Below are 51,627 nucleotides of genomic sequence, written 5' to 3' on the forward strand. Positions count from 1 at the left end.
GAGCCTAATCTCTCCATGTGATGTCTTGGTTCATGTGCATAGGAGAGATTATTAAGACAGTTGCAGTGACAGGCCATATTCATGAGAAGTGGTTTAATAGCCCTAATATATCTAAATCAGACAGCTTCTGTCGGCACATAAATCTTCCCATTCAGGGCAATGCTGTGTCTTAATTGGCAGGGCAGTATGGGGAGAATATAATCACCTGCACATTAGACAATTAAAAAAAAACACGGTCTGTTTGCTTACCACATATGTGGACAGCTAAGTGGCGGAGTGTGTGACTCTTGAGTGATTTGTATTTAAGATAAATACGTAGCAAACCTGGAGATAATGGAAGAAAATGTATGGGAGTAAATGGTGCAAAAAAGGCATGAGAAAAAAAAAGGGTTAGTAAAGAGAAAATTAGAGACAGAGAGACAGGTGTAATGACTTATCCAGAATGAAGTTTCACAATTGTTATTCATAGAATTGCATGCTTGGATTAGGAGAGGTGTCTCACTCACATAGCGTTCTCATGGCCTGAAATTGCCACTTAATTCAATGACGGGACAAAGAAATCGGGTCTGATTAGAGGTGGGAAAAAAGGCTTTTTTGGTAGAGCGTAGCTAGAAGGTGGATGGCATAGGCCCATGGAGCTGATTTCCAAAAGCGATTAACTAATGTTAAAGCTGATGATATAGAGTATATATGTATAACAAATGAGAACAGCAATTAAATCTTGTAGGTTTCACAAGTACTATTTGTGTTTCTTTGTTTGCTTGTGTCAGAATTTAAGAAGTAAAAGTGGAATGCGACTTGAAACACTGACAATACTTAAACCCACATGATGATTTCATGGTTTGCGCCTCTGCCCAGTGAGTCTTCAAGGACATCATAATCTATTTCTCAGTGCAGATCCCCTTGAAATAGAAGGACCTGTTATTATCACCTGCTGAACCAAACAAGGTTCAAAATACTGAATACAATTCAGCTTACTCCATATATATGATTGATGTCCTGTTCCTGTAGCCTGCGGTAACAAGTACAGTCTTGAGCGACCGTGTATGTATTGATGTGCACATTAAAGCATTGAAAATTTGCTGTAAAGGTACTGAAATGGAAGTCTTGGCAGCAAAGTATATCAAAAAGGAGTTAACCTTCACTCAGTTCGGATCATTTGTGCAGATCCAAGCAGTGAAGCGTCCTCTTACAAATAAATCTCAGCTCGAGTCAAACATGGTTTTGCTTCTTTTGATGAGACACAACACGGTGTGTAAACTCTGTGAAGCTCAAACACGACCAGATAATCTTTGCTGACCACGAGTTCTGGCAAAGCATCTGATCCCTCCCTGCGGGTACCCATGGACGCCGTCCTATCAACAACAGTCTTCGCCCAGAGGCGTGATCATGAGATAACAGACCCACAGGAGAGTAGCGACAATAAGCAGATGAAAGGTCTGGGAGGAGCTGAATAAACACTCAGCTCAATAATATTGAATTTGTTGAACAAACTGCATCTCAGAGAGCTGCTTATTACCTGTGCAGGAGGATCTGCAGATATACTGTACATAAATCAAATCAGTGATTCAATATCCTAACAAGAACCGCACAGCCACTGAAGGTAGTGCTGTTGACATGTCGCCGTTGCCAAGAGATGTCAACACGTGCGTGCCTCTCAAAAAACCGCTTAGATCCTTTATCCTGCAACCATTAAAATTATACAAACGAAGGTGAAAAACTTTCAGTAACATCAAAACCTGGCGACAAATATGACAGATTAAAAAAACTAAACAAACTAGGCTTACTCAGTAATTAAAATAAAGAACCCAAACCAGTACTCAAGCTACTTACAGTGACTACGAAGAAGGAAATGTATAACAGCAGAATTTCCAAACAGTGCAAAAACAACAAATTAACTGTTGGCATAGAAATGAACACAGAAATTCATCTATGCATAAACACATGAATGAATAAACCTCCCCCCCAAAAAACACATTGTCCCTTCAAGCATTGTCAAACAGAAATCTCCCAAAGTGATCTGCATATAAATGTGATCAACCAAAGAGCTCATTCAAAGCTGATAGATGTCTGTTCTGTTCATAACGAAGAGCAGCAACATTGCACGGCTGCATCTGCTTCACCCGAGTGTCTGCTGACTGCAGCAGCACTGTCGGGATTTCCTTTCCTGTTTCACTGTGGTAATTGAAACTGCAGGTGTGAGGCTTCGTGCACAGGGACTTCATTAGTAAAGAGAGAGGTTTTACATGACCTATTTTCAGAATACCTGGAGTACAGATTGCTTTTTTTGACATCCCGACTCCTGTTTTGACTTAAAAAAAAAGAAGGATTATTGAATTTATTGCTCGAGCACACACATTTCTTTTAGTCATAACCCAACCTTCAGTCCCAGATGTCTCCAAAGCCAAGGTCAGTTAGTCTGATGATCGGTATTAATATTTCAGACATCGCCCAATTCCTGCTGCAGCTTTTTGGGAAGAAGAATCCAAATGTCCTGTAATGCTAGCATGATTAATTCATGAAACCAATGTTTGTTTGTGCATTTCACAAAAAAAAACATAAAGAGCTTCAGTGTTCAGCTGTAGATCTTTTTTTTAAAAAAAACTTCCTGCTGATAGATTCATGCAGACAAGTCCATGGAATTGTCTAGTTTGGAAATCACTTTGCTGTCAGCCGACTGTCCGCTCACTGGAAGATTGTAGGCAGGCATGAGCAGAATATCAAGTTTTGCACAGATGGCTGTAACAGTTTCTGTTAGGGGGGGTACAGTATCTTATAAAGTTATGCTAGGAAACGTTCTACAAATTTAAATTCCCCAAAAGGAGAAGCAGTGAAGAATTTAGCTGGAAAACAGACATCTTTCTCCTGTGCAGGGGAACGGGTTGGTTGAGGATGACCTTTTCTTTGAAGAGTAACAGTTATGAAAAAAAAACCTCTTAAACTATAGTATGCATAACAGAATAATTTTAAAACAACCCACAGAAAATGAAGCTGCTCCCTTGATGAAGATTTAAGCACATATGGTACTTACAGAAAGGTTGTTTTGTGCTTAACTGGGAAGCGTGACTCATTATAGAGAGGCAGGAAATCAGGCATCAAATAAGTGCATATAAGGATACATGGCATTAAACTGCATTTTATGAGCAGAGAGTTGTGTGTGCGACAACTCTTTTCCCATTGTGTCTGCAGGCTTAACAGGATCATGATTACTTTCAGAAGTTACCTTCCAAAATCTCTCCGTCCTATTAAGGGAAAATAGTGAGTTTATATTGATATTCAACACGGAGATGTGCGACAATTATTCTTTTCCAGACAGCAATTGTCAGCTGTGACCAAAGAATAATATTTGAAGCCTGTGAGTTGTTTTGGTAAGCAATGATTGTGATGCTGCTTCGTCTCCAATAAAATTGTCCTGGAGTTGTGTCCGATCCTTAATGAGCCTGGAGGCGGCAACTGGCACAGACGTAATGGGTCATGAAAAGCTTATTTCACTCTGTGTCAACTAGGGAGGCAGATTTTGATTCATCCTAAATCTGCATACCCGATTTACATTTCAAAAGGAGGCAATCCTTTTAATTTCCATGAAATTGGGTGTCTATTAGAGGGTGACTTAAGTACATGGAATACAGGAATCAGTCCAATAGGATTCTTGCTCAGAGGACATCACACATGGGAAATAACCTTACAGATTACTGATGTGTTCACCTCCTCTTGTGTTTTTTTTTCATCACTAATCAACATTATCTTCCAAATCTTCAAACCAACAGATTATCGCAAAATTAAATATTTAAATACTTTGATCCTTGATGCTGTCGATTTTTTTAAGACAACAGCCAGAGGCTTTCTGGTGTACAAGTGAAGCCAAACTTTCATCTTTTTCTTTTAACTATTGTTTTCCAATTTGCACATATTTGTCTTACAAATCATTTTTGCAATTACCCCCAGTGGCTTACTTGCAGTTTTAATCATAGCTCAAGTGTTAATGCGGCTTAACATGATGCAGCTTTTTACTTTTACTTCAAAGTGAAAATTATGTAACTTCTTGTTCTGCTCTAACTGATCTTCCTCCGATGTTTCAGCATAGACAGAAGTATTTTGTGACCTAATTCTCCAAATACACAATTGAGTGGCTTCAAGATGGATCTGTGAATGTAGGTCAACATGAGAGTTTTTGGGTCAGTCCTGCTGTGGGGCTGGACTGAGAGCTGGAGCTGGTGCGTATAGGGAAAGTACACAGCAGCTTTGTGGCTGTATTATTGCGGCGAGACATCCCAGACTATACAATATTTTTTCAGAATAACATCTCAAAGGAGTTCAGAGTTCATCTATTTCCTGCTATGAGGTCTGAGACAAATTCCTTTCATTTCAAACAAAGGAAATTGATGAGGCTCAGGATCACTAAATCCTGTCTGCACAGAAGCTGCCTTTAATACCTGTGTCCCACAGGCTGGTACCGATGCATTTTCCCTCATAAAATTACCTCTCGCATGAATTTGTCTTTCTTACTTTCAGACAATGTCACCACAAAACTGATCAAAGAGGTCACAAATTTTGTCTCATCTCTTATAGTTTCTTCGCCTCTGGCCAGGAACAATTTGACTTGCACGTCATCTTGTCTCACCTAAAAGACATTTCTCATATTCTCTTTTTATCAAAAATGTTTGAGAAAATGTTATCTGATCTTTTAGTCAACTTAAGTCAAAGTCAAATAGTTGTTAAACTTTAGTGTGATATTCACTGAAACATTTTAAACCTTTCAAAGTTGCTTTTATGGCAGGTGAAGCTTTCGATGCAATATCAAAACAATAATTTGACTTTTTGTGGAAATACAGTATGTTTAGTTTTCTCCTTGCTGTGGAGCCACATGATCAATACTCTCATATTGGTCCCCTGCAAGTCCTTTCACCTGAGAAACCATATAGGTAATTTGTCAACAGTGTAATACCGGAGGGAGGAAATATAGCACTGGTGTTTTTTCATTTCTCTTTGATTCGGTTTAGACACAAAAACAGCTTTGCTGTGACCAGATTTGGGGTTCAAATAGTTATTGACATTGTTATAACAGGATTTGATGTGTTCAAAAATAGTTAATAAGGTTGCTTAATGTCATTGATATAATAATAAATATTAAATCAGTGGTTTTAATTCAGTTCAGTTTTATTTATATAGCATTTTATATCGAAAACTAAAGATCCTGCCGTTAAATAGAGAAAATCCCAACAAGAAAGCCCCCTTTGAGCAAGCACTTGGTGACAGTGGGAAGGAAAAACTATCTTTTACCAGGAAGAAACCTCAGAACCAGACTCAGGGTGGGGCAGCAGTTTAGGAGGAGGTGATTGGAGGAAAACAGGACTAGAAACATACTGTGGAAGCGAGTCAGAGATGAATAATAACTAATGATTAAATGCAGAGTGGTGTGTAATTAGAAGTTTGCGACAGTAGTGACAACAACACATCTCGACTATGCTTGAAACCAGAACCGGGTGGAGTGATTTGTCATCCCATCTGTTCACTTCATGTGTTAAATATGGATTTTTCCACTGTGATGTCACTCACTGGATAGTCGAGTGAAGCCCCAAGCTGAGCATTTTCACTGCCAGCATCCTGGTTTTTCATAAATTTCTATATAGCTGAAAGTTTTTATGGAACCAGGGATCTCCCCCTGCTGGCCATTAGAAAGAACGCAGGTTTTTGAGACAGGAGCTGCTGTAATAGCAATATCCAAAGTAACAGTGGGACACCTGACCTTCACTCACCTCCATTGCAAATGGTGTGCATGATACTGTTTAAACCATTAAACCAAGGTAATGTGGAAGTGCCTTACACCTGCATTCTTTATGAAAGCCACAAGACAGCAGTAGCAGTAGTTGCAAAAGGGCTTCTGGGCTTATAGAAGTCTATGGGGAAACAGGAGTTACCTGGCTGGACTTCTGTAAGGTCTGATTGATACTTATATAGTAGGGGTGCAACGATACACAAAATTCACGGTTCGGTTCGGTTCGATACTTTGGTGTCACGGTTCGATATTTTTTCGATAAAAAAAAAATGTTCATGCCTTTTTAATTTGTCATTTATTAAAATTATAAATATATATTTTAACTCAAATGTACAGCTTTTAAATTTAATGTTGCTGAAACAACAAAGTAATAAAATAATAAATCTGATTGAGGAATCACTCATCTTTGGAAAAGAGAGTTTATTACAGAGAAATGGCTCTTTCCAAAATAAAAGCTATACTATACGCTTCTTCTGGGCTATATTCTCAGCAGCATATTAAACATATCAGGTCCCCATAAGGAGAATCATGTGCTAACGGCTGTCTAAATGACTCGGGTAAAGTTTGTAGCATGCTGCTTGTTGTTTTTGTCTGCTTCCACTTGTCTTTGCACTAGGATGATGTCGGCGTAAATGTGCAGTCATATTGGTTGTGTTCCCACTAGTGCTGTCAGCGTTAATCTGAAATGACGTTAACGCCACAACACTGCAAATCTCCGTTAATGAGCTACCGCGGATCGCTCCGTGCGTGGGGCTGGACAGCGTCAACACGTTAACGAGCAAACTGTGCTAACGCAGTAGTTCCCACCAATGTAATTGAGCATTGCTGTGCACATCCGACATACTGTTTTACTTTAGTCCATGACGCGCTTACCTTCAGGGTCATACGTCACATGAAAACCAAAATAGTTCCAAACGCCAGATCTGAATGAGGGTGGGGGAGGTTCAATTTGCCATGTTGCAACGAGCTTAGCTTCTGTCTCGCTAGCTTGCGCTGTGCTCAGTGGATCTGCGCTCGACAGTGCAGCCTAGGTGGAGTAGTCGAACGCAGATCCACTGAGCGCTCAACACAGACAGCATCGTCAGAAGAAAAGTTGATAAAATAAATTAAAAATTTTGTATTGTTCGATACACATGCGTACCGAACCGAAAGCACTGTATCGAACGGTTCAATATCGATACGAGTATCGTTGCACCCCTAATATGTACATATATATATATATATATATATGTGTGTGTGTGTGTGTGTGTGTGTGTGTGTGTGTATAGTATCTTGTTTTACTCTTATGCAGCTGCTTTTCCACCATGTAACAGTAATTTCCATCCATTTGCTTTTGCTGTTGTGTGCAGTGCAATTAGAGTGCAGTTAATGAGTGATTCAGCAACACTTTGCGGAGTCATTTGTTTACTTTTGGGTCAAGCATCAGCTAGTATCTAATCCTTCCCAGCCTGGTTGTACTGTTTTTCCCTCAAGTGGCAAAACAAGTATGCAGTTTCCATCTTAATTTGGACTAAATTGTACTAAATCATCATCATCATGGTTGATTCCTGCTATATTTAAAGTAAAACTTCCAAAACATGGATCACAAAATGTGCATCTTACTTCACCCTAATGTGGTCTTGTTGTGTTTTTAGTGCCCCAAAAGCCAGAAGTCTGTCCCAGCTGGCCTGAGTGTAAAGTTAATTTCATGACAATCCTAAATGCCAGTAATAAAACAGCAGACACAACTAATGCATACTGAAATATAGCAAATGCGCTCTGATCAACTACTAAAGCTTGTAACCTTGATTTACAGTAATGAAATGTTGGCTTTCATGAAAAATCAGATGATGCAACGCTTTGAATTGTGGGATTGCATCTCGTCTCCTTTTGTAAAGGATGGTTCAGTGTATCCTGTAGTAAAGGAGGTAATATAGAAAGTACTGAAGCACCTTTCTTTAGTAGCATTTAGAGTTATCAAGCAGGTTTTACTATTACTGCACAGATACTTTCTGATCACTTTACTCATTTAAGAACCTTTTAAAGTAAAACTGAGCATCTGATCACATCCCAGGTCACCTTAATCTTTAGTAAGTGGTTTGTCTATATATATATTTTTTAAGAAGTCTAGCATCCTCCATGCTAAATATGAACTACAAACAGTAGCAGGAGGAGACAAGTATATAATCTGTCCTTTGATATTTTCCACGATTATATGAGATGTTAATTTCTGGTTAATTTCAAGGGTGAAAAAAGGCTCACTGTTTCCTATTTTCAGTTAAATTATCAGTTTTTCAATCTGAACCTTGCATGATTAAAACAAAAGTGCTAAATTAGCTATTAGTAGCTTGTGTTTCCTCATGATGGAAACTATGAATGGGTCTTGCTTGAAGGGCAGCAGAGTGGAGAAGATGGTGGGGAGAGATTGAAAACAAACGAAGGAAAATGAGCCCTGCTTAAATGGGAAATAGAGGTTAACTGGTTTGTAACACAATAAGGCCTTTGTGGAGAATCTAAACAATGTTCTATTTGATTTTCCAATTAAATCTCTTTAACAAAGACGAGCGATGTCGAAACAGAGACAAAGACTGCTGTATGAGATTTTTTTAAAACCCCAAACTATGCAATTAAAGAGCTATTTTAAGAAAATTAACAGAAAGTCTTTATTTGAAAGGTCATCTGTTGCCCAAAACTAAATTAATGACATTGTTTTTTTCCTCTCTTGCTTTTAAGCTCTCCCTCCTTCAGACATATTCTGAGAGAAACCGTCAAAAACACGCCTGAGGACAGAGGAGTCGCAGGTGCTTCTGTTAACAAAAAGATTCAGGGGGAAAAAAATAAACAAAGACTGACAGTCAGACAATTTGGGAGATGCAGCTGAAGTCTCACAACACAAAGTCCACAATATTTACACAAATAAGCAATTAAATGGTGCAATTAGGTGGGGAAAAATAGGCAAACAGGTGTTTTTAGGGTTGAGGAAAACAAGAGGATGTTGATTATGCCATAATAAGCAGATTATTGTTTCCATCAGCCTGTTCACGCACACACTTGTGTGTATTAATTTCCACAGCCTTAATAGTATATTTCACAGTTGACAGGGAAAGTTATTAAGTCTGTGTCCTTCAAAGATAGTTTATGCACTTTTGTCTTTGGGGCGATCTGTTTTAAGAGGACGTGATTACTGACTATGATAAGAGACTAAATTAAATATGGGGAATGTCCTTGTCTGGCCAAACAGCAACACAAACTCTGGCAGTAAGAGCCAGAGGGATCCTTGCAATGTGAAAGGCATTTTAATGATTTATGACTCATTTCTGAGAAGACGATCATTTAATGGCAATAAACCAGAGATGGAAATTTAAAAGCCTTTTAATTGAACGTGTCCTGAGGCCGTCTTTGGTTTTGCGAGTTGTTTAAGAAAGGCATCTGATTTAATGTGGCAAGACAGAAGAGGTTTGAGTTTATGTCAACACGACATAAACTCAAACCTGGCGTTTGATGTGTAAAGTACGGCTTTCTTTTCTTATAGCTGAATTAGACAGCAGTTTTAAATTAGCCAGGATGTTCAGAGCTCTTCTCTGGTTAAAGGTGCAGCTTTACTAGAGATTTGCTCCCTTGCTTCAAACTGGATTAAGGCCGTCAAAGAGAGCAGTGGTTTGTCCAAAAAACCCGAAGCTATGTGGTGTGCACACCTCAGTGCACTGCTACTGGCATCACTGCTCATTAATCAAAAACAAGCATCTTAATCTTCTGAACATTTAGGATTTGTTTTTAGCATCTATGCTGACTTATAGTGACTTTATTAAAATATTTAAATGTGAATGTGCTGGCTCTTTATGGTTAAGAAATAACAGCATAAACTGCTCCACAGGTGTGAAGTAAAGGCCTATGTTGGGTCTGATGGCCCTGAGTCATCTTTTATGTTATTACTTGCTTTCCCTGCTATCACAAGTCAAAAGCCTGTTGTGCTACAGGGCTGTATAGCAAATCCAGTCATGACCAACTGTTCCCTTCAGGGGTCGTCACAGTAGATCATCTGCCTCCATTTCATCCAATCCCTAGAATCCTCTTCTGTCACACAAACCATCTGCATGTCCTCCTTCACTACATACGTCAGCCTTCTTTGCGGTCTTTCTCTTTTTCCTCCGGGCCAGTAGCTCCGTCTTCTTTTGTCCAGTATATACACAATCCCTCCTCTCCATATGTCCAAAACACCTTCCTCTCTGAGCTGTCCCCCTGATGTATTCAATTTCTAATCCTGTCCCTCCTGGTGACTCCCTAAGAAGATCTTAGCGTGTTCACCTCTGCCAGCTCCAGCTCCGCTCCGTGCCTTTTTGTCAGTGCCACCATCTCCAAGCCATACATCACAGTCATGGACAACTGCTCCTAACATTACTGCTATTAGTTACACCACTGCTATATTTTTAAATATGTGCTCTCCATGCTCTTTCTCAGTATGTTTGCAGTGTGCTGAAATAAAAAGAGGCTTTCATGAAATGTACTAATACAAAACAGCAGGCATAATACAAAAGGTGTCACTGTTGGAAAAAGATGATTTACATCTGCCGATAAAAGATATCATGAATTGTATTATTTTTACCTTAAGTCTTTGTGTGTTTGTTTGCATCATCAGGTCAAAATTTGGTGATGACCTGCAGATATGTATTAGTATTAGAAATGACAAAAAAAGTAGTTTGGTGTACTTGTGGAACATATCAGTGTGTCCATGGATAAATTTCTCCAAAGTATCAAAAGCTTACACAAAATTATAAGTGTGTGTTTTCAATCAAAATTAATTAATTTGACATTTTTTGGCACATTTCTAATTATAAAGGCTTCATAGGACAAATGTCCTTACATTACATGTCCTCCTAGCAGCAATGTTTTACCTTCGATCTCTTTCAAGCAGCTTGGCTTCAGTTTAGCCCACTGTGTGAAGAAATTAGCTCAACATGAGTCCAAGTCAACTGGACTTCTTTCTACATTCATAAAAACATTTCAGCTTTCATCTGAGAATCTGATGGGAGTACCAGGTGTTCTGAAGAGTTGGACAATCTCTGTCATCATCTGAGTTATCAAGGTCACCTGGCTCACATGGACCACCTCACTATGGGTTCGATACCTAGTACTCCCCATTAGCTTTTAGAACTGTATAAGCTTCTCAGATGAAAAGTGAAAAACAACATAGGAAAAAGTCCAGTTGCGTTCAACTCAAGTGCCTACCAGTCATGGTAAGGATTTGAACTTGGCTGATTGAAAACTTACACAGAGACTGACTGTATTGCCAAAACTATTTACTCACCCATCTAAATAATTGAATTCAGGTTTTCCAATCACTTCCATGGCCACAGGAGTATAAAATGAAGCATGTAGGCATGCAGGATACTTCTACAAACATTTGTGAAATGCTAAATATTCTACAGTCAACTGTTAGTGTCATTATAACAAAGTGGAAGCCACTGGGAACAACACAACCTGAGTCATGAAGTGGTAGGCCACGTAAAATCACAAAGTGGGGTCAGTCTTACATCACCAAGCACAAGCGTTGCATGCAATTATGTAAAGCACGCCATCACTGAACTCTAGAGCAGTGGAGACATGTTCTCTGGAGCCATGAATCATGCTTCCCTATCTGGCAATCCAATGGACAAGTGTGGGTTTAGAGGTTGCCAGGGTAACAGCACTTATCTGACTGCCCTGTGCGAAATGTGAAGTTTGGTAGAGGCGGGATTATCCTGTGTTGTTGTTTTTTAGGAGTGGGGTTCAACCCCTTAGTTCCAGCGAAAGGAACTCTTAGTGCTTCAGCATACCAAGAGATTTTGGACAATTTCATGGTCCCAGTTTTGTGGGAACAGTTTGGAGATGGCCCCTTCCTGTCCCAACATGACTCCAGCGCACAAAGCAAGGTCTGTAAAGACATGGATGAGTGAATTTGCATGGAAGAACTTGACTGACCTACACAGAGTCCTGACCTCAACACAAAAGAGCATCTTTGGGCTGAATTAGAGCGGAGACTGTAAACCAGGCCTTCTCATCCAACATCAGTGTCTGACCTCACATATGCGCTTCTGGAAGAATGGTCAGAAATTGTTCTTTTCTATGCAGATGAGATGTATTTGTTTGCACTGTGCACGTTTACGTTGGGAAAACCAGAGATGGCCCACCTAGAAATGTGTTAACTATGAGAAGGAGCTTGTAATGATGGAATATTAGGTCCATTTTAAATTTTATACAGTTACACGAGAAATCATAGGCGAGTTGTACTTCAACAATACTGTAAAAATATTTTGTGCTTTTGAGCATTACGAACAGTTTCCACAGTCTGCCTCCAGTTCACAGCACCAGTTTTAGCCAATATGTTAGCAATTCCTGAGAAACGCACAAAAAAGAGGAACATGCAAAAATATTGCAAAACTGCTGAATTACATCATCACATCATCCCATGGTTTTGCATGCTTTTGAAGGAGGAAATCCCCCAAAGTGCTTATGCCCCTAAAAAATGTCTGTTACAGCTTTCTATTTCTATTTACTCAAAAGTGCTGACGTGTGTGCTACATTATCACAAACATTTTGTGAAGAGTAAATGGTTTTCAGTCCACCTTGTAAGAAACTTCCAATCTAATCTTTTTGTTGGAAGTCAGCACAATCTTGCCAACCCTGAATATGTCCTGTCACTCATATAGGAGGTATGCTATAACATGTGGGCATTAAAACTGATCCTTGGGACAAATACGCTGGTGCACAGTGGTAAATGTTTTCTTTCACACTTTAAACTCATCAATCTGGAAAAGCATCTTGGTAAACTCTAAATGACCCCCTCGCAGTTGTCTGTTTTATATTTGACATACTGACAAGAAGAAGGCAGTTATTACTGAATCCCTGGGTTCTACAAACCCTTCAGATTGGACGTAGAGCATCTGCTATGTCATTAAGAAATCCAGCCAGAGGGTTTGCACCATGAAGAAGCAACAGTCCCCTGCAGAGTTTTCAGCATGAACAAAGACAGCTTTGTTTACATTTCTCAATGCTTTATGTCTCTCCTTAAGGCCTAACAAATATGTTTAATAGCTTTTTAAACCTAATTAAAGATTTGCAAAGACAGTGTTAACAAAACAACATTGTTTATATGAGCTACAGTTTTGTAACGTGTATGTACATGGAAAACACACAGAGAAAAATACAGGGACATAATCATTAATTATTGCTGTTTTACCCTTTAAAGGAGACAATAGTTTTACAAAACCACAATATATGTATTTTAACATCTGGTTCACCTTCTTGGCTTTTCCAAGGACAGACTGCAACATCTTGGCTCCTCTCGTGTGATGGTGATTGGCTGTCAGCTGACTCCATACTGCATGGCATGAGGGCATAGTGGACGACCGAACCGACCCTGTACAAACAACCATCTGTTCTAACGCCTTGCATTGAGACAGCAATGATTCATCAAGATTAAAATCAAGAGCTTGTGGTGTCTGGTACCACACCTGACCCAAACAGATATTGTAAAAAAGAAATCTCCCTAAGATCTCCCTGCTGTTGTAAGATGTATGAATGTATTTTGTGACAGAAAAAAGGCTTAGCCTCCTTATTATTCAAAAAAAAGTAAAGAGTAATATCTTCTTTAAGTCACAGTGAGCTAGCTGATCAGCTGTAGACTAGGAAGTGTGCCCAAGGGATTAACAAATATATTGTCTTAATTTTGCCACCAGTGACGGTACAGCTAAGACTGAAGGATGTGAGGGGAAACAGCTTTATCACTCCACAGGCAAGTGACCCAGAGAACTGTAAAATTGGTCACAGAAATGGTATTGATCCTGCTTTTCAAAGAGCTGTTGTGACCAGACTCATAATGCTCCTGTGTAAATGCTCCCTTTCTGCTCTGTCTTTACCCCACTCTGCTGGCTGCATGTGATATTATTATTAAGTGTAACAGACAGGAGCTACTGATGAATTCATTAACATGTTGTAATAGGCAAAAGTCACTTTCAAACTCTATATGAAAAATACATCTACTTTTTAGGCACTTTATTCTCATCAGAAATTTTAAGAGAACCCTTTATTGAGTATTTGAGTAAAAGAGGCGCCTCTGCAAATATGAAAACTTTCTACGATTGAACCTGAGTCACGCAGCTGTAAATGTTTGGGACTGCCCATTCGCAGTGCAGGATGACCTTGTCAGAAACAGGGATGGCCCTTATACAGATCCCCACCTGGCCTGCACTGTAATGGAACGGTAGATGAGGAGGATGAGCCAGTACAACCAGCTTGTGCAGACAATGACTGATCGTCTGGGGAATGTTACCCAACATAATGCATTACCGCAACATAATTGACTTTAGTGCAAGACAAGATCCCCAAGGGCTAACAGTTTAGGCTCAAGGTCACAGATTTGGACAGAAGGTAACGTAGGTACGAGGAAACAACGCGGACAAAAAGACTAAAGGATAAGCAACAAAGAGATCCATTATCCTCGACCTTGCTTACAGGAGCGTGCATAGAGTGCAGCCCTCCACATTTTACAACACCCATGGATCCTATATAATAAAAGCCTTGCAGGCAAAGACAAGCTTCTCCTTTTCTCCTTCTCTTCTGAGTAATATTTCATTTCTGAGAAATTTAATTACTCTTTACAAGACAGCAGAGATTTTGCTTGAGAAAATGCTCAAGTGAAATCCAGAATCGTTTTTGTTCCATTAGGAAATGTAAAGCCAAAGCTACTTCTGCCATTTAACGAGGCCCGCTGACTGTCTCTGGCTCCAGTCTCCGGCCAAATGACAGCATATTTAGTGTCATCACCCATCAAGCATCTGTCACTCCGCTGTGCCTTGTATCCTGACTGATGGGCACCCCCTGGTGTATAGTGAACTGTGAGCCATATGACCACCGTGCCCCTATCTGTGGTTAATGACCCGCCAGAAGGCTTCCATGACTGAACAAAGAGCAAAACTTATCAGCATGTCATCCCCAAGAGTCACAAATAATGCAGTTTAAACACACAAACAGGGACTGTGCATAATACCTGCAAACCAATGGGTAAACAATACGATTATTAGAATTCACTGTGCACACTACTGCTGGTGTTTATGTTCATATGCATCAATTATTTCTATTATCCATGACATTTATCTGTGAAAAGAAGGATTAGCCTGAACTAAACTTTTTCCGGCAGCGAGGTGCAGTCTGCCATTTTATCCTGGGCTCAGACTAACACAATAGATCTTGCAGGAGGATTTGTGTATTTATTTATTTATTTATGTTAAGTGAAAGCCACAGAACTATATATTTGTATTCAGAGTATGTGATGAATGTGCACTTAATGTTCACTCTTGGCAATGGTTATTAACTGCCGTTAATGTTTCATTGTTAGATGCAGCGAATGAAGACGATGGACTTCAAGTGCAGCCACTCAAGTCCAATAACTTGTGTTGCTGGCGAAATGTTTATCGACAGGATAATCTAACGCTGCTTTGTGGAAAGAAGACATTATGCAGAGGCTCAAAATGAAACCGGGGAGGGGTTTTATGAAAAAAAGTAATGCTCCAGTGTGATATGAAAGTACAAAGCAAAGTGAAGGTTTTACAAGAAAGGGGAGAAATGTGTCTTCTGTCATCTGTAAAATGATCTGAAACCTGTAGTCTCTGTTGGATAATTCCTGTATCTGTCCAAGGGTTACAGATGGGAAACTAAGCTCCAGGTGGAAATGAAAAGCAGCACAAACCAATTTATTGCAGCATGAGGTCTTTATTCATATCAAATGCAAAATAAATAGTTATTCATGTTGTTCCCTCTGTGGGTATAAAATCCACTTACTGTATCCATTCTAATAAGCTACATGAAGGATAAAAGGAAAACAATAATAACTAAAGACAGAGCTTCTTTTCCCTATATATCCTCTCCAGATGTTTCTGAAGAGAGCCATCTTCCACTAGGGCCTCACTATTGAACATGAAGGGCCCTTTAGAACCTTTTTCAACCTGTCAGGCTGTTTTATTATTTGCTGGGGTGGCAGTGGCCATGTTCCACTGATTGTGGGATTAAATAGATGGGGTAAGGATTGCAGTCTTGAGATAGCAGCGGAACTATGTCCTCAAGAAACCACGATAAGAGCGGTGCTGTCTGGTGTAGAACTTGAAGGTTCAGTTTAAATGGGAACTTATTTACTTCTTCCTCCCAACCAAGTGACCTGATATAACATGTTAAATGTAGAGGAGAGACAAATACTTGCAGATTTGTGCAGCCAGCATCAGAATATCATTCACCAGCAGTCACAGATATGCAGAACAATCGGATACATCCTATAAATGATTTAGCAGCTTAACTTTTTGAATTCTATGGGGGTAGAGGGTTGCGGTGGATAGTATTGTCACCTCACAACAAGAAGGCCCTGAGTTCAACTTAACCAGCCAGCTAAGGACTTTCTGTAGAGTTTGGATGTTTTAACTGTGTCTGTGTGGGCACTTTCCAAGTACTCTGGCTTCCTCCCACAGTCCAAAGACGTGCAGTTAGCGTTTGCTGAATGAAAATAAATAACTTCTAATTTTATCTGCTAGTGCCAGAAAAATCAAGATATGATTGGAGTGCAGACATTCACCTTTAATTTAATCAGATTTAACAAAAAGTTTATAATAACTGTTTAGAAATTTTATTTTTATAATTATAATTATAAAATATAATAAAATATTTTTAAACATAAACTCCCATTTTGAGAGGTTTGAAGTTAATTCAACAAATGAATATAATTTTCAATATAAGGACTGTTATTAATACCTGGATGAAAATCTTGTGCAGTCAACGACATCATGAAAATATGGACAACACCAAATGCTTTTTTTCCTTACTTGAGATGCTGTGCTAGGTCTTTAACTGAAGAGCTTCTCTATTGGGCTGAAAGCAGGTGACCGAGTTGGCCATTGAAGAATATCCCATTTCTTTGCTTTGAGAAACTCTTGGGCTGCTTCTCCTGTATGCTTTGAATAATTAGCCATTTGCACTGTGAAGCACGGTGCTGTGGATTTAGAGAGAACTGTTACTTCTATCAGCAGTCACATGATCATCGATCCCACTCGTAGTCATACATGCCCATCCTATAACACTTCCTCCACCATATCTGGTATGCTTCCTTCTCCATACTTTTCTTTTTCCCATCATCTGGTACAAACTCATCTTGATTACATCTGTCCACAGAATTTTTCTCAGCGCTATGCAGGTTCTTTTAGATATTTTCTGGCCAGATTTAGTTTGTAAATCTTCTGTTTTCACATTCATGAAGGCATCTTTTGATTGTAAGACCTTGACAATGATATGCCTACCTCCACAGGAGTATTTCTCCCGTTTTTCTTAAAAATTTAAATAAATCTGTCTTCATGTACTTTTAGTTATTTTCTATGGTCTTGCTGAGCTGGTGTGTGAATCCCTTCTTTTTAAAAATGTACCAGGTTACTGTTTTGGTGTCTGCGTTTTTTGTTTGTTTGTTTTTGTCATGAAATAATGCAGGAACAAGTCTCAGCTGACCAGGAAACTGCCTGTGAGTCTATTTTAACATTCAGATATTCAACAGATAAAAATAAGGACTGAATACACTTGGTTCAGAATCAGTTTTAGATAAACAAAATATAATCATTATCATATAATCAGAAAAAAAAAATCACGTAATCATGTAAAAATCAAAAACAGAAAAAACATTGTTTATGTGCTGGGACTTAACTTGTGTAGCCTGAAAGATAGAAGTTCTTCTTAGCTTCAGTATCTAAAAAGATTTTGTCTTTTGACTCACTGCACTCTCTGTGCTGGCATGTTGCTGTTTTAGACACACAGAAAGGATCAGATTCTATCAGTATAAAAGCATAACAAAGAATCTGTCACCTTTAGATTTAGATCTAAAGAACGAGAGTGAATATTCAACTCTGTCATGTCGGTCAGTTTCTGCTGTCCAGGACCGGCTTAAATAGCTGGTGGAGGTTCAAAAATACCAGTAAAAAGTGAAGCAGCATATCAAAATATGTCAAGCAGCTGATGTAGCCACAACATTAAAACTACATATCTAATAGGTGCCGATCTCCTCAGCAGATCCTTTGGGTGATCCGGGGTGGAGCTTCCATCGATTGGGGTTGCTGTGGCGGTCTCGGGAGTTTCACGGTCGGATCAAGGCCTTGATTTCTTTGTCATGTTCCTCGAGCCATCCCTGAGCATATTTTGCAGTCTGATATTAAGCTGGGGAAGTGCTGCTGCCACATGGGGGCTGTGAGTGGTCTGCAGCAGTGATTAGGTGGTGGTACGTGTCAAGGTAACAAGCGGAACAGAACATTACATGCTAACAAGATGAGCTGTTGTTCCCTTCACCTGTCAGTGGTTTAACTGTTGTTACCCGATCAGTGTATATCTTTTCTTGTGTATTTTTTTTTTTGCGCTCTTTTTATTTATGTATGGGCTGACACTTTTGATGTTAGTTCTCTATATGTTTTGTAAAATGAAAGTAAAGAGCACTCCATCTTTTTGTGTCCTGACTGTTTTAGTTAAAAAATGACTTTCTGTTTGTTTCTGCTAACCCATAGTTTGACCTTTCCTTGAAGAACTACAGGAAGCCACTAACATGGCAGTCAGCCAATCATAACCAAAAATTTAGGTCTTGCACCGATGCTGACCAATCCAGCACTGTATTGTAAGAGATATTCAGAAAGCTATACAGCAATTGATGTTCTCATTATATTTTAATACATCACTTGAATACGTGATGATGTAAAAATTCAATAAGCAGTCTTATGTGCTCCTCTGGTCCCCATTTATCCCGCACGCGGTGTGAGATGAAATGAATTACATTGCTATTGGTCATGAAGTTGCCTGATGAATATTTTATCAGGATGCTGAAGAATCCTCACGATTGCTGTTAATGACAAAGTGTGCCATCTGCCACAGCAACAGGTAATTTAAGGATTCCATCATAATCTGTTGTCACAAGCATGAGCAGAGAATGTTACAGTAGCAGTGCAAACAGACCGCAGACAGCATCCAAACGTCTCAGACGTCTCGTTTCCAAAAACAGAGTCAATTTATTTTCTAAGCTCTGTGTGTTGTTGTGTGGCCTAATGTCTTCCAGTACAAAACATGACTGTATTCAAGGACTGCATGCTGTCAACACATTTGAATTAAACATGTTATACAGGAGGATGATGTCATAACCGTCCTCAAACAGGCCAGTGCAGTCGACCCTTCGCGTTCATATAAAAACAGGAGCGTGGTGCAGACTGACCAAATGAAGGACAAATTAGCGCCGGGGAGGCTGACCGTGTCAGAGCTGGCGCTTATGGTGAATGTGAATTGTGATAATGCATTTTACCATCAAATATTCATGAATCACTGCACATTACAACCCGTGATATATGCCAGTGTCTAATTGCCAATTACACCTGCAGCTCACGGAGCTCGATGTTGAAAAGAATAGGGGGAGTGGGGGGACAACAGTATCATAGAAATTGCTTAAAATCACACGATAGAGCATTTTTCAATACTTTTCACAAAGAAAAACAATAGAAAAACATCTTAATGAACACGTTTTGATGGAATCCTCACTGTTAGAAGATAAGGTGACCCAAGACGAATTTAATGGGGAGCACCACATCCATCCAGAAAAGAAGAAAGTGAAGATTAAGAGACGTGTCAGCTCCTCTGACATCATTACGAAAATGCTTCCTGGTAATGAAACAAAAAAAACGAGCATCCTTTGCTGCCTGTCTGCTTCCCTTTTAGCATATAATATTAATCTGCAGTAAGATACCAACATTATTGCACTTTTTCTTTGTTTGCTGTAAATGTTTTGATTGGGATTTACCAGCGTCTGTGTCAAAATAACACACCTGAGACTAGACTTGTGGTGTCTTTGTACACAGAGCCAGAAAATACACCAGGTAGTCCATTCATATGAAAAGAAAATGAAAGCAGTGTACCTGTAAAGCCCCTGTGTTTTTAGCTGTGTAACAGTGCTCCTTCAGCCAAAGGGGATGGATGTCCTTATTTATTTTTTAAAAATCTGTGTCTGTGTTTATACTTGAAGACAACACCCATTGTCTAGCAGTTGCTCTTCCTGTGATTTGTTCATTTTCTGTATTTAAGAGGTTTTCCCCCCCTTATTTGAATTTGTGACTGTGGGCTGTGTAAGTAACACCGACATGATTTAATTCTTCACTGAATAACCAGTCCCCTCCCCACAAAAAAAAGAAAACAAAGGGGGACAGCGGCTTTCACTTGTGTACTTCTTGGAGATCTGATGGGATTCTGGTCACACAAAAGCCCATCATGGTGTGACCTCATCGTTTCCAAAACCAAAGGTTCTGCAGTCAATTACAAAGGCAATCAATAATCGCAAATGAATATTTGACAGCAAATTGGGTTGCTGTAGGTGTCACTGATGAGATTTTTGGGGATTTTTTCTGCATTGTTAGCCTGAGAGATTGAATTTACCATGTAGGGAAAAACTGTTCCGGTTTGTTGATTTTTTTAAATAACCCATGTTTTTGCTTTAAGATAAATACAAAATCCCATTAAAGTCAACAGACAGACGTCTCCTCAGCACAACAGAACTCAACGGTGGACAAAATGTGAATGATTGAATACCAAATAATCAAGCCTGAAAAGTAAAGACAATGGGCACTACTGCCTGTTGTATGTTTTACAATCATCATGAAGATCAACAAAAAAAGGCCAGCAAACACAAATGTCTCAATTTTAGATCCTCTGGTGTGTTTAGATTTAGAAAATTTGTATTTTAAATAATTCTGTCTCATTCTTGACTAATGTGGTGTGAATTCTCGGTTTTATCAAGCTGAAAAAAATGAATGAGTGAACAGTTACGTCATACTACTCAAATTGAGCTTTTGGCAAGAACGTTATGTCGAACATTAAAGTTATATTAAAATTAGAAAGAAATCCAATTCAAAACTTATATAGAAGCACATAATAGTACGAAGAAATGTGGACCATAAATCTTGAAGGATAAATGGGCTTATACTTGTATAGCACTTTTCTACTCTAACTGAGACTTTCTACACTTAAGCACCTTGTTTAACATTCATGCACACACTCACATGGATGCAACTTGGGGTTCAGTATCTTGGTAAACAACCCGCTCTACCTCCTGAGCCACAGCCACCCAACTGGAATGCTGTGATATTAATATATGACAGTACTCTGTACTATTAACTCATCGTTCACACTCAGAATATGCAAATAAAATTTAGAGATGACAATTTTCTTTAATATAACTCTCAAAACAAATTGGTTTTCCCCACTTTTTGTCATTTGTTTATCAGGTTGCGACTGTTAACATGGAAATATCTGCCTGAGCTCAGTTAGCCTTCGCACAAGAAATGCTTGAAATACATCACTCTGTTTTTGTGCAACCGCCTAACTTCCGTTAGACAAGTCTAAGAGAGAAACACACATATTGATAACACATAATTAAAATGCAATGTGACCTCGAGATATGTCGACATCTTATTGGCAGAAAAAATGAATAGGGGAGATATGAAGCTTGTGCCTGGAGAGTGCCACAATAAGATGTATGTGCTTAAATATATATGATTATAATACAGGTGTTGTGTATTTAGTTGATCCTAATGCTAACTGCCATGTTTGTCTGGGACCTTAATCAGGATTGACTGAGGGAATCAGTCCTTGCCATTTAAAATATTCCTCTTCGTAGTGAAGAATATTTCCATCCTGGCTTCCTGGATGTCAGCCCCGTAGGTATGTCTCTTGCCTCCTATTTTTCCATCTGCAGACAACTCCTCCCGTATCCCTGACACTTAATTTATTAATAATGGGACGGATGTCAGGTTAGGTGCTCTCCACCAGTGGAAATGCCCCACTGGCTCGATCTTCCTCTCCAGGCACCCACACGCTGGATGACAGCCACTGCTCCCTTTTCCCCCCTCTGAGGCACTTTAGCCTCACATGTCTGCATGGCCATCCACTGCAATGCGCAGTCGACTCTCACAAACCTATTTCAAAAAATATTTTACTGTATGTGTGAGGAGAGTGAGAGAGACTGAGGTGCTCCCAGAGATTTTCCAGGTACCTGCAGAGATTTAAAAAAAAATGCTTAAATAGATAAAACGGTTATCTTTTTAAAACTGGTGGAATCTTAGCATTTTATCATTTGTTGCAATGTTTTACTTTAAATTCAAGAAGCTTTTGTTTGTCTAAGAGCAGCAAATATTACTGAGATTAGTATAAAATGATTGTATTATATGTGTGTGCTGCAGTTCTCCGCGTGGTTCCACATTTCTAAAATGATTTAAGTGTCAGAAACTGAGCCATCACATATCCCTCATATTGAGTATCAGAACAAAGCCTGTTATTCAGGCTTTACGAAGTTTGCTTGTCTGCACACTGAGGCAGCGGGAGGCTCAGGTGCAGCAGAGAGAGACAATCCCTTCACATTCAGAGGGGAATAGACCTGTCAGTCCTGTAAACCCTTGAAGAACCAACCAGTGGAACCACATGCAGCTCTCTCAGCACACGCCACACTTATCTGGTGTGAACCAGGGTGGAAAGATACTAATGCAGGGCGTCATCTTTCAAGATGCAGGCACTCTTGGTGGATAATGATTGTGTTTTCTTGTGTTGTGGATCTGGATGCGTCGCACTGAACATTCATAATATTTCAGTGAGTCACACAGCCGGTTCTGAACAAAAAATAGAGCTGGGGGGAGGGGTGGTGTTTCTTTGTTTCAGGTTTAAACAATCAAAAATGTGTGCTGCCTTTAGTCCTCTCTGTGTGCTCACTGCCAGGAAGATACTTTGGTCATTAACAAATTCAGATTTCCTCTTAACTCTTTAAAGGGTAGCTAATAGCGTCTAAAAATGATTGGCCTTAATAAGAGTCTGTCTGTCTATGACTTTCGCTGCTCTTGACTTGCTGTCAGGAGCTGGGGTCTTACTGAACTCAGAGTTTTCAGTCAATAGTTTCATAATTGGGGGAATAAACACATTTGCTTGCTTTTATTGTTGTCTGCTTAACAAGAATCTCATGGAACATGAGTTATTTTATCAGTCCAGCTGTTTGGTCTATATTTTGAATTGCAGAAGGATTGGGAAATCAAAAGATCCTTCTTCAACACAACACCCCAGTACAACACCTGCATTGCTACGGATGTAATGGCTGAAATGACTGTTTCACACACAGTTTCAAACCACTCCACTACATGCTGACGGTCATGATGAAACCAACAAAACCACATCATCTGCAGAAAGCAGGGATGTTATTCTGTGGTCCCAAAACAGAAACCCTCGTCACCTCAGCTACACCTTGAGACACCTACACCCTGTCCATGAATATAACAAGAGAATTGGAGACTGGCAGAGTCCATCCACTGGAAAAGTGCTTCACCTTGTGCCAAGAGCACAGACACAGTTCTTACTTAGATTATACAAGGCCCATAACAGCAGGCCCAGAACCCCATACTCCTTTATGCACTCCACAGGTGCTGCTAGGGTATTATGAGTTCTTATATTCCACAAAAGCATGTGAAGCCTCAACAGGCAAACCTTTCCAGCTGTCTGGAATTGCCTCCCTCAGGAGACTGAGTAGTGTGGTTCACTCTTAAATGCAGCACACCCTTTTTGAAAATGATACCCCCACCTTTGCCACTCCACAGGCCCTGTCTCAGGAATCCCATCCAAACTGACCATCTTACAACCTTCTCAACTACTTTGGTGACCACTGCCAGTGTATTTACAAAGTATTCAGAGGCTCTGCTCCACAGAGCACTGGTTGTGCAGGAGTTGCTCAGTGTAGTCAATATCATAACATAGCCTTTATTTATTTATTCATTTATTTATTTATTTATTTTTAAAAAGCCTCGATTTCCTTTTCTGAGTCACCAGACTTTGTTGACATCAGTTTTAGCTTCTGCAACCGCCAGTTGTTTTCACTCTAAAGGCACCCATCTAGTGCTTCAGGATAGCCCCCCCCCCCCCCTCCAGAAAGCCAACTTCCTCAGTCTGTCTGCTAAGCTGCTCTTGAATGCCTACTACTTAACACTTAGCATCTTGTTCAGTCTATCCCCACACAAAAGTAAAGTGCAAAAATGACTGTTTCTTTCATCAGAGACTGTATATAAGCAATGGAAACAGCACCCATTAGACAAAGTCACACGAACTCTTGAACCACCTTGAGCACTGTTGCCACCACCATTTAACTTACTATGTTTATGCTTGCAGATCAGTGACCTGTCACTGTCACAGGTTTCTACATACACTCCGACCTCTTTTTTTGTAACAAGTGGAGTCGCCTCCTGCTGGCCATTAAAAACCATAGACGTGTATGAGTGTATGGGATTTCACATAGCTCCACTTTTCAGACTAAGAAGTTAGATCCGTGTTTGCTGCAGGTTCAGGCCAGCTTCACAGCTTCAACTCTTTGATCATTTATTTTCTTTCTTTTTGTGCAATTTTTACGCAGGCACTGCCAGCCCATGAGCAAACTGCACAGCTAACTGCTCATTCAACATTTTGGCCTGGGCATAACGCATGCTGCCTCTTGCATGCTCAGTGTAACAGACACCAGAAACCACCAGATGAATTAGAGAGTCTCAAAAGTGTTGGTGGAGGGATTTTTTTTTTTACCTTCTGGTCAGCAACCGCTTCTACAAATCTTTGCTATACTAAGCAAACCGCCTGCAGGGGGATAGCTTTGTAGTCACTAATGCATAAGCTACTCTCAAAGTCTGTTTCTCCAAAAGAAAATTGTTCTTCACTAACGAGCACGGCATTTATTCCAAATTTCCTAGAATATCCTGCATCTCACTAAATTCACGCTTCAATTCTCCCTGATTTTTTTTTCCACTTTCAGTTTTCCACTTTTTTTATTTCCAGGCTCGGTGTAGCGATAAATGAGAAAAAATGCAAATCACAATAGGCTGACTGGGCTCAAAAGCCACACTTGTTGCTCCATTCTCGCTGTTTTGATCCGTTAGACATGTAGACCTTTATATTGTGTTAGCACTTATACAGACTGCCGGAGCACAAAGAATAAAGATAATCGCATTACAGGCGGGCAGTTTGGAAGCAGTCACAGGCTGCGCTTTAATGGAGGCGGTGGCAGTATGGTGAAAGCGTGCGTGCACGGGTGCTTGTGTGTGTGCTGCTTTGTGAGAACCAATTGAGGCTGAAGCAGAGAGCTGGAGAGAGAGGATCACAGCCTTATACACCGTGTCTGTGTCACATGAGAGGGGGTCACCCAGGATTCCCTTCAAGCTGCTCTTCAGGAAAAAAGAATGTTACAAGATTTGTTTCCCGCCTCGTTTACCGGATAGGATCAGCACGCCAGCGCTGCTGCTTTATCTTGTGTTGTCGATTTGTTTTTTTTTTATTATTTTTTTAAGGAAGATGCCGAAACGGGGAAGAAAAGTGAGGGAGACTATACCGGGAACAGACTATTTAAAAGATCAAGACTCCTTATAGGAATCAGTAGGAAATATTATAGGTAAATTTCTTTTTACGTGTTTCTTTTCCTCGTTTTAATGTTGTGATGCAGGAGCTTTGGAAGAATTGCAAATTAGCCTGTTTATCTCGTTGATTTGGATCTTGACTTTAATAGAAGCCAAATATTTGCTCGTTTGAGCCTTTGTTTAGGGCTCTAGACATACTGTCGCTTTGCTCAACAAGCTATGAAGTAAAAGTTTTACACGCCAATTTTATTTGCCTTTTCGCCTCGTGTCTTGATCACAACACGCTGCAAGGGGCTGTGCACTGAAACCAACCGCGATTTACAATCTGCATTTTCAGTCAAGGTGATTTTACTCATGTTTTCTGCCCTCGCCGACAATAAGGAAGGTTGAACTCCGCTGAGGGAAGGTTTACCTCGTTTCATTTGCTTGAGTTTCTTTTGCCTAAAAGATCAAGGACAGTAGCAAAGGGTCTGTCAAAACTCCGGAGAGCGAGGCTATATGAAGATCGAGACACAGTTGTTGCTTTTCCCTCGCAGAAATGCCAGTGCGTGCTGTGACCACCAGGTTCATGTACAAGGGACTTTGCACTATTCCAGATGTCCTCAACTACCGGACCCCTGTTAACCTGCCTGAGGATGAGGTGGAAGGTGAGGCTTGTTGTTTTTTTGCTATCTGTCTGTTTGCTTGCTTTGAGCATGGTTTCAACCAGTGACAGTAACGATAACAGCTGTAACTCCCGAATTTGAAGTTCAGCTGCCAAATCAGGACCCTGGAGAGCTCCAGAGGGTGTGCGCTGTACAACCTTTTCAACAAATCCGACACCAGATCTCTGTGTGTAAGATCTAGATGGTTTATAGTTTTGTGCTGGGGAAAATACTGACAAACTGTATGCTCTTACTTTTTTTCTTGCTTATGATTTTTGGCACAAAATGAAGCTGTAGAAATATCATCTAATCACAGCAACGGGATATTATATTGTGAGTAAACTGCATGTTTATACACTGCATTTCTCGGCTGTACCCCTGACCTCTATGAGACTCTGTTGCATCTGCTGTTATTTACTCATCCAGCCAAGACTGAGACACAGACTGACGAGTAGAGGGACTCTAAATTTTGTTAAAAGGGAAGGATCCAGTAATGGACAAAAACACTATAATGAATGTCAAACTCATAAATATAAAACTGCAGATTACTTGAAAATCGAAGGCAGACAAAACTCATCAATGAACGATGGACTCATTTTGATCCATAAATTGCATCATCTCATCTTTTATGAACTGCATTAACCAGAAAAGAAGAAGAAGAAGAAAAGAAGCTTTCATGATGTATGGAAAGGGCAAGTGAAAGATTCACTTAAGCATTAAATTCACACTTGCTATTGTAACTGTAGGAGGTTTTGTTTTGCAAAAATGGTCCTCACAATGAGAATGCACACTTGGCAGCGATTTGGAACAAAGCCAGGCAGACTACAATAAAGAGATAAGTCAGATCAGATTTGATATCGCCAAGTCTTTTATGCATAGGGAATTCCATTTCCCCTTTCTTCTGTCTGTAGGTTGCCCGGGCCTCACAAGTGGCTGCCTGCCCTTGCTTCGAGCCACTCATTTGACATTGAAAATCCGCTATCTGCAGACACGATATAAATTAAATTAAAAGATTGGCTATGGAAAAGCAAGAATAGAACAACAGCAGTAAAATGTTGGCGGATGGTGTCATCAACAGCCATGCAGCTTTTCAGGTATTGGGTGAGTCTTTCCAAATTTTAGTTTACTAATTGAGTCATTAAATATTCAGAGTAAGACAGACCACTGAACCATGAATGCATGTACTGCAGGGAAGATTCACTGAGCATGTAATGCACTGCTACGTTTGCATGGCCTCACACCCTAGCAGTGCCCACAGTAAACAAGTAATCTTCCTGTTTTCACCTGCTCCAGTGGAAGGTAAAATGCATTAACAAGCACTGTAAGTTGATGAGGGAGGCAAGAGAGTTTAAGATGAACCTCTCCTGTTTACCAGCACAGAGCCAGTCCAAGGCTTTGAATCTGCAGCCTCCAACTTACCCTTTATATCACTGCTGCGCCACCTTAACGCACTCTGAGGGAGCTGCAGCACTGCTTAAATGAACCTTTTTGGTCTGCTGCAGTCCAGGGTTTCTGAAAAATCCCCCCTCTCTTCATAGAGGTCCGAAAATCAGACTGTAAATGTTGTTTCATCCACAAAATCTTTAATTATATTGGGGCAGAAGTTCCCTGATTGCACAGCTCACATAATTACTTTCTCTAATCCTATTTATGATAATCTTTTTTTTCTTGCAAGGTGCACATACATACTCCAAGTGCAACTGGACATGTTTAGAATGATCTTTGATTCAGTGAGTCTGTCACAGTCAGAAAAACAAACCTGATAAAACAGATAACATTTTATGCTTCATATAGGATTATTATCGTTCTGTGCCATGCTGCCAATAACTTACGCAAGCCTCCATTTTGTCTCTACATGTATCCTAACATCTGAACTCATCATCAGGCTCACAGAAACTATAATAGCAGTAAATCAGTTTTTAGTAGTGAAGAGCATGCAGGCGATGAGTTGTGCGGTTAAATCAATGGGACTTTTTTCTTGGTGACATTGTTTCAGGTACGGGTCGACTGCCACTTTGGAATACACACAAAAAAACACAATACAAGGACAAGAGGACCTTGCATCCTGTGCAATGACACGTGCTGCAACGTGGACAGTACATAGAACAACCCGTTCCAGACAAACAAGTTAAAGAGTTTCATTTTACATCCAAGTTTTAGTGTTGACTGATTTTCTCCTGTACCAGTAAACCAGCAGCATAAGAGCTGCAAGATGCATTGTCTAAACAACCCCCCACTCGTTAGCTGAAATACAGTGACCCCTACAGTTCAGGCAAGATGGGGAAAAATGTTGTGTAGTGGATCTGCAAAACGGGACTGAGCACATAGCCTGTGGGGGGAGTTTTACCTGAATCTCTGGTGTAGCCACTAGAAACCCAGGCCAAGAGTTTTTGTTTTGTGCGACGGTCTTTGTTTGCAGATATATTTTTAAAAAGCTCAAAAAATATTATTATTCATCTTCATATAATATCCAGTACCTTTGAGATTTTCTACAAATGTGACTTTGTCAGAGGGTTTTAGGGAAAAAAAACAAATCTGTTCAAACATCACTCATCAAATCAAGTTTAGAGGGATGCACCAGGGGACTGAACGTGAAATATCAGATAGCTTGTTCTCTGTTCACAAGTTCTTCATATTCATATGCAGAAAACTGTTAATGATTTGTGGGCATGTGGTGAGATCTGATTTTCCAACAGCTGTTCAGTTACATATTGGATAAAGGTGGGCAGCAACAGATTTCAGAGAGGATAAAAAACATCACCTTTTGACCTCCAGCCTTCATCTGAATTTAAAAATATATAGCTATCAAACACGAGATTTTCCGATTAACAGCACCATCAGGGGTACCCCAGAAGCACCAAGAACTGCAGTGCCTCTGTTTTTTTCATTGACTAAATATTATGTGCATTAAGACCTAGGGACCTTAAATGAGGATATAATTTACTATGATGTAAGGAATGACGTAACTTCTTTAAAATATAATGTAAAGTTGAAATTAAGAAAACAGCTGAAGATGGCATTAACTTAAAACTGAGTCAGATATTACAGAATCACGTGTTTTCTGATTTTATGCTGCAATTGGATGAATATAACCAATAAAATGAAAAAGAAGTTCTAATTATTTCAGTGGTAGAATCAACACTCAACAGAGATTATATATAAATCTTTATAATCCTGTCATCTTAAGACTTTGCCATTTTAAGCTGCCATTTTATTTGGATCACAGTCTTAAGTGCAATATAATGACATCCCTCCCACCCCTCCAACAACCAAACCAGGCAGTAACTTACACTGTTTCCTGAAAACTGTACAAGCAAGTAAATGCATCAGTAGGAATGACAACAGTGAGGATTACAGAGACTTGAATGGACAGGACATCCTCTGGACTGGGTGAAGTTGAGGGAGGCTGATTAAGTGCTCGCAGCTCTTAATGGATATGCAGATCCCAGGGAATGTTTTTCAAACAGATGGTTGCCTAGGTGGGCAGAGCCGACAGCAAGGCTTCCTATCCTTTTCTCTGCCCTTGTGTCACGCACTTGTCATAAAGCCTGATATGAAGCCACACTATTGTAAAAGCAGCCGTTCTCCCGCCTCTTAGAAATCAGTGCGCATTTGTATATCTGAGATCTGTAGATCCCTCATGTAAAACTGGATTGGTTTAACTCGTGATTAAATCATCTTTTAAAAATCCTAATCTGGGCAATGTGGTGTTGGGCACTCTCTCTGTAACCGTGGAACAAAAAGCTGCCTAATTCATCACAAATTATACGTGATAATTAAGACATTATGTTAATGACATAACAGCAATCACTATATTTAATCATGTCCCTGAAGAAACCCATGAAACATTTATGTGTGCATTTATCCTGTAAACACTGTTAGGTGAATGTCTGTGTGGACATTATGCAGTGCCAAGTTTCTCTCTATTTAATAAGCACTATATTAAATCCCAGGTCCAGAGCCAAGTGCAGCTCATTATACATGACTGACTGGGATAACCTCTAATGCTCATATTGGAATTGATCCAATTCATAATTACACAAATAAATAAAACACTCAAAAATGTATATTGTATACAACAGTATGTACATGTACAATACAAATTTATTAGACCACCTGTCAAAAGAATAAGTAAAGAACATGTTATTTTTTTTAAAAACGCATTTATAAATAAATATTATATTATTATTATTTTTTTAGGCAAATAGCAAACTGAATTCATGTTTTTATTCCCAAGTTTGAGAAGTCGAATTACTTAAAATTAAATTCAAGTGCTAAAACTAATTTTTCTGTTCAGGGATGCACGTAAGTACCTGTAATTTGGCATCTTAATTGAAACTGATTTTTCTGCTTTTTTGTATAACGGTAAATGTAAAAATTCATGGAAAACAACAATAATTGTGTTTTAGCATTAAGGAGCTTGCACACACAAGTGGATTAACTATTATAGCAACATAAAAAATTATTGTATTAATTATCAATGCTGTTAATTTATGGCAGCTGTGGTGTGAGCCTTACATTGAGCGGTGCTCTAATTAATTTGTTAAGCACTGTACATGAGGTAACAGACACAGTCTGTGGGTCTTTATTGACGTTTTAGAGCTTACTAGAACAAAAAAAATCAGCATTTATTGATTACCAGAATGATATATACAACATTTTCAAATGTTTACAAATTACCATTTTATTAAGACATGATCTTGCAAGTCAGTATTAAAATGTCTAAAACACACCCCATAACCCAGAGTGAATTGGTGCTTTAACTACACATGTGCTGGCACAGATAAGACACTCTTTTTATGGCTGACAACAGCTGGGACTTCCTGACAGTTAAACTCTTGGAGGTCTCTGCGAGCTTGTATTGTTCCTCGGTGCATCACCGACAGAGAATGTGAACAATATTTATAGATCGCAGCCAGCAGGAGAATCCCCCAGACGTCAAGCATTGTAGTGGAGTGCAGGCCTTCTTCCACTTTGTATGCAAAGCTGTTGTCTTTTATGCTTACAAATGGAGTTCCTTTATGCTGCAACATTGTAAGCAGGCATTATATGTGTTATGTTGGTTGTGTTACTGTATTGCAGGTGCCTAATTATACACATACAGTGACAGTGGTCAGGACAGAGGCTGGACATGCTCTGTACATATGCAGGTAATGCTTTGTAGTAATTCCATTATTTATAAGCTTTAATGATCATCATTTGCAATACATTAATATACAGAGTTGTATTAAGAAATCATCAAGCCATTTATAAGTTTAAATTAGAACATGACCATGAACAAATTATGACTACATCGTTAATAAGTGATGGATTGTAGGAACCTCCCTGGCAGGTCACAGATGGTGCAAAGGTTCAGACTGAGGCCAGTACCCACTCGACACAGAACCCATGTGATGAACTTCTTTAACACTGACACATTACAATCTGCTGGCGGTACACCATTCACAAATTTAATGTAATTTGTAGTTAAATAAGTAAGTCAAATGTTATTTCTGTAGCACCTTTTTAAGATAAGCATCTCAAAGGGCTTCACAACAAAATGCCAGAATATTAAAAAAATGTTTTAAAAAGACAAACAGAGTTAAAAATAGCACAATCATGTATTGTGCTTATAACAGGCTAACTTAAAAGTAATAGCTCATCAAAAAATAAGCTTTACTGATGATTTATTCATCATTTGTTCACAATAAAACCGTTATAAAGAGTACAGTAAATACTACAGTAAATACTCACATCCGACTCACAAAGAATTCAATGTCTGAATGTTTTATTTTTTTAATCATTTGCTAATAATTTGTTCATGATCACAAATTTCACTTACAACAGATTTGTGTTGCCACTTATCAAACATCCTTAAACGTAATGTAAACTTTAGTTCATCATTAATTAAAGTGTTATAAATGACTTGTAGCTGAACATTATTATCAGGTGTTACACTTGTAAGCAATAAGGTTTAAAAACAATAATCATAAGCTGTGTGTTTAATGTAGCTTTCTGCGTGGTCAAAGATCTGGTCGTTAATGTTGCAGCCAGACAGAAAGATTCACAATTTCAAATAACAACACTATCACAAGACGTTAATTATGAGACTGCATCCTTAATCTCCCCTTGTCTGCCGCTTGGCAACAGCCATATTTCATTCACATCATTATACTGAGCTTGGAAATGCTCAAACATTGACTTAATAAACACTCAACTGGTGGCAAAAATATACTCTCACTGGTCACTTCATTAGGTACATCCTTCTAGTATTGCTTTAGACCACCTTTGGCCTTCAGAACTGTCTTAATTGGTTGAAGCACACCCAATGGCCAGGTTGCTTCAAGCTCATAGGAAGGCAACAGTAAGTTGCTGTGCTGAACAGCATCTCTGAATGCTGAACCGTGGAGAATATGGGCTACAGCTGATCTCCTGTTCCACTACATCCCAAAGGTTCTCTATTGGATTGTGATCTAGTGACTGTGGAGGACATTTGAGAACAGTGAACACATTGTCTTTCAAGAAACCAGTTTGGTTTGAGCTTTGTGACGTGGTGTGTCAGCCATCTTCAGATGGTTACACTGTGCTCATAAATGGTCATTAACAATACTCAGGTAAGCTGTGGCATTTAAATGATACTCAGATGGTAGTAAAGGGCCCGTGATGTGGCAAGAAAATATCCCCTACACCATTACACTACCACCAGCAGTTTAAATTATTAATGGAAGGCAGGATCCATACTGAATGTTGCAGACTCATTTGAGCCGGCGGTATTTTTCCAGACTTCTGCTGTCCAGTTTTGGTGAGCATGTGTGAACTGTAGCCTTTCTTGTTCTTAGCTGACAGGACTGGTACCCGTTCTTCTGCTGCTGGAGCCAATCTTCTCCACAGTTCAGCATTCAGAGATGCTGTTCAGCACAGCAACTTACTGTTGCCTTCCTATCAGCTTGAAGCAATCTGGCCATTCTCCTCTCAACTCTGGGATAAACGAGGCATTTTAACTGAGAAATGCCACTCACTGGATATGCTCTCCTGGTTGTGTAGTGCAATGGTTTATACGGTTGCCTAACAAGAAAAAGATTCCCAGTTTAATTAGACAAGGAAATACAAATCCCTTTGGAGGTGCGTCAGGAAGAGTAAAGATCTGCCAAATCAAAACATCCGAAGCTACCCACTGTGGCTCTCTCCTGTGACAAAGGGAGCAGCTGAAAGTAGCTTTCACCATAAACCCTAGAGATGGTTGTAGGGAGAAATCCTGGTTGCAGTTTCAGAAGCAACCATGCCACTTTTAAAGTCACTTCATTCACCTTTCTTCCTCGTTTTGTGGGCTCAGACTGAACTTCAGCAGGTTGCCTCTACGTAAATTGATCGAGTTGCTCTCAAGTGATAGACTGCTTTGCATTAGTCTAATCAGGTATTTGTACCTAATAAAGTGGCCAGTTAGCATAATAATTCTATGTTGTTGTTAATAGAATCCTACAGATTGAGTTAAAGGTCAACGTCAGTCTTAAATAAATTGAAATGGTAAATTTTGTCCTAATATGACCCAGCAATGCATCCATACCACTGGAGAAGTTTGCATATTCTAAACAGTAAAGTTAATTCGTCTGTTTGTTAAAAACCTCCACTTTCCTTTTCTCTTATTATGAAAAACATGAGAAAGTTAGTAATGATAATGTGTATAAAAACCTGAATATCATAAAACAGCATGGAAGAAGAAGAAAAACAAGATAAGGGCAGAAAATCAACACTTCCCTAACAAAAGACATCAGTCGAAGACAAATCTGTGCTGCCTGTCTGATAAGTTCAAAACAAAAGCTAATAAAGTTAAGCTGTAATTCTCAATAATTTTCCTGAAAGAAACCAGTCGCATGTTTTCAACTCAGCCCACAAAGAGCTGCAGGTAGTCATTTTAAGTACTTTTACACAGCAGGTACTCTTATACATGCCGGGCTCGTGCAGGGCATCATCACTGTGTTCAGTGATGGCATGTTTGTGTAAATGTAACAATACATGCAGGCTACAAATCTGCAGAAGCAAGTAAGTAGATTAAAATGTTGTAGTTTTAGAAGGTGATTCGTGTATTAATCCGTCTCACTACTGTACACTATGGGGTTAGTGCATCTTTTTTGCCACATCACAATTGATCGTTATCATATTTTTGAAGCGCTCAGTTCGCACATCGGGACAGATAACAACAGGACTGTGAGGGTGTCACTCTGTACTCGTTGTGTCCCCTCGACACCTTCTACATGCATCCGCACTGCATGAACTCACATTTTTCTCGTTATTTTGTGATAAGCTGGGACGGAGCCAATTAAGGTGTGTAAAAATGAGTATTTAAACGGCTCTTTTGTTTGTGTGCTGGACAATAGAGCAAAGTCTGGAGCCCCCCGAACAAATTAGTTCACTGTTTGTTCCCCTGCAAACCCTTAAATCCCAGTTAGGTGCCTGTTAATGTTGGGGGGGGAAGGGGGGGGGGGTGTTAATCACCTGGAATCAGTTGGGGTTGTTTGATTCAATATAATCATGCTCTAAGCAGCTGTTAATATTATTTAGTGATGGATGTTAAAAGTTGCATTATTTTGAGAGCATTTGTATTATGTGCCGACCTACTTTTGCTTTAATGCATTAGCAGAGCTCTCCCTGGATACTGATTAATATGACTCACATGTAGTATCAGAACGACGGATGTCACGGGTGTCATCATACTATTACTGACATATTCCCATGGGAAGGTGAATTATTTAATGAGTAGATGTGACTCATCTCTCCCACTGATTTCTTTCTTCTTCTTTTTTTACCTTCTAAACTGTTTTCCACCAGAAGTCTTCTTTTAATAAGAAGACTGCGCTCCTCATTTGTTGACCAAAAGTTTACTTTTAAGTAGAGCATGTCAATTAGTGCCAGCGACTTTCTCTTGTCACCTCTGGAAATGCAATCTGAGGTTGCCGGAGAAAGGTGCCTAATTTAAGATTCCCATTTATTCTGGAAAAGAATCAAGTAACGCCTTTATTTTCATCCCTTTCATCCCAGCAACTGGCTGACACAAAAGGTCCTGTTTGATCCTGACTAACAGGGTGCAATTAGCAGGAAGGCCCGAGTCTCCTTTCTCCTATGCAAATGTAGCCTCTGAATGTGACTGGACACATGTAAATATGCAATTCATCTGGTTTAGACTCACGTAAATTTGACATCTGATATGAGACCTGAGCGTGAGTCTGACACATAAAATGAGCTTCAATAATGTGGTGAGATGGAACATATTGTGAAGTATGAAGTCATGTTCAAGCAGTGACTTCGGGGCGGTGAAAAGAGGCCGTTGTTATTCTCTTCTGTTCACTTCCTGCGGAGCAAAGAGACTTCTTCATCTACCCCCTGCTGTAACAGCTCTATTATCGTATCGTTCAATGTCATGATCATTACTGAAGGTGAAGAGGGGTTGGGTTTTTTTGCAGTAAACTGGACAATCACAGTAGGGCTTTCTCAGCGGTGGTAGTGCATGGTCGATACCTTTTCTCGAGGATAACACTGCTTGTGTTTTTTTCTTCTGAAGGCAGCAGTCGTTTCCTCTGAACTTCCAGCATTTACATTATCTCCTCCCATGCATGAGAGCAATGTGAAAGAGGTATCTTTTAGCTACTCTCTGTCCTGTTATCTTTATTTTTCAATGGGACCTTTCATCAGCACTTATGGTGTGATGGGTTCACTCAGCTCAAGCACTTAGATGTGACTGAGAGCGCTGAGGGAAGGTTACAGTAACTATAAGCCATCCACACTGCTTGCAAACTAAAGAAGAATTAGCTGATAAAATATAAACAAGAAAATAAATACACAAATCCCAGGCATCTCTTTCTCTTTGGAAATCTCGGCAGCAATGACACAGTGGAGGAGTTCCATGCTATCGGTATTATTTAGTAACAAACGGCTGAGCAATTCTGAGCTACAGAGCTCAAAGAGAGGCCATCATCAATCAGTTGTTCTCATATAAATATTAGAGGGGGTTTGTTTTCTAGAACGTGTTAATTTTAACACATGCTGTGCTATGATACACTAACAATAAGGATAATTTATGGTGAGTATTTTTTACTTCACATAGTTGCAGTCTCATTAATTATAGTTTAGCTATTAAACATGACAAAATAACAGATTTACCTTGGAAATATAAAGATCATAAACAACCTCGCATCCATAAAATTAGGGATGCTGTTTAACATGTAAATAAAAACTGATTTTGATGGCAGCAACATGTCTAAAAATATTTGGTTTAGGGGCAACAAAGGGCTGCACAAGCAAGCAGTACAAAACATAATCAGCTAGAGAAAATTTTGGCTACTAATTGGGTAATTTGCAACAGGTCAGTAACATGAGTTATTATAAGAAGAGCATCTTAGAGAGGCAGAGCTTCTCAGGTGTAAAGATAGACAGAGGTTCACTAATCTACGAAACGAACTACTGATCAGTGTTCCTTGCTATAAAACTGCAAAGACTTGGAATATAATGTACAGTCATAATATCATCAAAAGATTTTGAGAATCTGGAGAAATCTCTGCATGCGAGGCTGAAACTCAGTGTGAGACACCTGTCATCTCTGGGCCTTCAGGTAGCACTGCATTTAAAAAAAAAAAAAAAAAAGTTCAATCATGCAAAGAAGGAAAAGAAAAAGCCAAGTGTGAGGCAGCAATGACAATCCAGAAAGGCCAGGCTTCTCTGGGCCAAAGCTCATTTAAAATCGACTGAGGAAAAGTGGAAAACTGTTCTGTTGTCAGAGAACTCATTTTTTAAATTCTTTATGGAAAATATGGAGTAAAAAGGAGATGGACCATCTGGCTTGTTAACAGCACTCAGTAAAAAAGCCTGCATCTCTGATGGTATGCGGGTGCATTAGTGCATATGGAATTGGCACCTGAAATCTGCAACGAGATCAATGCTGAGAGGTATACACAGGTTTTACACCAACATATGCTCCCAAACAGAATAGTATTTTTCAGGGGATGACTATTTCAGCAGGATGATCCTAAATTGCATGCTGGATGGCTTCATAATGCAGGAGACTGAAGTGGACAGCTTGCAGTCCAGACCTTTCAACAACTGAAAACATTTAGCGCAACATTAAATGAAAAAGAAGATCCAGGACTGTTGAGCACCTAGAAACCCAAAGGTCCACCAGCTGGTCTCCTCAGTTCCCAGACATTTATGCACTGTTGTAAAAAGGAGAGAGGATGCTACACAGTAGCAAACATGGCCCTGTACCAACTTTTTTTTACATTGTTGCCATCAAATTCTTACTGAGCCAAAATGGTACATTTTGCAAAGCACTTCATTCTGTTTATATTTGCAGTTTTCATAGATAACCAAGATTTTTTGGAATTGTATTTGCATTTACACATTTGCAATTCTGCTATCTCTGTCTAATATCTCTTTTTATTTATTTATTTTCTTAATTGTTATGCAAAAAAAATGTCATATTTGGTCATGTTTATCTCCTGCACGCTTTTAAACACATTATGATTTAAGTAAAGGAACCTCAGTGACTTTTTTGACCCTGTCAGCAGCACTGAAAGTCCGCCAGTGGACTTCAGTAGGCATGGACCATTTTCAAAGTTTTTTTTGTTTGTTTGTTTTTTTTGCTGCACCAGCGACCACCAAGAATATCTCTGTTAGGCGGTCATAAAGGTCAGCAGGATCTGTCGGCTTTCATGTTCATGTTTTAGCTCTTTTGGAAGGTCAACAGACTTTTAAGCCCTGAACTCAGACCTGGCTAAAGTGACCGGTGTTGTAGACAAACCAGCTGAAGCTTACACAGGTTGTTATATTTAGAGAAAATTTGGAAGTTTTTGGTTAGATAAAAAAGGAGGTAGTGATTTAAGAAAGAAGACAAACATACCTGTTAAATTAATCAAAGGAAACCAGTATATTTAAATTGAGTTTTACATATATAGGACCATTTCTTACATCCATCCATCCATCCATCCATTCGCTTCCGCTTATCCTTTTCAGGGTCGCGGGGGGCGCTGGAGCCTATCCCAGCTGTCATAGGGTGAGAGGCGGGGTACACCCTGGACATGTCGCCAGTCTGTCGCAGGGCCAACACACAGGGACAGACAACCATTCGCACTCACATTCATACCTAGTGACAATTTGGATTATCCAATTAACCTATCCCCACAAGCTGCATGTCTTTGGATGGTGGGAGGAAGCCGGAGTGCCCGGAGGGAACCCACGCAAACACGGGGAGAACATGCAAACTCCACACAGAAAGACCCCGGCCTGATGTTGGAATTGAACTCAGGACCTTCTTGCTGTGCGGCAACAGTGTTAACCACCGTGCCACCATGCTGCCATTTCTTACAGTTATCTCTAAATGCATTATTTATAAAATTATGCATTTCATCTCAAAAAACCTAAAAAAAACAGCAAACATTTTTTAAAAAAAGAACCTGGACCCCATAACTGCAGATCGGGAACAAGCTGATCTGCAGAAAGGACAAGGCACAAACTAGAGGAAAGAGAGGACAAAAAGTTAATGACATGCAACAGTCATGCATGTCATTAAGGAAAGGGGCTCTGCAGGATGAGCTGGTAGCAGCAGGGATGGTTCGGGGTCATCTGATCCAGCTCATACTAGAAAGAAAGAAAGAAAGAAAGAAAGAAAGAAAGAAAGAAAGAAAGAAAGAAAGAAAGAAAGAAACAAACAAACAAACAAACAAACAAACAAACAAACAAACAAACAAACAAAGATTTTTAAAAGTGAAGTTGAAGGTGCTTCCTCCCCTTGAATTTCTGCTTCTAGAAACTGTTCTAGGAACTGCAGTCTGAAAGCAAAGTGCTCTATTGGGAGAGTTCATAGGATGTGATGTCTTTAAAATACCATTGGGCCTAATCATTGAAGTCTATGTATGTGAGAAGAAGGATTTTAAATCATCCTGGATCTACAGAGAGCCAATAAAGAGAAGTTAATATTGGAGAAATATGATGTTACTCTCTAGTCCATGTTAGTACTCCCTGCTGAAGGCGTTTCAAAGAGCCACTGGGATGTCCGGCTAATAAAGGTTTACAATAGTGCAGTAACAAAAGTATCACTCTGAGACGACATGTTCCTAATTTTGACAGTATTGCACTTGAGCCAGTGTCATGTGGCTTCTTTTATTTCAATGACACGCTCAGTCACTGGAATAGAATGTAGTGACTGCTGGTGTTAAATATAGTGGGATGAAGCCACTAGCTCAAATAACCTACACTAATGCAGATCAACAGGTAAAAAATTATCAGACCTATCAGCCATCGAGGTTACAGTCACCACTATGACCCTGTTGGTCCAACTTGCCGTGAAATTGTCAGTCAGTATTTATTTTTGCTTTGATATGGAACAATTTGATGAAATTGTCACCTTTGCCTCAGTAAATTCAGATGGTTGTTTGCAGTAATACCCCTCGATTATATGCTTTTATACCTCTTTCCCTCAAGTGACTCATTCATTCAACTTTTGTCATAGAAGATGTGTGAAGGCCAATGAGAGTGCTCAAACCAACCAATGACAAATCAACGTTGTTTGTTGACTACTTGGCGTGTTTTGGAAATTTGTTGAAGATGGCTTGGCAAAGGGATGTGAAGTGTGTTCATTCATGAATAAAAACAGTTGGGTTTGCAATTTTTTGTAATGAGACAGGATCACAAGTTAATGTCATGCTGAGAAAATGAAAGGCTGATTTCTCGAGATAATCACGCAACTGATCACAAGAAAACTAATTCTGCTTGGTCTCTGGGTATCTATCTCGGTAGCTATGAAGACGTGTAATTTCAGTGAAATTAAGTTTTGCAGCAGCGTCACAGAAGTGTACGTGCACATAAAGTTACTGTACAGCAGAGAATAAATAAGGAGGGTCGATCTGAAAGTTTTAACACAAAACCTTGACTGAAGTACAGTCTGGAACTGAATAAATGACACTCCTTCATTTTTAAGTTAAACCAGTTGCTCCAGTTTGCTGGATGCCATCTGTGCAGGTCAGCATGAACTATACCATGATCAGGAAGGATAGGACACTTAAAACACACTTGATTTAATTTCTATTTATCATTGTTCCCATCAATGAAAAATAAGAAAGCACATCAAAGTAGAAGCTGCTGCCTGCTGTGCGTCTCTCAGCAGCACAGATCCATGGACAGCAGCAATGATGTTCATTTCTTGTCATCTGCATGTGCGAGAAAGAGAATGTTTTACAAATCTACCCTTATTTGTGAAGATAAGCGCACCTTTATGCCAAGAAGCAAAACCACGCTCGCTTTATTAAAGTAAAATCATGATAAATAACTTTCACCCATGAATCATTCATCAACAACAGCCTAAAGTTATGCTTTATCCATGAAGCTAACAATACAGAAAAGGAGAAAATTGTTATTGTTGGTATTTTTAAAGCCTCCGGCTGGAGAAAACCAGACAAAAACAAAATGTATAAAGAATCTTTAGGATCTTTTCAGAGGATCTCTTGTCATATTATGTTTCATATTCCCCAGGGCATCACAGCAGCTCAGACTTGGTATAAAATGATGAAAATGAGATTTATTATTCCACAATTAGATAAACCGTGCATCGATATCTTAAGCTAACTAGATAAATTAGCTTATCATCATAAGATATCAGAAAAAAAAATAACTGAAGGCATGGCTGCTCTCATTTCCTGTCGAGTTAAACAGAAGCAGTCAGAAGCAATTTGTGTTTTGGATTTGGATACAAGTGTGATACACACATATATTCTTCATGAAAAAAACTGTCCCTTTCTATTTCATTACATATTATTTCTACGCAACACCACTTATTTCCGTGAGCCCTTCTGTTGGCTTTCTTTTAAACTATAACAGCATAACTGCTTTTTCACTCATCTCATTAAAACCTAATCATTCATGCACAAACAACAGGCATTTTGCGATTGATTGTATAAATGCTTAAAGCTAAGATTCTGGATTTTTCAAAAAGTTGTTTTTGTTTTAGAGTTTTTAGATCCAAAAGTAAAATCCCAGCAGGACCTCCCAAATCAGAAAACAGTTTTACTTTATTTGTGATTTGTGTTATCTTTCCAAGATAATACAATACAATTCTTATTTGTATTGTTCACTCCTTTCTAAATCTCTAGTGCTCATTCAATACATAATTTTTTAAAAATTGATTTAGATGGATTGATAAGTAGGCCAGCACAGAAATACTTTAAAGCTGCTTTCTTTCTAATGGCCACCAGGGGGCAAAAAGACTTCCATTCCCGACTTTTAAATAAAAACACTTAGCTGGAAGCTTTATGGCTTGAGTAAAAACAAGACAGCAACCTCCTTGCAGCTAGAAAAGTTGGTTGGTGAATTAAACTTTTTAGCTTTCGGAGACCGATTTTGAAAGTAGTTGTGGCAACCAAGTTGTTGCTCAGAGGTTGAGTGTGCAGCACCACCAGCCTCTGGGTGGGAGATAGCTTGCTTCCAAATAATCCCAACTGGGAATGGATTCTTCCTCAAACAGACTGGTGAAGGTTTGACAGTAATTACCATCTAATTTATAAATGCAGATGGATTGCTGACAGATTGCAATCAATCTGAGTCCATCTGCACTGATTAGCTCAACTCATCTACATCATAGTTAAGTTAGTTGAAGTTTGTTTTTATTGTGATTTTCATGGTATGTACATGGCAACAGATTTGCAGTTTCCAACACAGGTAATCAGTGTATTGTTATATTCAGATCACATGTAAATGCCAACTTGACCCATTCAATAGGAGACTGACAGCAAGTGACTGATGTGGTTTGGGGACTATTAATGGGTCTCAACCTTCAGAGTAAACATTTAAAGGTGGTGGCCATGGTATCCAAATGCTATTTTCACCAGCATGACTTGCCTGATGACTTTGGACTCAATAGCTACTTTCAGATCTTGTTGAATATTGAATATAAAAACCATTTTGTAAAAACAAAGATCGATAAGTCTCAGCAGATCTGTTTTCAAAACTCTAAGATGGCGAACAGTGGATGACACCAAAGTGGCCATCTTTTATAATGTATGAGGTCATTCTCAAAAAACTAAACACCTTGACACTTTGTTTACATTTGATTCGGCTCATAACGGTCTTCGTGTCTGAATAAATGTAACAATAAACAGTCAAGCCTTTACATAATGTCTTGTGCCACATTCATTCATTCACATGGCAATTTATTCTATATATACAGAAGTTTATCGATCAAACACAAACACCACTGGATGCATCTGGCCTCCATATTTGCCCAGGGACACTTCAACTTCTAGTCTGGATTGAACCACTGACACATTTCACAGCATTTTAGGAGCCACACTACTGTTGCTGCTTTGAGCAGTAACTTATTTCCCACCAATATTAATAATTTGCTTGACAATATTGCTTTCAAATTGTTTTCCTCCACTCTCATATTGCAGAATTAACTAAAAATATTCTGTCATACAGACAGAATATAAATATATAAATAAAAATCAGTGATTCAAAGATTTTCATGACCTGGCTTCAGACAGCCGAGTGGGTGCACCCTCACAGCAGTGCAAGGTTACAGATATTCTGATCAAGGACTCAAAGTAGACACCTGAGTCGGCTGAATGTTTTCCACACTTTAAATAAAAATTCAGTTCCATCACTTTGCTATTGTTGTATTGTGTGTTTACCTGTGCGTATTTGTTTATTTGCAAGTGAACATTTTTCCAGGGATGTGTAACATGCAATGTTAGTACGAACGTCTCACAATGGGGTGCTTAAAGTACTTTATCATGCCCAGTGTGACACACAGGAGCTGGATACAGTACTGTCAGTGATCATGTAACACTGACTGTTAGGTTTTGTAATGTTGATTGTCATTTATGCTTAGAAATATCTACTTATATATGCTTAGAGTTTTATAATTAGTTTTAGATTGGTAGAGGTGTATAATCGATTGTGTAGTGATAGGATGTGTGATCCTTAATAGTCTGCAAAGGCTTTGTGCGCATTCCAGAGTGTTCTGGCATCCACACCCACACTCTGGGAGCATGGGAGAGGTCGTACCTTCTCTGATTGTTTTATGGTAGGATAAACGTGGCTATATCTGGTTTAGGCTAAGTGCCTTTTGTTTAGATGGACTGCTGGACTTCCCCCCCCCCCCACACACACACACACACACACACACACACACAGGCAAGGTACTCTTTGTTTGTATGTAGACGTCGTATGTTAATGAACCTATGCATATTCATGTAACCTCAATATAAGAGCAGTGTTACGGGGGAGCGGACGAGAGCAACTGGGGTCAAGCGAAGGAACGTTTGTCCGGTTCTCTCCCGTGCACGAGAAACATGAAGAACTTTGCCTACTCGTGTCTTGTTTGGCTGTGTAGTAAATTGTCCTTAACGTTCCAGCGAATAGGTTTACGCTACAAACCTATCACTGACTTTTGTTGAGACTTTGTCTTACCACATCAATAAGGTTGTAGTACTTGCTTCTGCAAAATGAGCTTGGCCCATGTGGGCACACCGGGAGTTAAGATGTCAGTACTGACTGGATAAACGTCCAATCTCTGTTAACTTTAAAAAGGACAGCCTTTATCAGAAGTAAATCTACATATTCAGCTACATAAATAAGCCAATCAATTATGTTGGCGATATCAATGGATGAGGGAGAAAAAAAATAGTGAAGCGCCTCAGTCCGTGGAGGATCAAATCTTGACAAACAACATTTACATGTTAAAAAATGCAAATTATAATCAAATTTTTGACAAAGTAAACACATACTTGTGTCCCTCATGATTCCATCTGTGTATTTTTTTTTTTTTCAGATAAATATTCACTCCTCAGTGTGTGAAACAATCTGTAGTCCAGCCACTGCTCAGCTGGCTAAGAGAATTCATTATTTGTCACTGGCGTCAGAGGTCACAACACTGAATCTGGGATTGTGCTCAGGGAAGATAACAAAACTCAAGCAGTGCTGCTGGGAGTAATTTAGACAAATATGTTGTGTCTGATGTGTCAAGGTGTGGCACAGACAGTGCCACTTGTCCAGAAGGACCTCAATTTACGTTCCAAAGACTTTGTCTTGTAGTGCTTTATTTTATTTAATTTTTAAAGAGGATTATACACTGCCGCTATAACCACAATTTGCAAGCTATCACTTAAAAACTGCACTCATTCATGTGCACAAGATGGACAGCTAGTGCTCGTCCTCGTGTGGGCTTGCATGCTAATTGTGGTTGCCAAGTCACATAAATGCATGCAAATTGGTTTTCTACATCATATAAGCAGCCAGCGTAATCACATGCTTTACATATGAACAGTTCATCCAAGCCTTTTGGTTTAAAGCAATTTTCAGGATAAAAGAATGTATGTTTAGTTTATGCTGGTGTTGAATGATGAATGTCTAAGTATTCATAGGTTTCTTGTGGATTAGGTGGATGTCTACGTGTTTGTTCTGTTAATTCCACCTTTTTATTCTCTGCAGTGTCTCGGGCTATCACTGCTCAGATATCGGCTAATATCATTGATCTATTGATGTAAAAATTAGACTTCCAGTTCATTTTGTTTCTTGTTTCATCCAATCAAGCAACGAGCTGAGCTAGCATCCAATAGTCTTGTATATTTGAGGATCTACATCAAAGAACTACCAGCATTCAGCGCCTTTGAAGTGCAACTGCTCTTTTTCACCACTTCAAACAGAATACGGTGATGCCGAGTGAGGACAGGAGCCAAATGCCAATGTTTATGGATTATTTACCAAAAGTTGCAGTTTTAATTAGAAACACATGAACCTGCTTGCAGCCTTCAGTCAGAAGTGATTGTATTATGACCACAGTAGCAGGTACTGGCTCAGAAGATCACTTACTATGAATGAAGAATAACACTGCATCACAGTGGGAAATCCTTTCAATATCTACCACAGATAACATTGTGCACTTATATGTTCAAACACCTCTCTGTTAATGGTTGTGTAGTATTACAGTCTGTCTGAATGCTCAAGCATTAACGGTAGCGTTTGAAGCACTATCTACAAAACCATTAGCACTTGGAGCCAAAGCACTGGCTCAAACTAAATGCTTTACATTTATAGAATAATTTCTGCAAAGCTTCACTCAGATACCTCACTTCAGGCAACACTTTCAACACTACCTATCTACAATATTGCAATATGATGTGAAGGATAAACAACGTTTTCCTTATTTGTATTAATAGTGTGTTTTATTCAGATGGATTTTTCTGTGTACACAGTTGTTTACTCGTTTTAAAAAAAAAAAAAAAAAAAGCTATGCCCTGCACACAGATGAGCCACAACCAGTTGTCTTTTGCATTTACACACACTAACTCATTGGGTGGTTAGTGCTTCATGCGCTTAAAATGATAGTTTGTAGGTAATTGTGGAGGCAGTTGTATTTTACAAGAGCGTAATGAGTTTTGCAGCAATTTTATGCTTTTGCGACATGTAAACTGTTTTGCAGGTTTGAAGAAGGGTTTTGTTGGTGGTCATTTTAAATTTAGGCATTTTAAATGAAGAAAGAAAGACTGCAGTACATGATGCTAAAACACGCATCTCCTCTTTTTGTCTCTCACTGGGATGCTGAAACTTTTAATATTGCTCATGTTCTGTGGGCTGAAATTTTAAAATGCAGCGTTTCTGTCTCAGTCTATTCTACTGAAACAATCAAACTACACTCTCATAAAAAGTGTACACTAAAGGTCTATTTCTGTCTCTGCAGTTCCAGTGTATATGTACATCTTTAAGGGCAAAAGTTTGTATGTTTAGTGCACTGTAAGGATCACATTTGCACCTCTTCTTCTTTTTAAGGTGCAACATTAGGAGACAGCTGACCAAAAAGAAATTAGGCAATTTACTCTTAGATTTAAAGTTTCTGCTGTTTGGTTTAAATCAGATAAAAGTAATTTGGTGTATTCTGACTTGTTTAACTCGTGTATACCAGCAGCGTGGTGCAGTAGGGCAGCACTGTCGCCTCACAGCTAGAAGGTTCTGGGTGTCTTTGCCTTGTGCCTGGTGGTCAGAACATTCACATTTTCTCTTTTTAGATAGCATGCTTCACGTTATCATTTAAAATCAATTGATAATTAGTTGTACTGTTTCAAAAGGTTGTAGCTTTCTGTATTACTAATTTCCAAAACATTGAAGACCAATCGTTCTTTCAGTAGTGTCTGCTTCCCACTCCTTGTCACACATTTTACCTAAACATTTACCGAACTGAGTTTATTTTGGAGTCAGTATTTGGAGGAGCAGCATCGTTTCTGTAGGATTTATTCAAAAAATAAATGAATATTTTTACTACTGTGAAATATTCTGGCTCATGGAATAAAGAAACTTGGAGAAAAAAAAGTTGCTTTCACTCTTCAAACACTCAATATTCAGCTATGCCTCCTCTTTCTCAAAACACAAACATCTAAGACAGAGGGATTATAGCCTTTTGAGCTGTGACCCACAGCAGCTGTTTGAAGCTACTTTTACTTTAAACTCTAAAAATAAACACCCTTTACTCGCCGCCGCTGAAACCAACATGTTAAAAATCCGCCAGTTCAACGATAGCCCTATAGTAACATGTTCGTTCTGTGTGACTTCTTCCACTTCGCAGAGATCCGTGAGGCTTTCAAAGTATTTGACAGAGATGGGAATGGCTTTATCTCTAAGCAGGAGCTGGGGATGGCCATGCGCTCACTGGGCTACATGCCCAATGAGGTGGAGCTGGAGGTTATCATCCAAAGACTTGACATGGATGGTGGGTCTCTCTTGCTCTCTCTGCTGCAATTATTCCAACATGTGAACTGCGTTAATGACTCGTCAATGTTTCACTTGTTTCATCAGGCGATGGCCAGGTTGGCTTTGAAGAGTTTGTCACATTACTTGGTCCTAAACTCTCTGCTGCTGGAATGCCTGACAAGTTCAACGGAGCAGACTTTGACTCAGTGTTTTGGAAGGTATGCACTGTCCATTAATCCCCACCAATAAAGTTTAATCTAGTCATTTGAATATCAATCCCTCACAAACTACACCCCAGTCAGATAACTGCATCACATGTTGTGGACATCGGTATCCCCATTCCTTACAATCAGGAGTATAATCAAATGAATTACTCTAATATCTGATTTCTATAAAATATTTATACACTGCTGTTTATTGCTGACCTGCAATGTATGTGCATCACTGAGGGGCATCGAGGCAGAAGTTCTTCCTCTGCTAATTAGACCTCTCCTGGTGTTTTCTGTTCTCCCAGTGCGACATGCAGAAACTGACTGTGGATGAGCTGAAGAGATTGCTTTATGATACTTTCCGTGACCACCTCACTATGAAAGACATTGAGAACATCATCATGACTGAGGAGAACCACCTGAACAGTCCAGAGTCCCATGTGGACATTGATAGTATGTCTTATAATATAATTTTTATAGTATTTCATACATTTCTAAAGCTCCACTGACACAGTTTTGTTCTGTCTCTTCTTCCCTTTCTTTCCACAGCAAGCCCAACACAACAGGAAAAACACACTTGTGTGCGTAAAAGCCTGATTTGTGCCTTCGCTATTGCATTTATCATCAGCGTCATGCTCATCGCAGCGAATCAAATGCTCCGCAGAGGGATGAAGTAAATACGCGATGCCTGCTGGTTACAAACAGATTTACAGACAGACAGGGAAAATGCAAATGTTAACCAAAATACTTTATCATTTTGGGTTTTATTCACAGCTGACACCCTCGATGATGCAATCATAGGATGCTCTGATATGGATAAAATGATGTCATGCAGTGGTTCTGTGTGATCACTAATCGTAGTACAGACAATAGAGAGAAAGGTATTTCAAGGGCTGATTGTTATCCAAAACAAGTCACATCTCATTCATTAAGATGGCTGATGTTTGTTAAGATTAGACAGAAAATCAGGCTCCAATTCTCCAAAATTTCAGAGTGCAGCAAGTGTTGTAACAATAGCTGTGCTTTGTCAGTGCATTTAATGTTGCTCTCAAGAACCCTCCCATTTGGAGTGCACCAAATAACGACAGCACCAATGATAGTAATAAAGCAATACAAAAGCGGGCCACATACTCCGTAATTTCAAATCGAGCTAAAAACATAAGGACAAATCACTGTGCGCTGCATGCTGTGTCTCTTATGTCTCTGTTTACTGTAGTGTGTCATGACTTTCAACTTGCATCAGGTCTGACAGACTTAACCAGCACCTTCTGCGATCTAAAAATACCAAAAAAAGAGCCCCTCAAATTCAAAACACAAAACTGGACTACTAATGGATGTATCAGTCGGTCTGTCGGTCAGTTCAATTTAATTGGTTCACCCCTTTATCCAGCTTGAAATATTTCCATGAATGTTGCATGTCATTCATGGCACCCATGCTGTGAGATCTAATGAATTTGGCAGTGCCCTGTTTTGTTTTTTCTCTGCTATTTTGTTGATATTTTTGCTCAGTTTTTGTTATAGATGAACCATAAATGGGTGAGCTGCATTAGCATTAGCATTAGCATGCTGTCACTCTCATTAAGATCATGCTGCCGAGCTAAGGCTAGCATCAGAGTGCTGCTGTACAGTTTCAACAAACTGCTACAATGCCTGAGCTAAAATATTGTCATGTTACATTTATTTTAAGACCAACACAGAGAGTTTCATGAAGTCATTCATACTGTTAGGTTTGTTTCTTGTCCCACCAGTTGCCACAAACCTAAATCATGCATTCGCTAACTTGTAGCTTCAGCTTCTAACAAAGACCTTAATTTGAATCAAAATGAAGGCGCATTATATTTAAACAAATGGACAAAGAGAAAATGTGAAGCATCCAAATATTTGCAGCGAGAGGCATAAACCGGTCAACAAGCACAGCAACTGGATTCACAGCTCAAAAGAGAGGACCTACAGTTGTGATCCACAACTGCATGTTATGTACTCTAGTCAAATTATCAGTGGAAGAAACTCCGACAGGCCTGTTTCAAAAGAAATGTCACACTTTTTTCACAGTTGATTATTTTTGCTTTAAAGCTCAGAAGAAGCTTGGTTGAGCAGATTGAGATTGCTTTCTAAAGCAAATTGATATTTTGTTAGCTGTAATGTGAAACAACTGTAGCTGAAGAATTAAACTTCACAAAAAAAATCACAAGAATTAATAAACCAGACAAGAGTGTGTGCGTGGGCTTTATAAAAAAGCTCCAGATACAAAGAGAAATACTGGTATCTTGATGTCCAGCCAAACGAATAACATGTTTTATATCCATAGCCTGCCTGCAATACATGCACATGCTGCATGTTTCAAATGTGCGCATCTGTAAGACGCATCAAAATCATAACGAGGCACTAAAAAACATTTGAGTAGCTGTATGACACGAGCTACCAGCTATAAATAAATCAAAAGAAGTTTAGAATTTAGATAAAACTAAATAATAATTGTATTTATAGCAAATAAGTATGAAGTAATTCAAGCTGCAAAATTGCATGTACATTAGATTAGAAGTAAATGTGTGTTATATGTGTGTGAGATTATTGAAATCTGGTGTAAGTGTTCAAATAATTATGCAATTTGTAAAGTGATCATTGCAAAAAAAAAAAATCTCAGTATTTGACATTTTTCTGTAAATGTCGACTTTTTTGTGGATGTGCACAGTATTACAGTTTTTCGCAAATGTTAAGACACGTTTCTTGGCGATTTCTGTCATCTAAAAACACAAAACCCAGTTTATAAAATAAAAAACTGAAAGTTAGACAAGTCTCCTCTGGCAATATGACTATCATGACTCTGATGAACATGTCACACTAAAAAAATCCAACTCAATGTTCAGAGCACATATTTTCAGAAAAGGTCAATCTGTTTGTTCTACAAATTGCACAAATGTATACATTCACCGGCCACTTTATTATACTCATCTGTTAAACTGTTTCACACAGTCTTATCAGCAAATCACATGGCAGTAGTTCAGTACATTTAGGCATGTAGATATGGACAAGACAATCTGCTGCACTGAGCAAGGAAATATATTTAAGTGACTTTAAACATGGCATTTTTGCTGGTGCCAGATGGGCTACTCAAATGGGCTCCACAGTCACCAGATCTCAACCCAACCAATCATTGCTGTGTAACCAACAGCATTGCAGCAACTGTGAGATGCTTTCATGTTAATATGGACCAAAATCTCTGAGTGTTTCCAGCACCTTGTTGAATCTGTGCCATGAAAAATTAAAGCAGTTCAGAATGCAAAAGAGGGTCGAACCCTTTACCTGCACTGTGTGACTAATAAAGTGACAATTTCCTGTAAATGCACTGACTATTCAGTATTCAGCCACAGAGAACATGACAAGTGTGGTTTGAATTCTTTGTCCTGCTCCACTTTCTACTCATAATTACCGGCTGTGCAATCTGACACCGCTTAAACTGAGTAAATAACATAATTAACAGCAAGTCTGAACAATTTTAAGTTGTTCTTAGGAAATGTGCTTAATTTAATTAATTTAATTAAATGTGCTTAACTTATGCCTCCTGCGGTTTCCGTTAAGCATCACAAGTATATCAGTGTGAAAATGTGAGTGAGAGTGTATTTAGGAGTAAACTAGATCTGCAAATTGCATCTAACTTTGCCAGGAGAGCAATTCATTTAATACTAGATTTAGAAAACTGTGCATTTGACACAGAGAAACAAAGCTTGTGTGTTATCAGTTCAGAAAAACTGTAGAATACTAAATACTTTGCAGTATGCTGTGAACAGTAATTTGACATATCATAAAAATGTTGTTTTCTGGCTTTTACATGGACTACCAAAACAACATATTGTTTAAAGTATAACATGGTTATATTTTCTTACTTGGAAAGTAATACATTAAATCTATGTGGATTTATTATGAATGTAAGCATAATGTTTTGTAAAAAAAAAAAAAAGAAGAAGAAAAAAAGTAAAAATAATTTTAAAAAGAGGGGAAAAAATTAGGTTTCTGATATAATTTTCCAGTTTGACTGAACATTCAGATAAAATCTTTTGCATGTATTTACGCCATGCACACAACTTTTTTTGATTATTTGTCATTTTTCTGAATGTTTTCTTTAACAAAGTAACAAACAATATTCTCTATATTTTTTTCTTCCTCTTTTTACCTTAAAGGTTTATGAAAGCTATATCAGAGTGAAAGTATATACTACTGAGAGTCATACTGGCAATAAAACTGATATTTTTTTTCATGATCCGTATATAGTAGCTGTTTATGTAAAAGAATTTAAAAAACTATTTGTATGACATCGCATTACCTCTCCATGAACATATCATGTAAAGTATGGGATTTTATGTGAATGTAAAATATAGTTACTGTGCCAAATCTTAACACGTGTGACAAATTGTGTCCTATTCTGTAGGTTACTGTGTTTTGATGAAAAGATTTATGTAAATTTTGTCAACAGGTTGTTAAAAATGTTCAATTTAAATGTAAATTTAATTTTGACTGTCAAGGTTTTCTGTTCTGTGCCTTTTTGTAACTTGGAGTTTTAAAAGCTGCACTTTCATGAAACTGAAGTAAAGACGTAAAAAGATGGGAATCAATCACATGAATACATGGCTTGAGGGAAAAAATGATACAAGATTTATTTTTAATAGGTGTCATAATAAAATATTAAGTATTTCTGTTTTATCTTTATCACTTCTCTGTTCTTAACACAATATCCTGCTTTGTTTTTATTTTGTTTTTTCTGTAACTGTTACTGCACATGTAGAGGTTACTGCATCAATTATACACTTATGTAAGTGATGTCTATAGATGCATGTAGTCCAATAAAAACAAGTGCATTAAGAAAGCTGTTT

At 38.9% G+C, this 51,627-nt stretch overlaps 1 protein-coding gene across 3 annotated transcripts; it reads left to right on the top strand.

Moving 5' to 3' along the window:
• Positions 1 to 24,989: 24,989 nt before the first annotated feature.
• On the top strand, positions 24,990 to 48,312 carry cabp7b (calcium binding protein 7b). 3 transcript variants are annotated; one of them, XM_006788879.2, is made up of 6 exons: positions 24,990 to 25,241; positions 25,743 to 25,853; positions 46,426 to 46,569; positions 46,656 to 46,768; positions 47,065 to 47,212; positions 47,309 to 48,312. In XM_006788879.2, exons 2-6 carry the CDS (start codon positions 25,745 to 25,747, stop codon positions 47,434 to 47,436), a joined length of 642 nt encoding a protein of 213 aa, XP_006788942.1. In that variant the 5' UTR covers positions 24,990 to 25,241; positions 25,743 to 25,744; the 3' UTR covers positions 47,437 to 48,312. The 3 variants fall into 3 exon arrangements, with proteins under 3 accessions (XP_006788942.1, XP_006788941.1, XP_087700602.1); XM_006788878.2 differs by having other exon boundaries at positions 24,990 to 25,853; XM_087844476.1 differs by lacking the exons at positions 24,990 to 25,241; positions 25,743 to 25,853 and adding an exon at positions 30,931 to 31,000.
• The last annotated feature ends 3,315 nt before the right edge of the window (positions 48,313 to 51,627 follow it).

This window comes from Neolamprologus brichardi, chromosome 7 (genome assembly GCF_056152115.1).
Source record: "Neolamprologus brichardi isolate AB-2024 chromosome 7, ASM5615211v1, whole genome shotgun sequence".
Lineage (NCBI taxonomy): Eukaryota > Metazoa > Chordata > Actinopteri > Cichliformes > Cichlidae > Neolamprologus > Neolamprologus brichardi.

Excerpts from the sequence above, each read along its gene's own strand:
- cabp7b (XM_006788878.2), top strand. The coding sequence starts at position 25,745 with ATGCCAGTGCGTGCTGTGACCACCAGGTTCATGTACAAGGGACTTTGC. Across the intron at positions 25,854-46,425 it reads GCCTGAGGATGAGGTGGAAG|AGATCCGTGAGGCTTTCAAA; the intron begins GTGAGGCTTGTT and ends TCCACTTCGCAG. Across the intron at positions 47,213-47,308 it reads GTCCCATGTGGACATTGATA|CAAGCCCAACACAACAGGAA; the intron begins GTATGTCTTATA and ends TTCTTTCCACAG.